This window comes from Camellia sinensis, chromosome 4, assembly GCF_055761805.1.
Source record: "Camellia sinensis isolate YWXY chromosome 4, ASM5576180v1, whole genome shotgun sequence".
NCBI lineage: Eukaryota > Viridiplantae > Streptophyta > Magnoliopsida > Ericales > Theaceae > Camellia > Camellia sinensis.
In genome coordinates, this window is record NC_138964.1 from 23,635,815 (window position 1) to 23,707,903 (window position 72,089).

The window sequence follows — 72,089 nt, forward strand, 5'->3', positions numbered from 1 at the left end:
TCATCTGCTTCTACTTTGGAAAAAGAATATACACCAGTTTTGATAGCTCAGCATCCCTTACTCAGCATGGAAGAAATGCTCTGCCAACTCCAACAGACTATTGAGAACATGTAGCTAGATGCTGCTCGACAAGCTGAGACTGCCCCGCCAAGCTGAGGTTGTAGCCCGCCAAGCCGAGGTAATAGAAAGGCTTCAACAACAGCAGCCACAACCTGTAGTAGTATCAGCATGCCATGCACCCCCAGCGGGAATTCCAGCACCCAGGGTCACAATTAATGTCCAAGAAAATGCGGGCATTCAGACAGATCCCCTCCAACCCTAGACCTCCAAGGCACCAGCTTACCCAATAGAGGCGCCGTTTGAATTTGAGGTTGACCCCACTACAGTAAAAGTGAGCAAGCTGGAAAAGCTCTTTAAACGGACACAGGGCGTTAATTCGATCCTGGATATCGAGGATGGCTATACTGATTTGGCAGTGACATTACCAGATAGGTTTAAAATACCGCACATAGACCGCTTTGATAGCTCGGGTGATCCCATGGTCCACTTGCAGTTATTCTCGACATTTTGCGGCCGATGGGCCTATCTAGACTGTAGAAGTTATCCCTCTTCGGACGGACCCTGCCGGGTGTAGCGGCCATTTGGTATGCCAAACTTGAAGACTCTGTGAAAAAAAAACTGAGAGGAAATGGTTGAGGCCTTCATGGCACAGTACTCCTACAACACTCAGATCGAGGTCACAACTCGTGATCTCAAAGCAACTCGCCAGGAACCGAATGAGGGTTTCTCGGATTTTGTGACCCGGTGGTGGGCCAAGGCCTCTATGATGACCATCTGACCGGCTGAAAAGGACCAGATCAGAATGGTGGTCCGTAACCTGCAACCAAAACTATTACAGAAGATGATAGTCTTACCTCTGTCTACATTTGCTGACCTCCACGAAATAGGGGTGCAAATAGAGGATGCAATGAAGCAGGGTCTGATAGACCACGAGAAGGAGCAACCCAAGAGGGCTTTCACATGCAGTTCCAATGCGACTACTAGCGATAGTGCATCTACAAGGCCTTCAGATGTGGGCATGGTCACCACATACCCAAGACCGCTAATCCTTTTGCTGGCACATCCAACCCAGCCTCACAAACCTCGAGTCACCAACCCCGAGGCCAGAGGCTTTTCACTCCACTATGCATGTCTCTATCTGTAGCCCTGAGAGTCCTGATCAGAAAATGGCATCTGAAGCCATTAGAACAATGCCCATTGCCCAATCCTCTCCCTCCTAAACACAACCCGGCCAAATATTGTGCCTTTCACCAACAGCATGGTCATGATGCTGACAAATGCTTTAGACTTCATCATAAGATTCAGGATCTCATTGACAACAAAGTGATAGCACCTTCCGAAAAGCCCAATGTCACTACAAATCCTCTCCACCACATAACCAACCCCTTTCTCCCCGACAAATAAACCTCATCCATACACTGGTCGTCCCTTACGACCCCAGTATATACATCACCCCCTCCTACCTATCTAAGCCGGCGCTGTTCATCCCAAAAAGCACAGATTTGTGCATAATGAACGGGTCCACATCCCAACCCAAACCTTTGGTGGTGATCATGGTAGATAAAGATAGGGTCACCTTGATGGAGAATAAGAATGTTAGCTCAATGTTTGAGGGCTCCATGGATTTATTTGAGGAGAAATACAACCCATGCTGTTATATTGTGCCAACCAATCAGGCCAAACCAGAGCTGGAGTTGTTAACAGGGATAGAGGTCAGTGTAGTCCGGGAGAATGGACCAAGCCAGGGATTGGATAACTTAGCCGACCTCGAGGAGGACATCAACAATTTGCAGTTCTTCGATGAGTAAGATTCGGGGAATGTGCAAATTAACTAGTTTGATCTGAACGGACCAGCAGATAATTCAGGGTGGCTCAGTGATGAACCTGATGTGGATGAGGGATTTCAACCAAAGCTGGAACAGCCAGAAGCAGGAACTGCTACGAGGACCGGAACGGCCGAGAACAAAGGGAATTGCCAGAGAGCGCCAGTATCAAGAATTTTGCGAAAAAAATGAGCATCATTAGTACTACTGATACAAAGCAAGAAGTCGCATTGAAGCGGTTTGAATAGGAAAGGGATGGGAATAGTCATGAAGCTAGAAAAGCTAAACACCTTGTGGGGGATGACGGTGATATGAGAGTAATTATAGCGGAACTGAACAATTACATGTCGATTGGCGGAGAAGCATGGTGGGAAGATGATGATCTACATCTTGCCCACACATACGAGAATTGGGGCCAAGACCTACCAGACGACACTTGGTATTCTGAGGAAGTGGATCACATGACTAGAAGCGGGCGGTACTTCAAGCCCCCGCACTTAGACCAATTAGAAGCATTCGTAAATGATAAGGAGGCTGAAAAATAGAAGGATAAGCAGTTAGAAAAAGAAGCTGTACTGAAGCAGCTAAAGAAGATCCAAACAAACATATCCATTTGGGGGTTGCTCATGGCTTCGCAAGTACACAGGCAAGCCACCCTATCAACAATGGATAAGGTTAAGTTGTCTATCGACACAACTCCTGAACAACTAGTGGGACTTGTCTTCCCAGGAGGTGCTTCACCTACTTTGACCTTTTCGGATAAAGAATTACCTTCCGAGGGCTTTGTACATAACAAACCGTTATACATCTCAGTTGAGTGTAGAGAAAAGTGGGTGTCGGTTGTATTAGTTGACACTGGGTCTACAATCAATGTCTGTCCATCGCGCACAGCCTATGCTTGAAGCCAACAGACTTTGTACCTACAGCCCAGGTGATCCGAGTGTACAACAACACAAGCACAGAGGTGATGGGGACAGTTCAGATCAAAACACAGGTTGGCCCAGCACAACAGGATATTGAGTTTCACGTCCTGGATGTTCCGGCCACTTTTAATTTACTCCTTGGATGGTTGTGGCTGCACCAAGTGAAAGCTGTCTATTCCACTCTTCATCAGATGCTGAAGTACCCTCTTGGAAATGGGGTAATCATTGTGTTTGGAAATTCATCTATACATCCTTCGCTTGAGGTCACCATACCAGTACTGGAGATTATACACGGCGATGAACATGTTTTCCTGTCTGGGTTTACCTTGGCTAAGGCTCAGGTGGTGCAAGATATCTTGGCTATTGATAAGGGGTTGTACGTCAGTGCTCAATCAGTCTACCTCATGAACAAGCTACAACACATATCCTGGATGGGATTAGGAAGGAGCGGCCGGGAAGGCGTTACTGCATTGGCTGAAGTGCCACATAACCCACATACCTTTGGTCTCGGTTACACGCCTACCAAAGAGGACTAGGTAAGAAAAGGGAAAGAAATGACAGGAAGAGCCAAAGCTAAACAAAATGGGAAGCACTATGAGCTTGTGCATAGGCCAATTCAGGAAACTCTGAATGGCTGCTTTGTCCGAGAGGGGAAAGACTTTCCATTTTGCGGCTTTCCTAAGCCATGGTTAAACTCTGAGAAGCGGTGTCTGCTCCGGCTTTGAGATTTTCTTCGACCTACAGTTGCAAGAGGATGAAACCATAGAGGAACAGACTGAATTAACTACTAAGGCTAAACAAAGTACAAAGGGTAAGTCTAATAGCAATGAACTTCAGATAGGAGCAGCATTAGCGTGTCTCCTTTCGGATCCTCAGATCAAACTGGAGAGCTTGGGGGATGACTTCACCGTTTCCATGATCGGAGACCAATCAGGTGTGGACCATTCTGGTGGTATTCTGGATGCATCTAACGTATCCTCTCTCATTTGGCAGCAGGATGAGGGCTTTTTGTCCAGCAGTTCTAAATCAGGTAGTGAGTCAGAATCTGATTCCACAGGGTCTGTGGAGTCAGAATCAGATTCTAGTTCTTCTGAGTCAGAGTCCGGCATTCTTGGGGTTAATAACCCGGATGCCGTTCTTCTGTCCAGGTTGTCTTTTTCATTTTCTTTTGAGTTAGTTGTAACTGGGGAATTGGATGAGCTGGAAATTTTACATGTGAATACCACTGCAGGTTTTGAGTACTTCTCTGTGCCACTTGTATATTACATTGATCATGACTTTCAAAATTTTGATAAAAACGATAAGGAAGGAATTCCTCTTGTTTTAAAACATTTGATTAATTGAGAGGATGAGAGGTTTGTAAAACCCCTCATTGATGAAATCATTTCAATTAATGTGGGTACTAAAAAGGATCCGCGTTTGGTCCAGATCGGGTCCACGTTGTCTTCGGAGGAACGCGAGCACTTAGTCGCTTTATTAAAAAATTTCAAAGATGTTTTCGCGTGGTCCTACGAAGACATGCTTGGAATCGATCTTGAGATTGTACAACATCGGATCCCTCTTGACCCCAAGGCCCGACCCGTCAAATAGAAGCTACGGAGAATATGCCCAAATTGGGCTTTGAAGATTAAAGAAGAGGTCACCAAGCAAATATACGCAGGGTTTCTGCTCGTATCTGAGTACCCGACTTGGTTGGCCAACATTGTTCCAGTGCGGAAGAAGGATGGCAGAATTCGGGTGTATGTAGATTTTAGAGATCTGAATAAGGCTAGTCCGAAGGACGACTTTCCTCTACTGCACATCGATGAATTGGTGGACTTCACCGCAGACCATGCATTAGTCTTCTTCATGGATGGATTTTCTGGGTATAACTAGATCTAGATGGCACCCGAGGATAGAGAGAAAACTGCCTTCACCACGCCGTAGGGAACCTACTGCTATAGGGTGATGCCGTTTGGGTTGAAGAATGCTGGGGCCACCTATCAACATGATGCAACCACAATTCTGCATGATATGATCCACAAAGAGGTCGAAGTGTATGTGGACGACATGATTGTCAAGTCCAAGGAAAGAGAGGACCACTACACCGCCTTGAAGAAATTCTTCCAACAGATTAGAGAATATCGGTTGAGGTTAAATCCACAGAAGTGCACTTTTGGCGTAACAGTAGGGAAAATGCTAGGGTTCTTGATTATGCAGAGGAGCATCGAGGTCGATCCTTTCAAAATCAAGGCCATCTTAGAAATGCCACCACCAAGGACTGAAAAGGAGACGTGAGGCTTTCTAGGTAAAGTGCAATTCATAAGACGGTTTATTGCAAAGTTAACCTTGACTTGTGAATCACTATTTGGTCTCCTGAAGAAAGAAAAGAAATTTCAATGGGATGATCGATGCAAGTTTGCTTTTGAGTAGATCAAGCAGTACCTTCAGAACCCGCATGTGTTGTCACCGCTAGAGCTGGGAAAGCCGTTGATTCTATATCTGTGAGTAACGAACACAACAATGGGATACATGCGTGCGTAGGAATCTGAGGATAGAGTGGAGAAGACCATCTATTACCTGAGCAAGAAGATGCTAGACTATGAGATTCGCTACACCCCACTCAAGAAGGCTTGCTTGGCCTTGGTATGGGCTACCAGGAAGTTGAGGCACTACCTGTTAGCTCACTCTGTAATTTTGGTTTTGAGATTAGATCCCATCAAATATCTCTTCGAGAAACAAGCGCTTACGGGTAGGCTAGCCCGTTGGTTGCTTCTTTTTTCCGAATTTGATTTGAAGTATGTCCCCCGTAAGTCTGTCAAGGGGAGAGCGGTAGCAGAGTTTCTGGCAGATTACCTAATAGAAGAGGACGAAGTAGTAGAATACCTATTCCCAGATGAAGCTATCCTACAAGTCGAGGAAGAAACCTGGACAATGTACTTTGACAAAGCGTCTAACCAATACGGTTGTGGGATAGGGTATTGCTGATAGCACCTGACAATTCCCATATACCTGGTTCAAGGTATCCAACAACGAAGCAGAATACGAAGCGTGTATCGCTGGCTTGGAAGAAGCCCTGGAACTAGGGGCAAAAAGATTGGACGTCATTAGGGACTCGAACCTGGTTATATCTCAAGCAAAAGGAGATTGAAAAGTCAAGGAAGAGAAGATGAAGATCCATCACCAAACCCTGGTCATTCTGATTCCTAGGTTTAAGAAGTTGACCTTCACAAATCTATTAAGAGAGAACAACAGGTTCGCTGACGCTTTATTAACTCTATCTTCTATGATAGACATCCCCTTTGGAGTCTAGATGCATTCGATCATTGTTGAATAGAGGTATGCACCGACCTACGAGTTGATCGCCGTAATAGATGAAGTACAAGATCAGAACCCCTGGTATTATGATATCTAGAGCTTCTTGGAAAATGAGGTTTATCCACTAGAGGCAAATGCCAAAGATAAGAGGGCAATACGGCGAATGGGCATTCAATTTATCATCTACGGGGGTAAGTTGTATAAAATGGGTTATCTGGGAATGTACAACCTGTGTGTTGATGTAGAAGAGTCGAAGCACTTAATGGAGGCTATCCATGGGAGAGAGTGTGGAGCACACATGAGCAGAGTAATGCTAGCCCGGAAGATTCTCAGGCAAGGTTACTATTCGTCTACCATGGAAGAGGATTGTATTGGTTTTGTTCGGCGATGCCACAAATGCCAAATTTATGCAAATCGCATGAATATCCCGCCGTCGAAGCTGTACAATATGACTTCACCATGGCCGTTTTCAGTTTAGGGAATTGATGTTATTGGGGCAGTTACGCCGAAATGGTCAAATGGGCATGAGTATATCCTGGTGGCAATAGACTACTTTACAAAGTAGGTCGAAGCCTAATCCTATGCAGTGCTGAAAGCGTCGCATGTAGCCAAGTTCATCAAGAATAACATCATTTGTCGTTATGGAATCCCGAATGAGATCATTTCAGACAATGGCTCCCATTTTAAGAGTGAAGTGATCGACTTGTTAGAGAAATATAATGTGGCTTTTCATAAGTCATCCATATATCAGCTGCAAACCAGTGGCGCTGTTGAGGCCGCCAACAAGAACATCAAGCACATTTTGCAGAAAAATGGTTGAGACTTACAGGGACTGGCCAGACAAATTGCCATTTGCTCTCTAGGGCTACAGAACTTCAATTTGGACATCTACCGGGGCAACTCTGTATTCTCTGGTTTATGGGATGGAAGTTGTTCTGCCAATTGAAATAAAAGTTCCGTCGCTGTGGGCTATGGCTAAGTGCCAGATAGCAAAAGTGGATTGACAGCAGAACAAGTTCGAAGAACTAATGCTGTTTGATGAGAGGAGACTGAAAGCACTGTACCATGTTCACGGTTATCAACGTAGGATTTTCAGGGCTTTTAACAAGAAAGTTAAGTCTCGAAATCTTAAGGAAGGGGATTTGGTGCTGAAAGACAACCAAGCTCACATCCATGACCCTAGGGGCCAGTTCAAACCTAATTGGACTGGTCCTTACAACATCAAATCAATTTGGTTGGGTGGAGCTGTGATTCTTATAGACCTAGATAGCCTCGAATTCTCCCAGCCAATCAATATGGACAAGTTGAAGAAATACTATCCTTGAGTGGCTTGCTAGGCCAAAAACCTGAAAGGGCGACCTAGGCAAAAGTTAGAGCACAAAAAATTTGAAATAAGAAAAACTGAGCTTGGAAGGTTGAAAACTCAGAAAGGGCGGCCTTGGCAAAAGTTAGAGCGCAAAAGGAGAGTGTTAATACACGAGTGAACCTGAACCGAACTACGGAAAGCTTGATTCCCATCTTCGGGATACATAGGCAACTTCTTTCTAAAGCTTAGCCGTAAACACTTCCAATTCAGCTGTCATGTCCATGAGATTGTTCAGGTCATCTTTGTCTTTTCTGTATCTCAAGAGTTTGGTTGTGATCTTCACTATGAGAGCTGGTTACAGTGCAGTGCAGTGCAATGCTATTCAGACAAAGGGAAATTTTCCATTTCTGGATTCGGGGTTGTATATCTCGAGGATAGATTCCAGGTGTGTCCAGTTGTGATCCTTATCGAAAATGGTTTTGAAAAGTTTTAATAAAAGTTGATTTTGTAAAAGTTAATCTTTTTACAACTTAGACCATTTTTTGACCAAAAGGAAAATTTTCAGTACCCATAACTCAAATTTCATCGATTTCAATACAGAGTTCTCCAACTCTCGATACAAATCAAAGTTGCTTTTTATTACGTTCAAAAGGAAAACTTGAAAATACAGATCAAAGTAATAAACTTGGGGCATGAGTGAATCAGGTGTTCCTGCGTCCCCTCTCTGAACTTGTGGAAGCTTCAGATGCTAAAGCGGGCCTGGTTTGCGCCTCATCTTCAAGCCAAGTCAAGAATTCACCAGAAATGGTGCAACTGAAATTGGGAGCAGGAGTCAGAAGTTCCCTTGTTCTCCAAGCATTGGGGTATCGAGCCAACTGTGAACCTCGGATTGGAAATGAAGTCGGGTACTCTATCCCCTCTTCTGGGCAAGTTTGGTCGTGTCCAAACTGACGCCTGAACCAGAACAGAAAGTAGAATACACAGTGTGTCAAGCCAACCAGCTGAATGCCAGGTTGTCGAGCCATGTTGTAGCTCATCTCGAGTAGATCAAACCAGGGGCAACGCCAAGTAATGTCAGTAGCGGACCTGTTACACATCCAATGGCACCACCACCCTTCGTTCGGGAAATCAACTAGCCATTGGGGAAAGAAATAGCCTTGAACTGAATATGCAGGGCAAGAGTCCACCACTTTCAACCTATCCGTGAGCCATATCTGGGGAGGGATGAAAAATAAGAGAGATTAAAGAATAGAGAGATGTGCGTTGAGAGGAAAAAGTGAGAAAAGGTTTTGAGAGAAAAACAGAGCTTGAGTGTCAAAAGATGTGAGAAACACATATGAGAAGGGTGGAAAACATTACCTACAAAAGTAGTGGACTTCCCGCAAATTTGTTTGTCTCTCGCCAATGGAAAGCATCCAAGCCTATCAAAGTCTCGGCCAGTGCTAAGCCAATGCAGCTTTTGCCCTCTTTCAAGCCTTGGGCCACTTCGATCAAGCGAATGGTAGACCCTCCGAAACTTGGGGCAAGAAGAAAATGAGCCAACATACACAAACAGAGGGCATGTTGTCGAAAACTCTGCCGAAGATGGTCATCGTGGTCACTGGCGTCAGAAAATCGATGAACGAGACTAGGAACATCCAGCTCTCCGTTGTGGACTAAAGATCGAGCCTCATGCAGAGTAAGCCCACACATCCGTCCTAAAGCTTGGATGTGACCAAAACGGGACTGAGGCAAGATTTTCTTGTCACGACGGGATTCCATCAAAACTTGGAATTCTTCAATTGTTGGACATATCTCTTGTCTCCCAAAGCTGAAAACATGTGTGATTGGGTTCCAACACCTAGCCGCGGCCTGAAGGAACAAAAAACACAATGGATAGCGACTCAACGGGAATAGTGCATTTATCCCAAAACCCCGAAAATTCACTTTTTCTGAGCCATCTAAAGTTGCAATCCAATTTGAAAGTTTTTCGGTAAAGAATGGCTCCATTTATGGCAAAAACAGAGCTGGAATAAAGAAATTACGAAGTCCCAGCTTTTGTAGAAAATAAGGCACTAGGTGGAAGACAGGTGGCAACCATTTGGAGGTCCCTCACACTGATTGCCGACCGTCTAGTAGTGATAGCCAACGGCCACTTTTTGTGGCTGACAACCTTTGTTCATGGACGACAGCCTCTATTCATGGCCGATGGCCTCCTGGTTTGTCCTCTGGTCAATTTGTATGTCGAGAGTACTAAGAACCTGTGTTTTGTTCTGCTCTTTCCGTGTTGTGTTGTCTTGTTTTGGTTAGTTTTGTTGAGCTGTTTTGTTTCAATTTGCTTATCGAGTTGTATTTGTTTTGCTTATGGAGTTGTATTGTTTTGATTGTCGAGTTGTTATTATTAATTGTTCATCGAGTTGTTTTACTCTGTTTGTTAAGTGTTAGTCGGTTCATTACCTAATTAAGAAGGTTGTGCCAATACGATGTTCAATTTCCATTAATCTTGTTTTTATGCAATGTGGTGCTTTTGTGATGCTCAGAATGCAAAATACAACACTTTTTCATACAAAAAACTGGTTTTCATTCCAATCACGGTTACTTTTTACGAAAGAGTACAAGTTTTTAAAGAAAATAAAACTGTCTAAAATGTACAATGTGCTAACACTTCTAGCAAAAAGAAACTAAGCAAAAACATACGAATCAGAGCCAGCTATCTCACTCTCGAGAGGCCCTTTTCGTCCTTTTCCTAAGCACGGACTCAGAGCTGTCTTCGTCAGCGCTGTTGTATGTACCTCCCTCTGAACTAGAATCTGAACCAGAGCCATCACCGCTTTCTACCTCAGAGCCTGGCTCAGTATCATCTCCACTAGCAGAACCCGAGCCAGCATCATCGTCTCCGCTCTCGGATGACTCGGCGTGCTGACCCACAGCCTCCTCGGTCTCACTGGTCTTATCGTCATCATCGCTCATGATAGCCTCTGAAGGGCTCCTCTAATCTCAACCATGACGTCTCCCTTGGCCACGTGCCAGAGCCTGTCTCTCTTTTCTCCTTGCCGCCAAAAGGGGCACTGCTGGTGTTGGTGCTGCAGGTGCTGCTAGTCCCATCGGTACGGTGAAACATGAAAGGATAGTTCATATTAGTAACAACAGGTATATCAGATGTGATGCATAGGTCAAATACAGTGTGTGAGTGCAGTGTGTCAGATGTGATCTATAAATGCAGTGCATCAGTGCAGTATGGGAAAGTGTTCAGTTGAAATGTTAGTTTCAGTGTGTCAGCAGAAATTTGATGACTGGAATGTAAGAAAACTGAAGAAGGTACATGAATGCTGTAGAAGCCGAGCAGTGCCTCTCTCCTCAATATCATGCTCTCGAAAGAAGCTGCTAGCTCGATCAATCCTTCGACACACCCTGCGGATGCCTGCAAACGTATCGGGAATGATCAATATTCGGAAGGAATGAATATCTGAGTATTTGAGCGAGAATGGAAAAAATGAGAACTACAGTGCATACCGAAGGTGAATCAGGCGTTGCGACGTATCTGTGCCCGGCTGGTGCAGGCTCAATAGGAATCTGATAGGCCTCTCCAGTGTGTCACCAACATGTCAACTTGGTCGAAAACGCAGGCCTACTGAAGCCCTATCTGACGGAGGACACCCCTCTAGCCCAGTCCCTCGGCGCTCGAGCCCTGCTCGTCGAAGGGGCATCTGCTGCTCTCCCTGCACGAGCACGAGTACCCGTCAAGGGAGTCATGAGATGCATCTGGATATATGTCGCATAGTCCCCCTCTCCAAGAAAGTAGTCAGCATCCACACTTCGTGTAAAGTCGATCGCCTCCTAGCAGGAGAGAATCTCTGTAGCCCGTATGGATGGTAGAGGTAGCATGGGAACCGCCTGCAACGGTAAACCCAAGGTCTGGTGTAGGAAGCGCTCACCTAAGAACTAGGCTCGACCTACCGGTCCCTCAAGTACAAGCCGGTAATGGGAAGCACCCCAAGCGCTAACAAACTAGTACTTAACACCCTCAAGCATCGTTGCCCAGGGCTACCACGAGATCTACAGATAGCAAATACATAAATTGTTAGTTGCCATTAGATATGTAATATGAATCAGAGTTAAAGTAAAGGAGAAATAACTGTGAGTTTTGAGTTACCTCCACTCCAGTCACCATGTCAAAATATCGGCAGAAGAGTGAGAATGTCTCCCTAGTCCTCCTCACGAACCTGTCGTCATATCGATGAGAGTAAGGTACAACAGGAGGCATCTCCACCTCCGTCTCTAGGGCGAGGGTCGGAAAATATGCATATACCCATAGCTGCAAAAAGTAAAAGGGCGACAGTGAGTATACAACAGATAAACATAGGTAATGCGGAAAGCAAAATATGTGTGCAATGTGCAGAGAATGCAGAATACAGGGAGGATACAGAAAGCAAAGTGTATAGTGCAGCGTACAGAAAGTACAAATGCAAAGAAGAGATCCGATTATGTGTGTGCAGAGTACAAAAAGTGTAAAGCAGAAAGCACGACAGGAAATGTAAAGGGGGAACTAAGCATACCTCCAAGGCTCTCCAGTAGTCGCTAACTCTGTTCCCACTCCTGCGGGATGTCGAGCTCATGCAGCCGTATAAGGTAACGAGGCCAACACTGCCCCAGTCGTAAAGCCGGACTCGAGACAAGTCCACCAAGGCACTCAAGAGATATAGCCCGACAGTGTTCACCCTGTTGGTGAACAAAGTGGTGCCAAAGAGGAACATCAAGAAGCCTTGGGCATACTGCTTGATCTCCTCTAGGGTCTCTAGATCTGTCCCTCTAAAATGATCCATAAACCAAGTATATCGAATCATCCCTGATCGAAAGAGAGGTGGGCGTGCCCCTAGCAGGTGGATCTAGGCGGCCTTCCACTCACCCATGTCTGTATCATAAGGGATCGACCGACCCCCTACCTCGATGTTGGTGAGCATAGCAAAGTCACAGGGAGTCATCATCATGTCCCCCGCGATAGAGAACTGAAAAGAGTTGGTGGTGTCCCACTACCTCTCTACTAGTGCGCCAAGTAAAGGCCTGCTTGCTATGAGACGTGATAGTCCCATGCAGAATAAACCGAATCCAGCTTCATCGACAATTTGGCGGACGCCAACGAGGAGGTCCATATACCACTCCCTCGCAGATGTGGCCTCGTGTCCTCTGATGGAGTGTGAGTCCTCCCGTAATCAGAATATGTTTGAGAAGGTAGTGTAAGAAATACAGTGCAAGAATGTGTTTGAGATAAACAGATGAAAGACAGCGTAAGCGTTATCTATGCAAGAAATGCAAGGAACATTACGCAAAATGTAAGAAGACAGTGTAGACCTCGGTGGCGCTGTAGGATAAATGAGACTCCGGCTCTCGTAACATGAAATCCTCTAGCACGCCTCGTGCAAAACCTCTGAAATGACGAATAGTATCGGGCGGTAGCACATGCACCTTAGGGTGATATGTCTCCGGGTCTAATGGTCGAACCCTGGGTGGTAATGGTACATGCTCGGGATCTGCCGCCATCCCTAGAGAAGCTCCATCATGGGGAATGTCGTATGCCATTTGGAAAGAAGGTGAGAAAGTGGGTGAAAATGAGCAAAATGGGTGGAGAATGCCAAAAGTCAACAAAATTCAACCCTAGGAGAGAGAAAAAGGGAAGAAAAAGTTAAAGCCCAGAAAAGGTTACTAAACCCAAGAAGAACTCGGGGGGAACAAGCCTCAAATGGTGAAACTCCAAGAAAAAGCACTGAAAACAAATTCCAATCAGTTCAAAATGAAGGAAATCAAGAGGTTTTAGCGAATCAAACGTTCGTGGGGCGTTGGAAAACGCATATAAAGCGTGGATCTAGAGGGAAAAAATGTCTAGAGAGTGAAAAGGAGGATTTTCGGCAATAGGGGTGTGTGGAAATGAAGTTTGAGAGTGTGTATTTAAAGACCCGACGTAAAAAGATCGAAATGGCCCGAAATTGTCATCGGTGGCCGACCGGCCACTACTGGTGGCTGACAGCCACCATTGGTGGCCGACAACCTTCAGGTGTGGCCGACAGGTGGCCGGCGACCTCCCCTTGTGGCCGAAAAGTTCCCAGTGCTCCTACATTGGGTCTTTCTGCTGTTTTGTGTCCTCAGTTCTTGAGAAAGTGCAAGAAAGGTTCACTTTTAAGCTCAAATTGTCTCTACGGAAGCTCCGAACCGTGTCTTCGGTGCACAATTCATCACTAATCAACATCAATGAGGTGTATCCTTTTAAAACATATTGCAACTCTTTTGAGAGGTAACTCGGAAGTTGCGTCTAAGTCGGTTTTATCAAACACACTTTTGTTATTGCATAGAACGTGCATCTCTTTGTCGTTGCATGGAATGTGCATTTCACATGTGATCTTTCACAAAATGTGTACTTCTTGCATTTGCATAGAGCATGCTTCTATTTCCCATTTGCATAGAATATGCTTTCCTATGTTGCATAAGATGTGCATTTCCTAATCTTGCATAGAATATGCATTTTGTACTACTGATCGTGCATAGAACATGAATTTTGTACTGTTGCATTAAATATGCATTCCGATGTTGCATAGAACATGCTCCGGTTCTCGTTGCATAGAATATGCTTTTGTTTTGTTTCTCGTATATTTTGCATAAAACATGTCTCTAACATTGTGTCATGGTTATTCGTCTTGCATAGAAAATGCATGCACTCTTACTATGTTGTAACTGTTAGGTCTCTTTCTCAAGCAAGTACAATATTGTATGTATGGTTCATTCAAAAGAGCTCCAGGTGTGATCATTCATATCCTTCGAACACCTTGTTTTGATTAAAAACATGTGGACGTGTTCCAATGTTTATCACCACTCCTCGTTTTGGTTAAAAACATGCGGATGTGTTCCGATGTTTATCACCACCCCCTTGTTTTGGTTAAAAACATGCGGACGTGTTCCGATGTTTACCACCACCCCCTGTTTTGGTTAAAAACATGCAGACGTGTTCCGATGTTTATCACCACTCCTTATTTTGGTTAAAAACATGCGAATGTGTTCCGATGTTTATCACCACCTCCTTGTTTTTGGTTAAAAACATGCGGACGCGTTCCGATGTTTATCACCACTTCTTTTGGTTAAAAGCATTCGGGTGTGCCCCGGTGTTTACACCACTCCCTTCGGTTAGAAGTATTTGGGCCCCAATGTTCTCATTACCCCTTCTCCTCTCGCGTGCGACGCGTTAGGACGCTTCGGTTTAGAGACATTTGGGCGAGTCCCGATGTTCTCATCACCTCTTTCCTCTCGCGTGCGACGCGTTAGGACACTTTGGTTTAAAACATTTGGGTGTGTCTCGGTGTCCCTCTCTCATTCCGCGTGCAACGCATTAGAATCTTGTTTGACGCCTCGGGTGCGTCTGTGATTGTGTTATTCTTTGCCTTTCCTGCGTGATGCGTAGTTAAGTTTGCATAATTTTCTTATGTCTTTTCTACATGAAATGTGGTTTGGTTCATGTTTACTTACTTCTTTTCATGTTTGAGTTTCCTGTATCTTGTTTCAATTTAAATGTGGCATTTCTTTGCATATCACGTGCATCTAGATGTTCCATTACAACCTCATTGCAAGATCATAAGTTATATTCTTGCATTGTGCATATCATTTGCATTTTGCCCCAGAACTACACTGATTTGATTCCTTGCAAAGGGATACGTAGGCAGCCTGCGGGCCCAACCGTTCTTTGTTTTGTTTGTTTGTTTGTCCAAGTCTTCGGCCTTGTCAAAAATAGGTCGTCTCTGGACTCTGACATTCACTCCCGTCGTTTCATGACTTCCGAGTTCTATCAAAGAGGGGCAACTGTAGACTCCCCATTTTTTACCGTCTTCAAGACTTGGACGTCATCGTTTGTGCACTCGATGATTGTCCTTGTTTGTGTTCGTTTTGAGCGCCCGAAGTCCTCGGCGGAACACCTTGTCTTTGAGTCTCTAAACCTTATCTATTTTGTACATGTTTTTGGACCAGGAGCTTGTTGCCTCTAGCCTGGAAGAGAGGGTGACCTGTCGGCCAGCCCTGGAATCTGTTGGCCATGGCTTGTGTTTGTCGGCTACCAGTGATGGCCGATGGCCATTGGTATCATTTTCTAGATATTTGTTGCCAGCTGTTGCTAACTGAGCTGTATCTTCATACACGTGTATGGTGAGATGTTCACAAGCTCAAGACTTATTTTTTATAAATAGGGGGATTCCTCCCCCATTTTTGAGGGTTAGAAGGTTTTAAACCAAAAATCTCTCTCTCTCTCTCTAGCTTTCTCTCTCTCACTTGATATTTTGTGCTTGATTGTCTAGTTCCTCCACACTTTTGCACACCAACCCTTAACCAAACTTGACCACCATTGAGCTGAGATCCCTTGGAGTCTTGTTTGAGCTTTGGAAAGAGGTTTGAGCTTGGATTTGTGCCTAAATTGTGCTTTGTTTCAAAGGTGGAGCACTTATCTTATTTTAAGCTTATTGTCCGTACTTACTTTCCTATCCTTTTCAACTGTGTTAAGGCTATTTTTGAAGTGTAAAAAACTTTGTTTTTGTGACCTAAAAATGATGGTTTGAGCCTTTTTGAGTTAGGGGGTTGTCCACCCTTTTGGCTCATTTGCTTGTTCAGCTTTTTGTGCTATTTTTCCTCACTTTCAAATCAACTTTTTTGAGCCTTCTAACCACTAAATCTCAGAGGTTTTTCAGTGGTAAAAATCAACTTTTGAAGTCCAAAAGGGGTTAGCCTCCCCTCATTGTGTCTTGTTTGCATGTCTAGTTAGCTTCACATGTTATGATATTTTTCTAGCTTAACCTAGCTCTAGTCTAGCATGTTTTTTGCTTCTGTTTTGACCTATTTTAGCTCTGTTTTGGGCTGGTTAAGTCATTTGAGCCTTGTATGGCACGGTTGTAGTGTAATTTCCTTCACTAGCTTGATGTTTTAGTGCTTTATTCATCATTGGTTTGAGTTGATAGCATGTAGTGTTGTTTTGCACTTAATTTCAGCACTTTAATCTCTACAATCTCGCTCAAGTCTTCACCCTTTTGTTTTCTTTGAAAGTGGTTTTAAACCCCTTGTTTGCTTAAGTGTGAAATTGAGTCATTTATGCTTAATGGCTTAATCACTTTGGGGGTTCATTACCAACGGCATGAGGTCTCTTTCATGCCCTAGGCACCTTTGGTTTAAGCCCTCTTTTCGTTAGAGGACACTCACTTTTGGACTTAATCTATTAAAAAATGAATCGGTAATGTAAAATGAGTAAACAAAATGAGCAAGTAAAAGAGGCAAGATAAGCAACTTTCGTGTTGCATTGCATGTGTTTGAATCGGACGTTAATTCGAACATGAGAAAAATAGGACATTTCATACTAAAAGTGATGAAATGTGCCACTTTCCTTGGTCACCATCAACCTTGATCATGCATGATAGGGTGGTGGGCTTTTTGGCCTTGTTTTGCATTCATTAAGTTTGTACAAACTTGGTTCCTTAGCCATCATGCATGGAAATTTCTTGGTTGATGGTTTGAGGGCCAAGAGTTACACTCCTTTGAGCTTGAGTGATAATAAGGAGGGTAGCAGTACAAACACTCCTTGAGAATACACTACTTTGCCTCTGTTTGCTCTCTGTTGCAGCAAAAAGGGAAGTTCTGGACAGGGGTAGCCGACTGGCCACCAGCAATAGCCGACGGCCACCATTAGTAGTTGACCACCCATCAATGAAGAAAATTGCTCATTGTGATGGAAAGGGGGAGCAGAGGTGTTCTGGAAGTTGGTAGCTTATTTGGTGTTCAAGTGTGCAAACAGAGTCTTACAGCAGTGAGGCAATGGCATTTTCGGGTGGAAACCAACCGAGCATGCATATGTCCCTCGCCCCCAAGGCCATTTAGTTACTTTGCTTAGCTGATTAGGGGTAGCTAATTCATGCAAATATTGTAACTATTTAATTAGTTTAGATAGTTAATTATTTAATTGCTTTAGTTAGCTTAAAATAGCTAGTTAATTCAAGTGTTGTAATTAATTAGTTAGTGTAACTAGTTATTCGATTTCGGTTTGTAATAATTAATTAGCTTAGAATAGTTAGTTAATTCATTTCAAGTGTTGTATTGTTTAGTTTAAATAGTGTAGCTAGTTAGTTAGCGCTTATTCATTCGGACCCTCCTTCACGAGGGCGTAATGTTGTAATAAGTGTGTGTGCGTGTGTGTATGTCTTCCAACCTCACGTCTTTCTCCCTTTTATTTAATCACTTTTGATGGTTAGATTAGGGGCATGTTTCAATTAGCGTAATTTATGCTTGCATGTTTGCATCCATTCATTTGTCTTACATGCACCGAGGCTCGGTGCATCATTCAAACTGCATTGCCATTTCAATATCTTCTTTGAATATGTGTTTAAATCGCATGTTGTTCAAATTGAATCATAAGCCATATTAGTAGTCGAACCTATTAATTGTATATTGCATGTGTTGCATTAGGCATCTTATATAGTTAGAATCATGCATCTTTCTAACTAGTTTCTATTTTGGCTTGGAATATTCGGTAAGTTTTATGCTTTATCATACTTGCATGAGTGTGATTGCCATATTGTCATGTTTCGAATGCTTGCCATGAGGCTATGTGCTTACTTGCTAAGTTGCATGAATACCTGCGAATGAAGGCTTGTTGCTTGAATTGGAACGATTCAACAAATGTACGTTTTAAGCCCCCTTTGTTATGGAAAATCTTGTTTTAAGCCCACTATGTTTGGTGGCAAATCTGCATTTTTAAGCCCACTTGAGGGTAGTAAATTCAAACCATTTTCAAAGACAAACATGAGTTGAATTGTTCTAAATCTTACGACTAATCTATACTTGCTTGTGTGCGTCACAAAGTAAAGCTAGTTCACTAACCGGAATAAAAACAAATAATGTTTATAAAACATCATATCATGATTAGTAGAGGCCGATCCTTTGATCGGACGAGCGGGGGTGCTCATTTCATGACCTTTCCCTCTTGTACCTAAGTTCCTGAGCCGAGGCAACTTTGGTGATGACAAACACGTGGCCTTTGGCACGAGTCAGGGTTTCCTAAATTTTTCCAAAATAAAATATTTAGGTGGCGACTCTGTATCTAGCAAAGCAGTCCAATTTTGGCACTATTTGATTTGAAATCGATTTTTCAAAAAGGTTTGCCAGATTTGGACTCTTTGGTGTTTATCAGTTTTACATTGCACTTGTGAGACTAGATTCAGAACCGCAAGAGTCCAAACTATGAGGCCTTATTTTCAAACCCTTTTCGAAAGGCAGGGCGCGGAAAAAGGCGAGTCCACACCGAGCATGTGCATCTTCCACTTCCCGAGGCAGAACAATGGCAGCATAGTTTAATATCTTAAATGCTTAGTTCGTGCGCATTTGTGTTATAAATTAATTAATTAGTTTGCTAGTTAGTTAAAGTGTTGCAATAAGTAGTAATTAGCTTAACTAGTTATACATTTGGTTTGTAATAATTAGTCTAATTAGCATAATTAGATTAGCTTAGATTAACTTAGCACTTATTCATTCGAACCCTCCTTCGCGAGGCTGTAATGTTGTAATAAGTGTGCGTGCGTATGTGTATGTTTTCCAACCCCACGTCTTTCTCCCTTTTATTTAATCGCTTTCGATGGTTAGATTAGGGACATATTTCAATTAGCATACCTTATGCTTACATCCATTCATTTGTATTGCATGCACCGAGGCTTGGCGCATCATTCAAACTGCATTGTCATTTCAATATACTTATTTGAATACATGTTTAATTGCATGTTGTTCAAATCAGTCCATATGCCATATTAGTAGTCGAGCCTGTTAATTGCATATTACATGTGTTACATTAGGCATCTTATGTAGTTACGAATCATGCATGTTTTTCTAAACTCATGTTTTCTTAGCTCGGAGTACTAGGTGAGTTTTTATGCTTTAGCGTACTTGCATAAGTGTGAATGTGGCCATGATTAGCATGCTTGCCATGAGGCTATCTGCTTAAATGCTTAACTGCATGAATGCTAGTGGATGAAGGCTTGTTGTGTGGATTAGAACGATTCAACGAATGTAAGTTTTAAGCCCACTTTGTTGAGTGGCAAATCATGTTTTAAGCCCACTATGTTTGGTGGCAAATTCGCAAACTTTTAAGCTCGCTTGATATGGCAAATTCAAACCATTTTCGCAAACAAACATTAGTTGAATTGTTCCAAATTGAGCAAACTAGTCTATATTTGCTTGTGCGCGTCACATAGTAAAGCTAGCCCAATAATCGGAACAAGAACACATAATGTTTATAAAAAAATCATATCATGATTAGTAGAGCCCGATCTTTGATCAGGTGAGCGAGGGAGCTCAATTCATGACCTTCTCCTCTCGTACCTAAGTTCCCTAGCCGAGGCAACTTTGGTGATGACGAACATGTGGCCTTTGGCACGAGTCATGGGTTTCTAAATTTTTTCAAAAAAAAATATTTAGGTGGTGACTCTGTATCTGGCAAAGCAGTCCAATTTTGACATTTTTGATTCAAAATCAATTTTCCAAAACAATTTGCCAAATTTGGACTCTTTGGTGTTTATCAGTTTCACATTGCACTTGTGAGATTAGATTCAGAACCGAGGGAGTCCAAACTGTGAGGCCTTTCTTTCCAAACCTTTCGAAAGGGGGCGCGAAAAAAGGTGAGTCCACACGACCATTGACATTCTGTATGTCCGCTTGAGCATAGGAAGTTGCGATCGAGCGAGACCCTTGTTTCCAGCATTTTTAACCAAGTGTTTTCAAATGCATTTTTGCATTCTCATTCCATCCTAGACATTCCTAGGCCAAGATTAAGGCATAATAATGAGAATAAATGTAGAAACACACCAAGATAAGAAAGAACCAAGTTAATGTTTTCCGGGTATGTAATTCAGTATGTATTCGTTATGTACCTGTGTAGGTCACGCGCCACAAGATATTTGAATTGCCTATTCTGTTCGTTTATTTGGAGCCATCTATTATCTGTGAGTAATAACTCTGTAAAGTTATATTTGACTTTAATTATTTTCTGATGATATGAAATGATCAGTTTTCTGAAATGCTATGTTTTATACAAATGAATGATTGTCTATATTTTGAAAAGTATTCATGGCAACAATTCCATGGCTCAAGGGTGTTATCCGTTCCCAATCCAAAGGTTCCTTTGTGGAACTGACAAGTTTTTTGTACCCGGTCTGGAGGTTCTTTTAAGAAACTAACAAGTTATCCGTACCCGGCCGGAGGTTCCTGTATGGAACTGACAAGTATGACCCTTGATGCTTTGTATACGATCCGTTAGTGCTAACGGATGTATTAGGTAAGAATAAGCGTGAACTCTAAATTCTGTATATGTTCTGAACAAGAATACAAATGTGAATCTGTCTTCGATATGAACTCTGGTTTCTGATTTGATTTTGGGACATCATTTATTTAATCCTTTACTCTGTTATTATTCACTGGGCTTAAGATGATGCCTGAAGAGTTTTGTGTTTGTCAGCCATCCTTTTGTGCCTCCTGAGGAGGTTCCGGATTAATTCAAGTCTTGTGGCCATGTTTTGTGAATGTTTAAGACCTTGTCTCTCTTGGTTTACGAACAAGTTTCTGTTTATATATGTATACATGGGATGACATAAAAATACTATATCATCATGACGTCATATGTATGCTTATAAAGTTAAGATCATTTGTTCTATGTGTATCTGCACAGCTCGATAGACTATGTATGTTTTATATATTTGCTTCTGCAACCCCTAATCATATGATATTCTGTTCATTGGCCTTGGGTAATCTAAGGATTACTGGCCAGTTACGACGCCAAACCTATAGGGGCAGGTTTGGGTCGTGACAGAGTGGTATCAGAGCACATATTATACCGCACACACAAGTCCATATGAGCTATAGGGTGTCCTAGTAAGCATAGGGGCATCTCATCTGCATGTGTGAGTGTGAATACTGATTTCTGTATATGAGAGAGTTAAAATTGACCATGAATACTTGAGATAGAATTGAATGATCTGTAAACATTGTGAAATGAACTATTTGCCTATGGTCATAAGTGTTCTGCTTACCTATAGCAATAGAAAATACAAGAAGTGACAGTACAGCTGAATCGTCAGAGGCTCGAATGAGCCGAATGGAGCAAATGCTCGCAGCTCTAACTGAAGCAATAATATAGCAACAAAGGCAATAACCCCTCTGGTATTGAACCTTTAAAGGGAGAAACATGGTTGCTTGAAATGAAAAAATTATTTGAAGTGTTTCCTTGCTCCGCGACACAGAGAGCAGGATGTCTGTGGCTAAGTATGAGGTCAAGTTTACTAAATTGGCTCATTTTGCTCCACATATGGTGGATATTGATTACAAGAAGGCACAGAAATTTGAAGGCGGTTTGGATTTAGAAGTGTTTGACCGAGTAGGCGTCCTGAAATTGCCTACTTATGTAGAAGTTTTAGACAGAGCAATAATGGTGGAAGCCATCCTAGCAGCAATAAGACAAGCCAAGGCACCAATAATAGAATGGAGAAGAAAAAGGTCCGAACCCAATTTTCGGAAAGGCCGTTCATTTTTTTCGAACAAAAACCAAAATACCGGATCTTCAAGCAGTTCAAGCCAAAGCAGTGGGTCTACACCAACCTGTTCAGAATGTGGAAGGAAACATAAAGGCACGTGTCATTGCACATCGGGTGCATGTTTCCAGTGTGGCAAGACCGGTCACGTGATTAGAGACTGTCCAATGAGGTTTGACAATGCTAACCATTCGGTAACAAGTTCAGCCGAATTTATTCCTGTAACAAGGGTAAATACAAGAACAAATGCCAAGGGTAATACCGAGGATGAAATGCTAAGGCAAGGAAGAGTGTTTGCACTAGTGCCTGGCGATGTACAGAATACTAAGTCAGTGGTGTCAGGTATAATCCCTATCTGTGCTCAGAATGCCTATGTACTGATTGATTCTAGTTCTATGCATTCATTTGTATCACATGTTTTTTCTCGAAAATTAACTAGACCATTGGAACCTATGAATTATTTGCTAACTATGTCTACACCTTCTGGGGGTTCTATGATATGTGCTTATATTTATCCGGCATGTGATCTTATAATTGGTGATATGACATTATACGTTGATTTACTGCCTTTGAGCATTGATCACTTTGATTGTATATTGGGCATGGATTGGTTGACAAAATATTGTGCCACTATTGATTGTGTGAATAAAACCGTCATGTTTAGACCACCTAGTATGCCTGAATTTCTTTTTACTAGAAATGGGGTGGTCCCTTCACCGTACTTGATTTCATTTATGAAAGCCATGAAATTGTTGAGAAAAGGTTGTCGAGGCTACTTGTGTTGTGTATTGATTACCAGTATGGAAACTATTCCTGTGGTTTGTGACTTTCCTGATATATTTCCTAATGACCTGCCCGGGGACTTAATTGATAGGGAAATTGAGTTTACGATTGATGTAGTACCTGGAGCACAACCTATTTCCAAGACCTCCTATAGAATGTCAACTTCTAAACTCAAAGAGTTGAAAGTTTAACTCCAAGAACTCTTAGACAAGAAATTTATCCGCCCAAGTACATCACTTTAGGGTGCTCCAGTCTTATTTGTGAAGAAGAATAATGGGTCTTTGAGGTTATATATAGACTATCGCAAATTGAATAAAGTGACCGTGAATAATAAATACCCACTACCCCAAATAGATGATTTATTCGACCAACTCCAGGGAGCCCAAATGTTTTCTAAAATTGACCTTAGATCCGGATATCACCAGTTAAAAGTCAAGGAAGAAGATGTTGAGAAAACTGCTTTTCGGACCAGATATGGGCATTATGAATTTTTAGTTATGCCATTTGGACTAACCAATGCACCCGCAGCTTTTATGGACCTAATGAACAGGGTTTTTAAACAATTCCTTGATGAATTCATTGTTGTTTTTATTGATGATATACTGATTTATTCCAAAAGCAAGGAGGAATATGAAAATTATCTGAGAATTGCCTTACAAATTCTGAGAGATGGCATATCGGTGGATCCGTAGAAAATTGAAGCTATTGTGGACTGGCCTAAACTGACAAATGTGTCAGAAGTTAGAAGTTTTCTAGGACTTACAAGATACTATAGAAGGTTTGTGAAAGACTTTTCAAAACTTGCTATGCCATTAACTCAGTTAACCCAAAAAAATGCCTCATTTGATTGGAATGATCAAAGAGAGTCTACCTTTCAAGAATTGAAAACTAGACTAGTAACTGCACCAATTCTGACCCTACCTAACGGAACTGATGGGTTTTAGATTTACAGTGATGCCTCCTACAAAGGTTTGGGTTGTATGCTAATGCAAAATGGGAAAGTAATTGCTTATGCCTCTCGGCAACTCCGTCCTCATGAAAAGAATTACCTGACTCAAGATCTTGAACTAGCAGCTGCGGTGTTTGCTTTGAAAATTTGGCGACATTATTTGTATGGTGTGACTTGTGAAATGCACACAGACCTTAAAAGCCTCAAATACTTCTTCACCCAAAGACTATGATTTGCAGATTTTGTATCATCCGGGAAAAGCTAATACTGTGACAGATGCCTTGAGCCGAAAGTCAATAGGAAATTTGACATGTTTGCTCACCAGTCAAAAAGAATTGCTATGTGACTTAGAAAAGAATGAGATTAAAGTTGTATTGCAAGAACAAGGTGGAATATTAGCTGCTATCTCTGCCCAGCCCGCAATCATCAAAGAAATTAGAGAGAAACAACTTGAAGATGAGTTCTTGAAAAAGATTGTGAAAGAATTTGACTCAAAACTGAGGCCAGGATTTGTACTTGAGAACAATGTGTTAAAATTTCAGGGTCGCCTTTGTGTGCCAAATTATTTTGACTTGAGGAAACGCATCATGACTAAGGCTCACAATTCGAAATTTTCCATGCACTTGGGAAACACAAAAATGTATCATGACTTGAAACAGAATTTCTAGTGGCCGGGAATGAAAAAGTCTATTGCGGATTTTGTGGCTAGATGTTTACACTACCAACAAGTTAAAGTCAAACATCAACGACCCGCTGGTTTGTTACAACCGCTTCCAATACCGGAATGGAAATGAGAGCATATTACCACGGACTTCATCACGGGATTGCCTCGTTCTTCCCGAGGTATGGATTCTATTTGGGTCATTGTTGACCATTTAACTAAATCTGCTCACTTTTGCCTGTTAAATCTATATATAATGCGGATAGATTGGCTAACATTTATGTGAATGAAATTGTGAGATTACATGGTATGCTAGTATCCATTGTATCTAACAGAGATTCAAAGTTCACATCAAGGTTTTGGAAGAGTTTGCAAAAGGCTTTGGAAACTGAACTACGGATGAGTAGTGCTTACCACCTACAAACATACAGTCAATCCGAAAAAACCAATCAGACTTTGGAAGATATGTTACAGATGTGTGTGTTAGACTGCCAAGGGAATTGGGAGATTTACCTTCCTTTAGCCGAGTTTGTATACAATAACAGCTATCATTCAAGTATTAGAATGGCTCCTTATGAAGCTCTGTATGGAAGGAAATGCTGATCTCCTATCTGTTGGGATGAGGTAGGTGACAAACCATTGTTGGGACCCGAACTGTACAAGAAACAACTAAAAATGTGAAATTAATTCAACAGAGATTGAAAACTGCACAAAGCCTTCAAAAGAGTTATGCTAATGTCCGAAGAAGAGAAAGAGAATATGAAGTCGGGGATCATGTGTTCATAAAAGTAACTCCTATGAAAGGGCAAATGTGGTTTAGGGTAAAAGGCAAGTTGGCACCGAGACACATCGGGCCATATGGAATTCTTGAGAAGATCAATTCAGTAACATATTGAGTAGCCTTACCTCCGGTGATGGAAAACATGCACAACGTTTTTCATGTTTCAATGCTTCAAAACTACTTACGAGATCCGCTCCATGTGATTGAATCGACTCATGTGCTTCTGAAAGATGACTATACGTACGAAGAGAGGCCAATACAGATTGTTAACCGAAGAATCAAGAAATTGAGAAAGAAAGAAATTCCATTAGTGAAAGTCGATTGGCAGAATCATGGAGGAACCTATGCAACTTGGGAAACAGAGGAAGATATAATGAAAAGATACCCTGAACTGTTTCCTTTGGACACAATATTCTTCCAGAATGAAGGTAACTCAAGTTTGGAGGACCAAACTCTTTAAGGGGGGAAGGCTATAACAACCCCGACCTCTGATTAATGTTAATCCATTCTTAATTATGCCTAATAAGTAATTAAAATGAAATCTTGCCTCATGTGTTACCTTATATGTGTTTATATCTATTTAACGTAGAAAGATCTGTTCATATTTCTGTTTCGGTTTGCGAATTGAAAGCCTTATCGACATCCGATTCACAAATTGAATTGATTTATATGTTATTTGGGATTTTTAGAATTTCATGGTAGGTTTAATTGAAATTCAGTTCGGAACGAATTAATTAGAATAAATTGTGGTCACTGCTTAGATTAATGCAAGTTTAATTAATTTCTTAAACAAACCTATATAAGGCCACCCCTCAACATCTCTTATACACAATTTACACCCTCATTCCCTCATCTTTTAAGCTCAATGTGAGTGAGAGAGAGAGAGAGAGAGAGAGAGAGAGAGAGAGAGAGAGAAGAAAGATTGGATTCAACTAGAGGATTGAAGAAATTAAGAGAACTTGGAAGTTTGGCTTAGAAACTCGAGAATTAAGCATCTAGCTCTCATCTTGACAAGCCTAGGTAAGAAATCTAATCCTTAATTGTGTAATTGAGTTAGTTTTTGTAAGAATTAAAGTAAAGAAGGTAAACTAGCATGAGAATGAGCTAGGATTAAAGAATTGTAACTCAAATCATACATGCATGTGCATATCATGAAGTTTTGAAGTTCTTTTTACGAGAATCCTCACATGCATGTTCATATCTTAGCTTTGTTCAGAGAATTCAACTTGTTTTTTTTGCTTAATGACACATTTGATCATGTTTTGGAAGGTTGGAATTCATGACATTACATGCAAGTTATGTGATCTAACTTTCAAGTTTTGTTTACTACAATTGGCATAGCTTTTAGGCTTTATTTTGTAAAATAGTTTGCAATTCATCATGTACTATGAGTTTCTCAATGTTTTACTAAGTTTTGGTCTAAAATGATGTGTTTTGAAGGTTTTGAAATTGAGTTTTGAGCTTGGAAGCAAATTTAAAAATTCCAGAATTCTGCTCTTACGCTCGAGCGACCACTCTGAGTGCGTGCATTTCTGCTCGAGCGACCAAAAATACGATCGAGCGTGAAATACATTCTCCTAGAAGTTCTTATGTTTTGCAAGCCACTCGAGTAATAAAAGTTGTGCTCGAGCAAGGGCATATCTCTCATGCTTGAGTGAGGGCACTCGAGTGAGCGTCGAGCGAGCATCGAGCGAAAAAATCAAGCAACCAGCACTTTTGCAAAAGTTTACAGACCGCTCAAGTGACAGGTCTTGCGCTTAAGTGACCATTCACATTTTGCATGTCCGCTCGAGCGTAGAAAGTTTCGCTCGAGTGAGATCCCTGTTTCTAGCATTTTTTACCAAGTCTTTTTAAATGCATTTTTGCATTCTTATTCCATCCTAGGCATTCCTAGGCCAAGATTAAGGCACAATAATGAGGATAAATGTAGAAACACACCAAGATAAGAGAAAACCAAGTTAATGTTTTTCAGGTATGTAATTCAGTATGTATTCATTATGTACCTGTGTAGGTCACGCGCCACAAGATATTTGAATTGCCTATTCTGTTTGTTTACTTGGAGCCATCTATTATCTGTGAGTAATAACTCTGTAAAGTTATGTTTGACTTTAATTATTTTCTGATGATATGAAATGATCAGTTTTCTAAAATGCTATGTTTTATATAAATGAATTATTGTCCATATTTTGAAAAGTATTCGTGGCAACAATTCCATGGCTCAAGGGTGTTATCTGTTCCCAGTCTGGAGGCTCCTTTGTGGAGCTGAAAAGTTATCTGTACTCAGCCGGAGGTTCCTTTGTGGAACTGACAAGTTTTTCGTACCCGGTCTGGAGGTTCCTTTAAGAAACTGACAAGTTATTCGTACCCGGCCGAAGGTTTCTATATGGAACTGAAAAGTATGACCCTTGATGCTTTATATGTGATCTGTTAGCACTAACGGATGTATTATGTAAGAATAAGCGTGAACTCTAAATTCTGTATATGTTCTGAACAAGAATACGAATATAAATCTGTCTTCGATATGAACTCTGGTTTCTGAATTGATTTTGGGACATCATTCATTTAACCATTTACTCTGTTATTATTCACTGGGCTTTCGCTCATTATTTATTATTATATATATAGTTGAGCAGGCGCACTAGGCTTAAGATGATGCCTGAAGAGTTTTGTGTTTGTCAACCACCCTTTTGTACCTCCCGAGGAGGTTCCGGATTAAGTCGAGTCTTGTGTCCATGTTTTGTGAATGTTTAAGACCTTGTCTCTCTTGATTTATGAACAAGTTTCTGTTTATATATATATATATATACATGGGATGACGTGTATATACTATATCATCATGACATCATATGTATACTTATAAAGTTAAGATCATCTGTTCCATGTATGTCTGCATAGCTCAATGGATTATGTATGTTTTATATAATTGCTTCCACAACCCCTAATCATATGATATTTTGTTCAGAGACCTTGGGTAATCTAAGGATTACTGACCAGTTATAACGCTAAACCTACAGGGGCGGGTTTGGGTCGTGACAGTGTTTTTACCCAGAAAACCTAGAAATTGATTTTGCATCCCAAAACAAGTTCCAACGCTCAAAACTCAAAATTTTAACCCGAAGATTTTAAGAGAGGTTAAATAAAAGGAGAAAAGAAATCTCAACAACTCAATATGATAATCAAAGCGTTGAAAGTAAAACAAACGATCTTACTATGCAATACTGGTCAAGTCCAAGATTTGGGATATCACAGGCCTAACCATTTTTTATATTTTTTTCACCAAATTTTTTTTTTCCACAAAAAATGACATTGTGTCTCAAGCTGGGCCTTGAGTAGGCTTAGAACGGGCTGATAGGCCAGGTCATGGGCCATGCTGGACTGTAAAACAAACAACTCATGTCCAGGATCCCGGACTAGGTTTGGGCTCGGGCCTAACAAGGCCGTAAGGGGTTTCGGGCAGGCCACAGGCTCGTGGGCCAATTTTACACCCCTATTTGTGGGGTATACAAGATTGGTAATCGAATTCTAACATCTACAACAAGGCCGAACTTGAGATGTTCAGGGTCTTAGGTGACGTCTGATAATTGGGACCTTTTATTTAAAAAAAATATCATTTATTCAAAATTTTACTTTGAAAATGTGTATAATATATATTCAAAATTATTATAATGTGAGTCATACCTAAAATGAATGTGATCCATAAATATATTTTTTTGAATTAATTTTTAAAAGTATAAAGTATTATTATATACATAATCACCAAAATAAATAAATAAACATTTGTGTATAAAATGGTAAGCACCTATAATTTTTTTTTAAACTAGTACCTACACTCAATATCCTTATATATATAATTACTACAATTATATATTTAAATTTATTTGCAGAGATTAAAAAATCATTGCAAAACTTAAAAATATAAAAATAGGGTCTTGTTACTTTATAAATTAGCAAATTAATTTATAATAAGTAAAAATATCACGTAATTTGTTTTTAAAAAAATAAAATAAAAACAAAAAGAGATGAAGAAAAAAATCTAACAAAATATAAATTATATACCAAATAAAAATTAAACCAATTATAGTAAAATATCAATTAAATATTTCTCTTCCGATATTTTTATGAGCAAAATTAGTAATTAAGGTTACATATAATTTGTATGAACTTTTATTTTTAATTGTGAGGTTAGATTGGTTAGTAGTGCCGTTATTTTTGGGCCTAAGAACACCTATTACAATTTTTTTTAGGCCCTAAAATTTGGAAAAAATAAAAAAAATAAACAAAAATAAAATTGGAGGCCCATGACGCCACCCTGCTTGCCTTTGGTCACGGCGGATCTGATCCACAATGAAAATCAAACTTGATCAGAACGTCTTTTTATATTTACATACATATATATAAATATTAATTAATAAATGTATTTTAATCTAGAGCAAAAAGTCTAAGATATATCAGATAAAATATATTTTTACAAAAATCTGATCATATATGTACATATATTTGAAACATTGAAACAAACAATAATAATATTAGGGATATTATGGAAATTTATTACATATAATAAGATATAGTATGAAGAATACAAAATTTTCATTTAAATTTGAAATGCTCTGGTGTGCACCCCTTTAGGAGTGTATATCATATGTAACCTGCTACAAAAATGTATAATTTTACTATAAAATTTGGTTAAATTAATCACAAAATGCGTAACTTGGTCACAAATTAGCATGATAAAAATGTCCAAAATTTTTGGTTGCTATTGCAAAAATTGACTTGGTTACGATTTTTTTTCTCTTGTTAATTTGGGGTAAAATTACACATTTTGTAATTGATGTTACGAAATTTTATGATAAAATTACATATTTTTGTGATAAGTTGTATATGGTGCCGGAGAATTTCCCTCAATTAAATGAAGAACTTTCAAGAAGTCAAATTAGAAGCCAACGCAACGAGTTTCTTGAAAATGAATTTCATACTTCTTGCTAGAATTATTTTTGCTAGAATGCCCTTCTTTTGACCTTACCAAAAAGTAAATTTTTCCAAGCCTAAGGGTTTTTCTTTTCTTTTCTTTTTATTTATTTATTTGTTTTTTTACTTTGACCCTAAGATGGAAAGATTGAGTAATATTAAAATTACCGTTATATCATCTTTTTCTTTTTCTTTTAGATAGGGACCATTATATCATTTTATTTTGCTATTTGTATTAGTCTAATTAACAATATTACATTAAAAACATAAAAGAAACTAGAAACTTTATTGATAGAAAAAACATGCATGCATATGGAAATTACATCAATATAGAGAAAGAAATGCACATAATATCATAATCTAACCATCCGATCCCAACTAAATTGGCACTGGGAATTATATAACACATCACCACATTTTATAATGAAATCCGTTAAGAATAAAATGGTAAGCATAACATAATAAAATATGGTAATGTGTTATATAATAAGCTTATGCTATTTTGGAGGAAAAGTAAATTAATTCATCTAGATTAAGAATCCAATCTTATCTTATTATATCAATCTATTGTTATCTATTTCCTAGTTTATAGTATAGGGTACCAAAATCAAAGCTTTCACTGCAATCTTAAAAAATAATAAATAAATAAATAAATGGAGTAAATTATGTTGACCTTTCTTAAGGTTGGAAGATACTCCCTCCATCTCATTTTATTGGTCCATTATTATCTTATTTTTTGTTATCCCAAAATACATGTCTACTTTCGAAAAGTCAAAATTTTAAATTTAGAAGTTTCCAAAATTGTCCCTTATAAATAATTTTAAACAAATTTAAAAATATAAAAAGAGAAGGGCATTTTTGAAATTTTATCCTTTAAAATTTGAATGTAATGATTATGTCTCCTTAAAAGTTTAAATTTTCAAAAGGACTATCAATTTGGAACGACAAAGTGATACAGTAAATCTCATAATTTTGATATAATTATATTGATGCTTGGTGCTACAAATGTGGAGTTGTTTGTGCTTTATGTAACTCAGGGAAGGAATCACTTAACCACAAATGTTGGTTTTGTTTGTGCTTTGTGTAATTCGGGGGAGGAATCACTTAACCACATAATGCTTCACTGTTCGTTCGTTTGGAGAATATGGTCCAGCATCATCAAATGGTGGGGTGTGCAGTGGGTTATTCTAGGCTCAGTGGATAGCTTGTTGTAGTGGTGGAACGGTATCGGAGGTTCCTTTATGGAACTTGTTTCTATCTACACTCTGTTACCCATACCGGAGGCCCTGTCACGGGGTCTCAGCTTCTGTTCTCTTGCCTGGATCTGGAGGTTCCTTTATGGTACTGGTTATTCGTAACCTCACGTGTATACGTTCTGTTCTATTCTATTCTGTTAATGCTAATGGATGTATCACGTAAACTTAATCATGACTTATGATTTCTGCCTATATATGATCTGGACAAATGATGAATTTGATACAAATCTGAATTATGATTTCTGAATCTATACGAACTCATTCATTGAAACCCTTTACTCTATTATTATTCACTGGGCTTTCGCTCACAGTGTATATTATGTATGTAGGTGAGCCGGCACATGACCAGGGCCAGAGTTGACTGCCTTTTGTTTTGTTTTTGTCAGCTAACTGTTGTGCCTCCCGAGGAGGTTCCAAACGAAGCCTAAAGCCATGGTTGTTTTTGTATTCATGCTAGTCTTTGTGTATGCTCTATAAAGTCAGGTCTTAGGATGTACATTCTGTAAATACCTTGTAAATATTGTGTATCTGGACTGGCATGTTTATGTATATATAAATAAGTTTTGAATTGTTCTGTCCTATGTACGTTATCACAACTCATTGGACCTTGTTTATTTTGTATTATTGCTTCTGTAGCCCCTTATTATTTGCTAATCTGTTCAGAGGCCTTTGGTAATCCACAGATTACTGGCTAGTTACGGTGCTAAACCTACAGGGGTGGGTTTGGGTCGTGACAATTTACTTTTAAGGGACTAATTTTCTAGTTAGACCCTTGCAAATTATAAAGGAAACAGTCATTATAGTCCATTATCGAGTTTGGATTTGGAGTCATTATCACACTTTTTAGGTTTGACTAGTCATTATCACTCATTTTGGGTTTGACTCCGAATTCATTATCGCTTGTAAATTGGTTTGATTCTTCCTTTGTAGTTTCTCCCCATAGAAAAGGGTTTGAAAAGCTCATTTCCGGGTTAAGTCATGCTTGCTACTCTTTATTGCTTGTGGACTTAGTGGACATAATCATCACTTTTGGACAAAATGAAGAAAAGATAAGGAAATGGAAAGGCAATGTAAAAAGAGCTAATAAAATTAAAGTAAAAAAGGTAAAAAGATAATAAAATTGGTCAGGTTCAGTCGGACGTTATACTGAACCTGTTTCTTCTAGAATTATCGCATACTATTTTCAGTAATGTCGATGATTCATGAGGCAAGTCTACCCCCTTCCATGAGGTAATAAAATTGTTTGTCTATCGCTTCTAAGATCATCATGCAACAAATTTGCAATGATCGATGAATTGAGAATCGAATCTACTCCTCTTTTGATCATCTTCATGATAGGGAAGGGCAGCAAACAAAGAGGGTTCTGGAGGATGTTCTCGGTTGCGCACATGTGGTTCCTCGTCCCCCGTTCGAGTCCATTAGATTAGTAACTTTTAGATTCATTTATAATTAATTAGTTGCTTTCATTCGAATTTGTAATAATTAATTAATTACTTCATTCATTTGGTGTTATAATAATTAGTTAGATAGGACATTCATTCGGACCCTCTTATACGAGGGTAACCTTGTAATATTTATATGTCTTCCAACTTCCATTTCTTTCTCCCTTTTATTTGTATGCTTACCGTGGTAGCATCATATTTTTGTTTCATATCATTGCCATGCTTTATATTCATTTTTGCATAAACAAGGTTCAGTTCATCATTTTGAATATCATTGTCTTTTTTTTTACTTACTTAAATACATACGTTACCGTATGCTTTAATTTAATCCATATGGCATGTTAAAATGTGCATTGTTAGGGTCATGCATTTTTTCTAATCATTTTCTTTTTCTTTGGCTTACCTCGGAGTATGTGGTGAGCATTTTTGGCTTTAGCATATTCATGTATGTACTTGTTGCCATGCTTAGCATCATACAATGAGGCTACGTGCTTACTCGAAATAAACTGTTTGAATGCCGATGAATGAAGGTTATTTTACTTGCATTGGGAATGATTTTGATCAAACGTATGTATGAGTGTATGAGCTCATTACTTTCCTTTTGAGTTATATACACTCAAAAACCCTTTCAAAAATCACATAAAATTAAGTCATTTCCAAAGCAAGCGAAGTAATCTATACTTGTATGCCTCACATAGTAATGTTAGTATAAATAATCAGAACAAGAGCATATAATGTACATAAAAATCACATCATGATTAGTAGAGGCCAATCTTTGATCAGATGAGTATGATGCTCAATTCATGACATTCCCCTCTTATACCCAAGTTCTCGAGCCAAGACACTTTGGTTATGACAAACAAGTGGCCTTTGACATGAGTCATGGGTTTTCTAAATTTCTCAAAAAATATTTAGATGGCGACTTTAAAATCTGATAATACAGTCCATTTTTAGCATCTCTGATGATTAATGGATTTTCTAATATTTGCCGAATTTGGACTCTTTTTTGTTTACTCTATTTCACATTGCACTTGTGAAACTAGATTCAGAATTACGAGAGTCCAAACTGTAGGGTTATCTTATCCGAGGAGACTAAACCCTTCCTCGAAACACGAGAAAGCGAGCTACAGTCAGGGCACTTGGAGTCCACCGCATGGTCGATTTTGATAATCTGAAACATTGACGTTGTAAAGCTCTTAATGTATATGATTTATAAAAAATAAAAAAAGGAAAAAAATTAAGTCGATTGAATAATCGTAACATGGTCAATTTATCAAATTTGTTATTAAAAAAAATGAATGGCCTATCTTAAGAACATGTTTCACATTTTTAAGACAAACGTGATAAATTGAAGGCTACGATTATTCGATCTAATTTTCTCATGGATATATACATGAAAAATCTTACAAAATGAACGATTCGAATCATCAAAACAAAACTTGTGGACATCACCCTCCCATCTAGATTTTGGAATGGTGACAATTTATTTGAGCAACAAAAGAGATTGTTGATCCCTCTATTTGATCAAAATTTCACTTTAATCCTTGTAGTTTTAATTTGAAAATTTACCTTACTCTTTTAGTTTTGTTTTAATGTAAACCCTTCATTACTTACTATTATAATTTTGAATAAAAAATGAACATATACAAAATTTAAGGGCTAAAATGAAATTTATAAGAAACTATAGCACTATTGATGTAATGAATAAATTACACAAGTAATCCTTATTATTTCTTTTGAATTCCACTTTGACCATTTTAGTTTCACGCATAGTCTTTTTATATCTCAAATGTTAATGGTTTGACAAAACTGCATGACAGTCACGTCTATTGTGTGTGAAAGAATAAATGTTGTGTTGGTATTTTTTTTTCATAATAACACAGGAAAATATATAAAACAAATTAAATAGAAATAACAAAATAATTTTTTATTAAAATGATGAAATACAGAATAAACCACACAACTAAAAATACCGAAATGAATTAGATTACATTATTAATAGAACAAACTAATAAAAGATTAGAACTCATCGAATTTAAGAACAAGTGATAAGAAAAGAAGCAAACTGAATCCTGCACTAGACAGTTTCTTTAAAACAGATTCATCGCCTCCTGATAGATGCTGGAGGCATGCCGATGTTTGTCTCCTAGGATACAATGGTTGAAACCAGCTAATACAGAAGTACCTTCTGAATAGCTTCGGTGAACTTAACAATAGATGCGCTCTCTTTAACAAGAACCAAAGAAGAAGCTAACAAAAGAAGATAAGAAAATTTTTCTTTGATGTAAAAAACATCTCCAACTTTTTATCTCAAAACACCATCTCATTTTCCATCATAAAACCTCTCTAAAAACAACCTATTAAGTTGAAGCAGAAAGGCTTCTATTTATGCTAGTAGGGAAGAGTCTTAGCCATGAAGGCTAACATCAATAGGGTCATCAAATGTCATCAACTCTAGCCATTAGGGCTAGAGTTACAAAGATTTAAAACTCTAAAATGATTATATAAATCACGATGTGTATATAATGTATAAGTTTTGAGAATTAAACTAGATGGGTTGTAAAATAGATATGGGTGTTGGGTCACAATCTGATCCAAGCCCAATCTCAAACACATGCACAAACTAAGCCCAAAGCTCAAGACTAGGTCCAAATCCCAGTCTAAGACCAAACCTAGCACATGCACAAATACAAGTCTAGGCCCAGTCTAAACCAAGACTAAGTGCAAATCTAAAACCAACTTTATTGATGCTCACTTTATGAAACAATTCGCATTCACAACTCAATGGTTTCGACTCATTATTTTTGTATTGCAATCTTCTCACTTAAGATAATACAAAACCACTTAGACCCACCTCAACTAGCGGCTGAGTCCCACTTTAATTTCAAATTAAAGTTATCTAAAAATCATCATTTTTTAACATGTTCACACACAAAGTAATTGTCAAGTAGCCACCAAATGAATAGTTTGACCGGTGTATTGACATTATGTGTTTACACTACCTTACACTTCTATAAATTAGTTCACTGAGAGAAAATAAGTTGTGATAGAATAAAGTCTCACGAGAGAGAGAGAGAGAGAGAGAGAGAGAGAGAGAGAGAGAGAGAGAGAGAGAGAGAGAGAGGGGGGGGGGACTCTACAAGGCAAAGAAAATGTATCTCTCCAATGAGCGAACAAAAGGAAGCCAAGGGGTGTTGTAAAAGCAAAGAAGGTGCCGAAGGGTGTGATACAGAGATGTAAGAGGTATAAGATGTAAAAATACTAGTGAGCGAGAAAGCCATAGGACTTGGGACAAGGCTGGCTAGCGTTTTTCGGGATACAAAACGAACTTTTAAAATGGGGTTGTTTAATCATTGACTAAATTTTTCATTTTGATATATTTCACTTACAAAATCTTCAAATTCTTCATTAATATAATCTTCAATATCAACTGAATTTGAACTTTTTATTTGTTTCTTGTGACTAAAAAACTTATCAAGGGCTCTTGTTTAAGATTGAATTAATTTTATTACTTTTTGCTTCTTTTTTGCTTTTCACATCCCAAAATATATTTTGTAGGAACCATGATTGTAATAAAATCAATTCAAATTGAAGAGAAATTCAACCCATATAGGTTATTTGAAGCTCAACAAAAATTCAACTCACAATCCAAAGAACACCCAAAAAACTTAAATTAAAAAATTAGAGCACTGAAATTAGATTTTAGGCATAAATCAAAATTAATCAAAGTTCTCAAATCAAAAAAGAGCAATGAAATCAATATGCCAGAGAGAGAGAGAGAGATAATAGATTAATAGGCAAAGTCCTAAAAAAATAAAAATAAATAAAGCAATGAATTTTAAAAAGTAATTGGGGCACAAAAAATAAATTTGTAAAAATTGTAATGAATCTTTTGTGTTCTGTTGTAATGGGCCTTTTGTGCTCTCATTAATTATAAAATGTAATGGATCAAGTTTGCAATGGGCCTATTGTGTTCTATTATTAAATCAAAGAATGTTGAGTTTCTAATTGAATCCAAAAATGATTAAATCAGAGAATATTGAGTTGTTCTATTTGAATCTAAAATTATCTTAATAAGTCTCACTTAAATTTTAAAATTTTAATTTCTATTATACCCTAATGTGAATTTACTAATAAGAACAACACATATTAAACATTAAAATAAAATATTGTTTTTTTCTCATGATATACCTTAGTCAATTATACTTATTCTTCGTATTTAAATATCTTCATCTTTTTTCTAAAGTTTCAATTATTTTCTCTTCTTCTTTTTCTCTCACTCCAAAACTTCAATCCACCTCATCAAAACTCATCATTATCATCAACATCATTATTATTATTATTATTATTATTATTATTATTATTATTATTATTATTATATTGTTACTAGTAAAGAGAAGAAAGTTTGAACAAAATCAAATAATGAATAAGAGCAATAAAAAACAGTTTTTTAAAGCAGCCCATCATAGATGAGGTAAGTATTCAATCAAATATCAAAACACAATTATTGATTTCTGTGTTTTTTTTACATAAGAGTGAATATTTAGCCTATTTTTCATTATTATTGTTCAAACTTTTAGAACCAAATAATTTCACTTTGTTCAACAGTGTACAACCGAACAAAATAATAAATTTGTTCGGTTCTGAAAGTCCTAACAAATTCACTTTGTTCAGTTTTAAAAGTTTGAATGATAATGACAAAAAAACAAGTTGAATATTCATCATCCTCCTTTGTCGTTATCCTTGTCCTTTGTCGTCTCCCTTCGGGGGTGCTGCCTTTGCCCGTGCTAGATTTTCTAATCGTGTTCTGTGTATGTACGTAAACAAAAGAATTGTTTTTCAAAAGTAATTTAAATTTTTTAATTTGTTTTATTTGAGTGTACCTCGAAAGGGTAATTAGGGGGAAAAAATAGTGTGTGCTAAAAATAAATCATAATCCTAAATAATTTAATTGGATGTACTAAAAATTAAACTCACTTAAACATTTTTTTGGGTGTAAATAGAATCCTCCAAGAATATTGGGTTTGGCTTTAATTTTGCGTTATTAATATTACATGAACTAACAATATTTTGGGTGATTATATTTGCACCTAAATAGTAACTCAGCAAGTCTAAGTAAAATTTTTAAATTTTAATTTTTATAATTCCATAATGTAAATTTATTAATAAAGACAATATGCATTAAATCTTAAAATAATTTTTTTTTTTTTTTTTTTCATGGTACACTCTAATTCAAGTTTCTTCATCTTCTTTATTAAGTTTCAATTTATTTCTATTTATCTTCTTCCTCACTCCAAACTTCTAATTCACCCCACCAAAAAAAAGCATTATTACATTGATTTTTGCAAATCATTTTGGAATACCTATCTTCAATTATTAAATTACATCTCATAGAAATTTTATTGGTTAATATGAAATCTTCACCAGAAAAGTATATAAGAAGAAAAATCTACTAGCTGATCGTCAAGGTAGAATATCACGCAGTTAATGCAGATTGACAACTTTGAGGTTCGTATACACAGCTTATAACAAGGACAAATCAACAAAATAACTATATCAGTGAAGTTAGGCACAAATATTAACAGATGGTTTGTCAATACATTAAATACCTAACGTCGGATGATAGATAAGTGTGAAAATTTTTATGCAATTGGAGACGCAAAATACAAAGTTTTCTGCAGAAGGACAAGAACAAGGGTAAAACTAAATAAATGAATGATTTGGGTGTACCACAAATTATGATTCTATTTTAAAGGATAATTTATAAAAAAAACATAAGGTACATTCAGAGTAATTTATACCCTAAGGTCATGTTTGATTCACAAGATTAATAGTGAAGTATTAATAATTCTAGTGTGGTATTCACTATCCAATTGGATTAATATCCATTGGATTAATAATCCCACCCCTACCCCATTACTAATAATCCTACAAATTTGTTGGATTAATTATCCATTGGATTAATAATCCTAAATCAAAATGTTAAAACAAACATAGGATAATTGGGCCCACGGATTAATAATCCTAATCTCATGCTCTAATCCACTCAATCAAACATGCTCTAAGTAATTTAATATTCTAAATTTAGCGTATTAGATAATGTTTCGAGTGCAAATAGAATCACTCCAATATTTTGGGCCCTTCCATTTTGTCAGAATTTGGTGGCCCAAGGCTGTAGCCTTGCTCACCTTGGGCCAAGGTCGGTCCTGCTTGGGACTCAGGAGCTTAGTTACTCGAGTAAAGTCTAATGTATTAGTGTCAAATTTTGAATATTTTTGTTCTCACCATTGTATTATCTGTTATTGTATTTTGGATATTTTTGTTCTCACCATTGTATTCTCTATTATCATAGTGGATTTTCCTATGCCAAACCATTCTAAAAATTATTGTTTCTCTTTTGTGTGTGTGCCTTTGTATTTATTTTGTAGACGCTTAGGAACTTATTTTTTTCCCATGGTAAGAAAATATTGTAATAAAATTTAAGTATAAGGTTCAAATTATTAAAAATAAAACCCCAACGATTAAAACAGGAATTGGGGTGGCTGTTGTGTAGAGGCACAACAACCACTGTTTCAATACTTCAAACAAACTTTTTAAGGCATATTGAGTATAATATACTTGCGAAAAATCAAGTTGATTGAATATCGATAAGCCTTTAATTGAATTGCATTACATTTGCTATTTATTTTTTATATATACAAAAGCAATTAGTGAAAAATGACTATCAATATCCGATCAACTTAATTTTTAATAGATATATTTTACTCGATGTACCATAAAAAGTGAACAATTTGAATTATTAAAATAGGCCTGGAAATGAGACCCATCAGCCACACAATAGTGGCTGCTCCACTCCAATTCCATCAAAATAACACTTTCTTCAAATTAGGGAATTAATGATGTAATTTCTGTTGAAAGTAAGCTTGATTCAAAGCAAGAGCAGAGCATTCACCAAAACCTTCACCACTATCTAGCACTATGTATTTGGAGGCTGCAAAGTCAAGAATGAAGGTTGAAGAACCTCTTGGAAAGAGGAGTTCAATTTCGTTTTGGTTTGCAGATGTGTGTTTTTCTTTGTGTTTAGATTGTTTGTTTAACCTATAAATAGATTGTATGGTTAGTAGTTTGATAAGAGTATGTGGGAAAGAAAAATGAGAGAGAGAGAGAGAGAGAGAGAGAGAGAAAAAAAAATCGAGAGAGTGATTTGTAATATATGCTTTGTTTGTGTTTTTCTAAAATATTTGAGTGAACTTAAATTAAGTTTGGTTTAGTGTTAATCCTCTCTTTGTGAATTACAACAAGTGATTTATACCGCACTCCCACCAACAAGTGGTATCAGAGCCAGAAGAGCAAAGAATTGGTTGAATTTTGCAAAAATAAATTGTGAAATAAAACAAATTTTAGAATCTGAAATTTTCAAAATTGTCGAAATCAACTTTCAATCATACCAATGTGTAGCCCCCATCGAGACAATCGATTCAGAAAAAGGCTCTTCAAAAATGGAGCTAAACAAAGCTATACGGGTTGGTCATAGTTTGCCCAAAAAATGTCAACTCTGCCAGAGAAGATGACTGTTGTTGACGTCATCATCACCGTTGCTGACGTCATCGTACCAGAGTTCAGAACAAATTATTTGGTGCTTTGCAAGTCACAGATTCAATAGATCTGAACTGACCAAAATTGTTTTGGTTTGATCTAAATCATCCGAAGTTTGATTTGGATGATCCAATAGTGCTTTCTAGTTATTTGAAATATTCCGGACACTTCTGTACAGTCAGAATTTGTAAATTATGTTCTAAAAATTTAAAAAAAAAAAATTGAATATTAAAATCAACCAATGGCCAATAAAAGCACGCAAGCCCTCATTTTAAAGCTTAGAAAGGACAACTACGAAAACTGGTGCATCCAAATGAAAGTACTGCTAGGTGCTCAAGACGTCATGGACGTTGTGGAAGACGGATATATAGAACCCACCTCAAAAGTAGAAGAAGGTGCCTTACCCAACAATTCTTTGACCCGAACGAAGGATTGCAAAGCAAAATCAATCCTATATCAAGGTCTTGATGCATCCAAATTCGAGATCATCGCCTCCTCCAAAACAACAAAAGAAATCTAGGAAACTCTCCACGTGACTCATAAAGGTGTCGATAAAGTAAAGAGAATTCGCCTCCAAACTCTATGAAGTGAATTTGAATCTCTATGCATGAAGTCTTCAGAATCTATTTCTGAATACTATTCAAGAGTAATGGTGGTTGCAAATGAATTAAAGCGGAATGGAGAAGCTCTTACTGATATAAGAATATTAGAGAAAATTTTACGATCCTTGGATCCAAAATTTGATTATATTGTTGTTGCTCTTGAAAAAACCAAAGACCTAAAGGCTGTTTCCATAAAAGAACTTGTGGGTTTACTATAAACCCATGAGCAGAAAGTGATGAAAAGAAATTAAGACAAAGATTTGATACAAGCTCTACAGTCAAAGTTGTCCCTCACCGGAGAGAGATCCGAGCAAAGGGGACATCGCAAAGAGAACGTGGACATGGTCAAGCCTATCGTGGAAGAAGTTCTGGAAATTCTTATTCCAAAGAAAGAAGAGAAAGAGGTTCATCTCAAGGTGGACGAGGACATCAAAGCTATGTCTCGAAGGAAAAGGACCAGGAAGAATAGACGATTACAATAATCGTCAGAATTTTGATAAAAGTAATGTCTAATGTTACCATTGCCACAAGTTTGGTCACTACAATAACGAGTGCAAAAGTAAGCAATCATTCAATGAAGTTAGTGAAAGAACTAACTATGCAAAGAAAGAGTCAATTAACAAAGATTCATTGCGCCCAATGGCGTACAATGAAATCGATCACAAAGAAGATGTTTGGTTCTTGGACTCTGGAGCTAGTAATCATATGACTAGTAGAAAAAGCTTATTCACTGAGCTTGACGAGAAAGTTCATAGAGAAATATCACTCGGCGACTTCTCCAAAGTCCCAGTTCGAGGAAGAGGTGATAGTTTGATCAAGAGGAAGAATGGAGATCATGTTTTTATCTCCAATGTCTATTATGTTCCAAACATGAAGACCAACATATTGAGTCTTGGACAACTCCTTGAAAGAGGCTATCAAATTAGCCTGAAAGATATGTTGCTCACAATTCTAGACACTCGAGGGAAGCTAGTTACTCGAGCAAAGATGGTGAAGAACAAAATGTTTTCTCTTACAATTCACCATGACACACCAAAGTGTGTAAGTGTGATGATAAATGACAAAGACTGGATGTGGCATATCAGATTCGGACATCTCAACTTTGAAAGCTTGAAGCAATTGGGAACCAAGAACATGGTGAAAAAAGTGCCCAACATTCACCAACCAACTAAGATGTGTGAAACCTATATTATTAGCAAGCAATGCAATAACAACTTCAGAAAGAAAGCAAATTGGAGAGCAACCAAGCCACTCGAACTAGTTCACATAAACGTGTGTGGTCCATTGAAACCAATATCAAATGGACAGAACAGATTCTTCCTCACTTTGATTGATGATTACAGCAAGAAGACAATTGGGTATATTTCCTTAAAAGGAAGTCAAAAGTGTTTGAAAAGTTTAAAGAATTCCAAACTCTTGTGGAGAAGCAAATTAGTTATTATATCCAGACATTACGATCAAATCAAAGTGGAGAATATAAAACGGATAAGTTTGAAGAATTTCTTATGCAGCAAGGAATCAAGCGACAGTTTGCCAGCTTATAATCCCGAATTGAATGGAGTAGCTGAATGAAAGTATCGCACGATCCTGGACATTGTTAGAAGCATGTTACGAGACAAGAATAAACCCAAGATTTTTTTAGCTAAGACAGTTTCGTGTGCAGTCTATTTGTTGAATAAATGTTCCACAAAATCCTTAACAATGAAGACACCGCATGAAGCATGGAGCACTTACAAGCCAAGTGTGAGTCATCTCAGAATCTTTGGCAGCATTGCCTATACCAAGATCCCAGAAGCATAGAGAATAAAGCTTGAATATAAAGGAGAGAAGTGTATCCTTGTTGGATTTGGTGACAGTACAATGGGATATAAATTATTCAATCCTATCACAAAGAAGATGTTTTTCAACCCGGATGTCATCTTTGAAGAAAATGAGTCTTGGAAATGGAACTAGTCTAAATCTTCCTCAAATGCGGAGCTAATAATTGAAGAAAAAGAATCAGATCAGAAAAGAGAAATAGCTAAGGAGCCACCATCACCCAGAGAGCAAGAGATATCTCCTCGTGTTTTTCCTTCACCATAGAGGAATGAAACTCAATCACCAATACAACGAGAAATTTCAAACATGAGGCCTAGAAGGATTCGCAATCTACAAGATCTGTATGAAAATACATAAATAATAGATGAAGATGCCAATCTATTTTGTATATTGATGAGCAATGATCCAGTTAGCTTTGAGGAAGCTAACAATGAAGATAAATGGAAGATTGCGATGGATGAAGAAATCAAATCCATTAAGAAGAACAAGACTTGGGAGCTAAGTACTCTCCCGAAGGGCCACAAAAGTATTGGAGTGAAATGGATCTACAAGACTAATGGTCAAGGAGAAGTTTAAAGATACAACGCAAGACTTATTGCAAAAGGCTACAAGTAAAGAAGGAATTGACTATGGAGAACTCTCTGCCCCTGTTCCCAAATTAGAGTCTATTAGGTTGTTAATATCATTAGCAACACAGAATAGTTAGAAAATTTACTAACTAGATATCAAGTCAGCATTTCTAAATGGATTTCTTGAAGAAGAAAACCACTCGGATATATGAAGAAAGACCAAGAAAACAAGATGTACATGCTTAAGAAGGCCTTGTACGAATTAAAGCAAACTCCTCATGCATGGAACATAAGGATTGATGATTATTTCCAAGAGAATGGATTTGAGAAGTGTCCCTACGAGCATGCACTCCATTTGAAGAAATAAGTTGATGGAAGCTTGTTGTATGCATGCCTCTACGTTGATGATTTGATATTCACCAGGAATCATTCAACAATGTTTGAATCCTTCAAGAAGAATATGGTCCGAGAGTTTGAAATGAAAGATATTGGATTAATGTGTCATTTTCTTGGCATCGAAGTAGTTCAAAGCAACGATGGAATCTTCATCTCCCAAAGTAATTATGCAAAGGATATTCTCAAGAGATTTGGCATGGAGAACTGTAACTCTGTCACAACACCTGTTGAAATAGGATTGGAGTTAAAAAAGAATGAGCAAAGAGATGTTGATCCTACATATTTCAAAAGTTTGATAGGAAGCTTGAGATACCTAACATGTACTAGGCCGAATATACTTTAAGGAGTTGGGCTTGTCAGCAGGTACATGGAGACCCCTGACCACTCTTATCTAAATGCAGCAAAAAGAATACTCTGTTACATTAAAGATACCATCGATGATGGACTATTCTATACAAAGTGTCAAGACTTCAGACTTATTGGCTATTTAGATAGCGACTGGAGAAGAGACTTGGATGAAAGAAAAAACACAACTAGATTTACATTTTTCATGGGAGATACAGCTTTTTACATGGCCATCAAAGAAGCAAGCTATTGTAACCTTGTCATCTTGTGAAGCTAAGTATGTTGCTGCCGGCTCAGCTATCTGCCATTGTATATGGATCAGGAATGTGTTGAAACATTTGGGATTTCCGTAAAATAATCCCATAGAAGTCTACGTCGACAATCGGTCAGCAATTGCTCTAGCAAAGAATCCAGTATTTCATGAAAGAAGTAAGCACATCGATACTCGATATCATTTCCTCAGACAACATGTGAAGAGCAAAGAAGTGGAGCTTATTTCTTGCAGAACATATGACCAGAAAGCGGACATCTTTACCAAGCTCCTCAAGCAAGATTCGTTTGTTAGATTGAAAGCAATGCGCAGAATGAAGCAAAGTGGAGAATCAAGCTTAAGGAGGGGTGTTGAAAGTAAGCTTGATTCAGAGCAAGAGTAGAGCCTTCACCAGAACCTTTACCATTGTCCATCACTGTGTATTTGGAGGCTGCAAAGTCAAGAATGAAGGTTGAAGAACCTCCTGGAAGAAAAAGTTCGATTTGGTTTTGGTTTGCTGATGTGTGTTTTTTCTTTGTGTTTAGATTGTTTGTTTAGCCTATAAATAGATTGTATGGTTAGTAGTTTGAATCGAATACCTGCTGGGCCCGAGCATTAAACCACCGATCGTAGAGCACGAAGCAATGTGTGTGGATATGGGACTAAGCTGGATGGATGCAATTGTAGCATTCTTAAAGGAAGGGAAGCTGCCAGATGACCACAATGAGGCACACAAGATCAGATTGAAGTCGGCAAGATTCAGTCTGACAGCAAAAGGACATCTTTACAGAAGATCCTTCACTGGACCCCTTTTGAGGTGTGTACATCCTTCACAAGTTGAAGATTTTTTATATGCAATACATGAAAGAATTTGTGGAAGCCACGCTGGGGGCAGATCACTTGCCCATAGGGCCATTATGCAGGGGTATTGGTGGCCCTACATGCAGAAAGATGCAGAAACCTATGTGAAAAAGTATGAAAAGTGCCAAAGGTTTGCACCCCTGATACACCAACCAGCAGCAGACCTGAGCCCAGTATCCAGTCCTTGGCCGTTTGCCCAATTGGGCATGGATCTCGTTGGGCAACTGCCCCAAGCAACTGGACAAAGGAAGTACTTGCTGGTAACAACAGATTACTTCACCAAATGGATAGAAGCTAAGCCCCTGGCCAAGATCCGAGATGTGGACGTGAAGAACTTCATATGGAGAAATACCATTACCAGATTTGGGATTCCAAGAGCAATAGTTGCCGACAACGGAACACAATTTGACAACAAGCTAATAAAAAGCTTATGTGCAAAATTCAAGATCAATAATTATTTTTCAACTCCAAGCTTTCCTCAAAGTAATGGACAAGCAGAAGCATCCTACAAAGTTATCCTAGATGGAATAAAGAAGAGGCTGCAAGCAGCGAAAGGAAAATGGGTAGATGAACTGCCAAGTGTACTCTAGGCATATCGGACTACGCCGAGAAGATCAACAGGGGAATCCCCCTTCGCCATGGCATATGGCACAGAAGCTGTCATTCCACTAGAGGTTGGCATCCCAGGGATCAGAACCCAGGGAGTAGAGAATGGGACTAATGATGTACTCTTAGTTTGAGATCTGGATCTTTTAGAAGAAAGAAGGGAGAAAGCTGCAATTCAGCTAGCAGCATACCAGCAGCAGCTTGCCAGGGCTTACAGTAAAAGAGTTAACCCAAGGGAGTTCCAAGTCGGCAACCCAGTCTTGAGAAAAATCATCGACAACAAGAAGGACCCCAGGGAGGGCAAGCTTGGCCCAAATTAGGAAGGACCCTACAGAATCACTTCGATATTGGGCAATGGGGCTTATCGGCTTGAAGATAATGAGGGCAAAGAGTTACCAAGACCCTGGAATACTTGTAATCTAAAATTTTTCTATCATTAGATTTTTCTTGTTTTTTGCAGACGTAATGAATAAAATTTTAGCAGAATTCTTCTACGTTTATGACTGATAAGATACTTGCCGATGTTTCTAGAATACATGCGTAATGAGAACCCAAGTGGAACTTAAGTTCACATTAGGGGGCAGAGAGTTGGAAAGCGGTTATAACACTTGTTGAAACTTGAGAAAAGTTTACAAGTTGAAGTTAAACCGAGATGATGTTTAACACTTGTTGAAACTTGTGAAAAGTTTACAAGTTGAAGTTAAATCGAGATGATGTTTAAAACTTGTTGAAACTTGTGAAAAGTTTACAAGTTGAAGTTAAACCGAGATGATGTTTAACACTTGTTGAAACTTGAGAAAAGTTTATAAGTTGAAGTTAAACCGAGATGATGTTTAACACTTGTTGAAACTTGAGAAAAGTTTACAAGTTGAAGTTAAACCGAGATGATGTTTAAAACTTGTTGAAACTTGTGAAAAGTTTACAAGTTGAAGTTAAACCGAGATGATGTTTAAAACTTGTTGAAACTTGTGAAAAGTTTACAAGTTGAAGTTAAACCGAGATGATGTTTAAAACTTGTTGAAACTTGTGAAAAGTTTACAAGTTGAGGTTAAACCGAGATGATGTTTAACACTTGTTGAAACTTGTGAAAAGTTTACAAGTTGAAGTTAAACCGAGATGATGTTTAACACTTGTTGAAACTTGTGACAAGTTTACAAGTTGAAGTTAAACCGAAACTTGAGAAAAGTTTACAAATTAAAGTTAAACCGAGATTATATTTAATATTTGTTGAAACTTGTGACAAGTTTACAAGTTGAAATTAAACCGAGATTATGCTTAACACTTGTTGAAACTTAACAAGTTTACAAGTCGAAGTTAGACTAAGGTTAAACACTTGTTGAAATTTTATAAAAAATATACAAGTTGAAACCAAGGAGATGCTTAATTTATAAGTCAAAAATCAACTTATATTCATAGTTATAAGCTATAAACTGTTTAAACATAAGCTATAAGCACTTTCTCACAACTCTACCAAATAGGACCATTGCAGGTTCAACTCTCATATAGAGGAGTTGGATACCTGTATGTAGTAGTTTATTTCTTTTCCATGTTTGTGCTTGATGATTGTTGGCTTTTTAATTATTGTTGGACCAATGATCAATTTGATTGATTATTGGGCTAGGTGATTGCTGGTTTTCCATCTATTGTTGGGCTAATTGTTAGTTTGATGGATAATGTTATAGTACACACTTCAAAAGATATGTACTCCCACCGTCTCAAAATAATGGTTTTTTTTTGGAGAATTTAATTTTTTTGGTAGTATAATTATTGCACTTTTAAAAAAATTGATTTTTCAAAATTATCCTTTGATAGTACATTTTTAGAGAATATAAATGTCCTAATTATACTTTTTATGTCATTAATGAATTAAAAAGAAGGGCAAAATAGAAAATTTATATTATTTTTATACTTGATTTTTGAAAAAAGACTAATATTTTGGGATAATAAAAAATGGAATAAGGGACTAATATTTTGGGACAGAGTGAGTATCATATATACCTTGTTATGTATTTTTGTAGTAAATATTACATATTTTTTCTAGTAGGAATTATGATAATTTGTGATTGAAAAATAAAGTTACGCATTTTATGATAATATTATGCAATTTTTTGGTAATGCTACATTTTTTTTTTTGGAAACATTTTCTAACCATAAAATGTTGGAATTTGGGTGGCTATTGTGCAGTTGATGTGCCTTATTTCGAGACTCATTTTGATAATTTGAACCGTTTATTTTTATTTTATTATATTGAGTATAATACAGTTACAAAAAATTAAATTGATCGGATATCAATAACCTTTTCATCTAATTACTATTGTATCTAACAAAATAAATGGTAAATTTAATTTGAAATATAAAACTGTATATGAGTGCAATTTGATGAAAACGCTATTGAAATTCGATCAACTTAATTTTTTACATTTATTGTACTTGATATATCTTAAAAAGTGAACAGTTCGGATTATCGAAATGGGCCTCGAAATGAGGCCCATTAGCCGCACAACAATGAGGTTGTGCGGAGTGCACAACAACCACCCTAATTCCCAAAATGTTGTAGCAATATAACAAAATATGTAACATTATGATAAAAATTTCTAATTTCATTTCTAAACAATAAATTACCATAAATTTTACAAGAAAAATATGAACACTTATCATAAAAATACGTAACATATACCACAAAAACGCATAACAACCAATTGGATTTTAAGCTTCTCATATTTACAAGTACTCTCATATGATTGACTGAAAAAAAAAAAAAAAAAAAAAAATTGAATCCAATTTTTATTTGATGATAGTTTGACTAAAGATCAATGTGATTTCAAATATACATGTTAGAATTATGTTTGGATTAACGAATCATTTTTTTTTTGGGGGTTAATTTTTGTTCTTTTCACTGTTAATTCAATTTTTAGTTTTATTTTATAAACACAATAATTATCATAATAAAAAAAGCAGTCTTGCTGCGTAACTCGAAAATGGACTAGCCCGAATGGCTCCAATGCCAAAACGACATCGTTTGGCATTTTTTTTTCTTTTTTCTTTCCCCTCTCTTTTCTCTTTAAAACTGGTAACAAACAGAGAGGCGAGAGAAATGGAGAAGAGGAAGGAAGAGAGAAGAAGAAAAAAATACAGGGGAACAGAGGAGGAACAGAGGAGAGAAAGAGAGGACACCGACCAGAACATTCTGTCTAGAACATTCACCAGAATCTTACCCACAACTCCTGAATCTCACTCATCAATTTATGTGTATACATAGATCTATACATATATATATATATATATAAGAGAGAGAGAGAGAGAGAGATTCATAGTTGAGAAAGTGCGAGTGAGATAATCAAGAGATGATACCTTCTTTGCTTGAATTTGATAAGCAATTGCGGTGGCTGCAGCCATCGCTGCGGCCGCTGATGCTGCGGTCCCGACGGCTCTGGCTGCCGTGGCGGTGGTGAGGCTCACTAGCCAAGGTAGAGGAGCTCTGTTTTGTGGTGGGAGACGTCAGCCTCCATCTCTCTCTCTCTCTCTCTCTCTCTCTCTCTTCCCTCTTCGATTTTCAAGGGTTTCCTGTGTTGGTCAATTTCTAGTGGCTGCAACTATTGAACTCAAACAACAAACAAACAGTGATCTGAAAATGTGTTTTTGCACAAAAATGTTTACCCAGTATTGCCCTGAATGCCTTCTATGCTCATTCTTTCATCATCTATTGTAAGTTTTTTTCAATTCTCAAAAAAAAAAAAAAAAATAATAATAATAATAATAATAATAATAATAATAATAATTGTTAGGTTTTTATTCTTGTCAATCCCGTTTGACAAAACTCCTTTCAGTTGTATTTGTTTTTGTACTTTTTATTTCAATGAGCCCTTGAGTTTTTAGATGCGAATCCAACTCGAATTATGCCTTGCAGAGAAGTTTGTGATGATAATGCTTTCAAGATTGCCACTTCGTTAATTATGACGGGGATCGAGCAGTCCGGTCAGCTTGCAGGGGTCCAGGGGGCAGCGCCCCTGAAGCAAAATGCAAAATTGCATTCAAAGTTGCTTGTTCGCCCTTGCTTGCTCGAGCGATGGAGTTCTCACTCGAGCGAAGGATTGCGTCTGCATAAAGACTTGAAAGAGGTGTTTGTTCGCTCGAGCGAAGGGTGCGTAGCTCGAGCGAAGCCACTTATGGAAAACACGCGTTTTGGTTCCTCGCTCGAGCGAGAGAGTCTTCGCTCGAGCGAGCAGCGCGATTCAGATTTCTATAAGTACGGGTTTCTGTCAGATTTTAGGATTACTCCTCCAGATCTTCTTGTTGGATATTAAGGTTTATATCTGGGGATATTTTGCTAGTTTTCTTCGATGTTTTCATTGAGTATTCAACTCATGGTTTAAAGAGTATACATCAAAGGATTATTTGTTTGTTCTACACAAGAGAGAGAGTTGTTTTTCGGTGGATTCTGAAGAATTCGAGCCTGAAGCTTTGGTCGATTCCGGAGTGGCTCATCGTCAAGACAATTCCGAGGTGAAGACGGGGGTTGGAAGAGGCACATAGAGGTTGGTTCAATTCGGGCATGGATTCGCTAGGTAATTGAGAGTATATCTGTGTAATTCCTTTATATCTTCTTAGTGGATTGTTTTGTAGCTGTTCCCTGTGATTTTTTTTTATCACAATTAGAGGTGTCCAATTGTGATTTTTTCAAGTAAAATCGTTGTGTCCATTTGTCTTGATTGTTTGATTGAGATTGTTATATACTGCTTAAAATTGATACATAATCACAAACCAACATCTAGGGGATTTCTAGATTTTTCAATAATAGTAATAATCAAAACTTTGAAAGTGTTTGTGTTTCAATTCTAGTTCTGCAAATCAAAGGGCATTTTCTCTTTTTGTTTAGAACAACATATCTCTTTCCCTTTAACCCTCACATATGATGGTGGCGTGAGAGAGGAGATGCTTTTGGAAAAGGAGAGAAATAGAGATGAAAGAGAAAATCTGTTGAAGAAGTTGAGAGATAGAGAAGAAAAAGAAAGCGAAAGAAGAGAAAGAGAGAGACATTTGTTTTGTGATGGGAGAGAGAGATAGAAATGAGATGCTTTTGGAGAAGGTGAGAGATAGAGAGGAAAGAGAAAATATGTTGGAGAATGAGAGAGTTAGAGAAGAGAGAGAAAGAGAAAGAGAAAGAAAAGAAAAAGAGAGGCATTCGAGCCATTCGAGCCCTTTGCTTGTCGAGCTACCAGGCATTTTCCGAAAAAAAGTGATCAGTTTCCTCTAAAAAAAATGATAGTGAAATCACATCAAGATGCGTATACAAGCACAAAAAGAGATAGAGATGGATAGCGAAATAAATGAGAAAGATGGAGAATCAAATAAAATAGAGAGAAGAGAGAAAATCTGTTGAAGAATGAGAGAGCTAGAGAAGAGAGAGAAAGAGAAAGAGAAAGAGAAAGAAAAGAAAAAGAAAAAGAGAGAGACATTCGAGCCATTCGAGTCCTTTGCTTGTCGAGCTACTAGGCATTTTCCTAAAAAAAGTGATCACTTTCCTCTAAAAAAGATGATAGTGAAATCACATTAGGATGCATATACAAGCACAAAAAGAGATAGAGATGGATAGCGGAATAAATGAGAAAGATGGAAGAAATCAAATAAAATAGAAGAAAATATTTTGATAAAATCAAACATTTAAAGTGACAAATTACGAATTGCAAGAATTTTTTATTTTTTATTGTTTTTATGAAGAACAATTAATAACGAGGAAGTATAAAGATTTAAGGGACATACATAAAACTTCAAAAAATTAAATTGAAAAACATTTTTTAGTTGACGCTGTATTTCGTTGAGGGACTTGGGACGTTGTATTTGGTTGAAAGATTTGGGAACAGATTTGAAAATAGAAAATGAAAAACTGTGTGAAACTAGGAAAAATATATGTATATTTTAGGGGGATTTACGTGTGGGTCCTAATAGGAGGATTTATTATCCAATAGGTTATGTGAGAATTAATGTCATTTTTCATCAAACATTATTAAAAAATATCACTAATTGTTAATTTGCAGCAACAGTTTATAAATTTTATCACAAAAAATGTTCACTAAATATAAACTTTAGTGACTATTGAAAAAAAAAAAATCTTCACAAAAAACTCAATAATTTTTAACTTTCAGCGACAGTTTGAAAAATTCGTCACAGAAAAATGTTATTTTTTTTAAGTTTTAGTGACAATTTATCTGTAAAAAAAGAAAAGTAACTAATTGTCAATTTTTAGTGACATATGCAAAAAAATAGTTACAAAAAATTATTTTTAGCAACGATTTTACTAGAACTTATTTTCAATAGAACTTGATGGAAATTAAGTTTAACTATTAGGATTTATTGGTAGTTTACCCTATATTTATTTTTATTTATATTTTACTTACTTTTTCCTTTTCCATTTTAAAATCTCTTCCTAAATCACCCAATCAAACATGGAGTTAGGAAAAAAAATTATAAATTTTACAAAAAAAATCCACTCCTGATCCTTTCTTGGTTTTGCCACTTCCTCCATGGGTGATGCTTGGTGGCTCGAGAAGTTCAAAAATGTTTTGGAGCTCTAATAAAGGAGCTCAAATAGCTCTCATGGGATATGGGTCCCACTATGACAGTGATGTTTGTATTTTGTTTTGTTTTGTTTTGTTTTTTGTTTTTTTTTTTTTGATTTTTCATGTCATTAGAGCTCATTGATTTAGAGGGATATATGATTGTTGTCAAGAAGTGGGTAGTCCAACTTTGCCCAAATGATGTGACTTTGGTGATGTGGTGATGATGTAAAAATTAAAATTTTATTTATTATTTATTATTTTATTTATGATACTAAACCTAGTTGTTGTTGATCTCTTGGATATTTTATCAACTCTTTTCTTAATAAATTTTATATCCTTAGCTAGTATTCAATAAATTTTGTAAAAAATTATGACATTGTTTATAGTTTGCGATTAGTACTAATACTTGATTATGATCTAACAATAGATCTTGAATATAGAAATGGTGATAAAAATTCAAAAAAAGGAAAAAACTTATTTCTTATAATTTTAAGATATTTTAATTTTAGACCCACTATGCTTTCAAAATAAGAATAATATCTTAATCCTTCAAATGAGGGTTGATTAAGGAAATATCTTTTTTAATGATTTTTTTATTTTTATTTTTGACGACAATATGAAATAAAAAAAATTAAAATATTTGAAAATGACTTTTAAATTTTTCATAAAAAAATGTGTAAAAAGTAGACAAAAAATAAAGAATATTCAACTTCTTGCATATGATTTTTTTTGATAATTTTAATCACTTTTTGAATAATTTAATCTTTTCTCAAACATCCCCCAAACAAATATACTCAAGCCGCCTATGTATTTTTCATACATATAGTTGAGCATTAATCCTAATTATTTAATCTAATTACGCATTTCTTTTTCTTTTTTTCTTTTTTCTTTTTTCTCTTTCTTCAAATTTATTTTCATTGGTCAGCATTTCTAAGACTCATAAATTAATTCGGAAACAAATATATATATATATATATATATACATCCAGGTGTATTAGAACAATGAAGCGACTTTGCACCTAAAGTGATTCAATGGATTGAATATGTAATTCTTGTAGTTCCTTTGCCTGTCTCCAGGAGAGAATTACAATTAAATAATTCATAATGCGCACGTAATACTTCAGAAATTTCTATGAAGGGTTACTCTTAGATTCTTGCCTTAGATTCTTACCCACATAATAGGAAGATTTACCAATAAATCTCACATGTTAAACTTATGAATCAATTGATCCTAATTTTTTTTTAATAAACCGTTTAGTTCTTGGATATTTTGAAGGACTTCAATGCCCTTATTTAGATGTTATTAGATGCATTACAACTGCGAGCCATATTTTGTGTTTGGCGCATGTGTGTCTCGTGTGAGGGTGATTGGTAGGTGTCACACATCAACAAAGTACACTAAGGTTCTTTATGAGGATGTGTCACGTGACACACACAATGGGTGTCATATATCAACAAAGTACACTAAAGTCACACATCAACGTGATCCAAACATCAACAAAGTACATTAAGACTCTTTATGAGGGTGTGTCACGTGACACACAATGGGTGCCACACATCAACAAAGTACATTAAGGCTCTTTATACTTTTTGCCTTGGAATGATGTATGTCACGTGACACACACACAATAAGTGTCACACATCAACAAAGTACACTAAGGCTCTTTATGTTTTTTTCCTTGGAATGATGTATGTCACGTAACACACACAAGGAATGGTATAATTGACCACTCAATGTTACCAAACAAATGATATATGATCAACTGATAAGATATTTCCCCACTAATAGGACTAATCAGAACAATAAAAATAACCTTAAGACCAATTGATTCATAAGTTTAACATTTGAAATTTATTGATAAATGATAGCTTTGTCTCTCACTCATCTAATTTTTGATTTATAAATAAAATAAAAAAAATCACGTGCAACGTATATGTACCATCACTAGTATTGCAAAATGACTAAACTGACCAGTATTTTCCCATCATTGTTTTTTCCCACAACCAGACTGGCAGCCATGCCTACAGAGGTCGGATTAAAGATATAAAGTAATAAAAAAAAAATTGTCAGTTTTAAGTTTTTAATAAGAAATAGATGTTCTAATTTAATTTATAAAGATAAAAAAATAGAATAAATTACAAAAATTATATTTATGATAAAATAAAAATACATTTCATCATATAAGTTTTCCAGTTTTAGTTTATTCTATGTTAGAATTTATCTAATTATATATAGTTAAAAATTTAATTCATATTTTCTATTTAAATATTTTTAAATTACAAATAAATAAATTTTATTTAGACTCTTCTTTTAAATCTCAAATTAGATGCAATTTAGATATGATTAAAATTTTATTTTTAATTTTCCATCTACAAATTGTTTAATTAAAAAACAAAGAGATTAGGTAGACCAATAGTTTTATACATGTATATCTTATGCCACATATTTAAAAAATAAAATAAAAATAGATGGCTTAAATATGACTAATTAATTATACCGTTAAAAACATATACATTTTTAAACACGACACATGTACTTTTCAATTTATATTTACATGTGTCGTGAGAATTTCTTTTTTAATTAATAGATGTGCTATAAATATTTTGATGCCTAAAAAATTCTTATCTCTTTAGACATCACATGTTTTGTTAGTTTTCAAAAATAGAAATAGAAATTTTTGAAATATTTTAAATTTGAAATTATATAAGACTAAAGTTATATTAGATATTTTCTTTTCTAGTTTTATTTATTTTTTACTTTCTATATTAAGATTTTTAAATGTCAAAATCCTAGATATGATTAGATGGAGTAAGGGTTGTTGTTGTGTCAAAAGGTACATCGGTGGTGTTTGGTGTAGCTGTTAAAACGATTATAGATTATAACTTAACAGATTATAGATTATGACTTTAATCAGAAGCGGTTAATCTGTTTGGTATAGCTGTTGGATTATAGATTTAAGTTGCTGAGTAGTGTTTGTTAAATAAGCTGTGAAGTAGCTTTTTCAATTAATTTTTATTTTTTATTATTCACTATTTGTCTACATTTTTCATAAAAAATAATAATAATATTTAATAGTCCATTTGAGTCTTTTTCTATTTTTAAAAAAATAAAAAATAAAAAAATCTAAGAGTATAACCGTGAATTAACATGTCCACAGCAGAAGCTGATAATCAGAAGCAAGGGGTGAGCAGCTTCTCAGAATCAGCTTTTTTGACTTAAAATAAGTTGTTAGAATCAGAAGCTGTTTGAAATAAGTTTAACCAAACAGTCCAAAATAACTTTTTAAAAGCCAAAAGCCACAAGTTGGCTTAAAAAAGCTGCACCAAACACCCCCATCAACCCTGCTGGGAGGCACTTTTGCAATTTTTTGGGGCCTATTTTGTTGATCCAAACCATTTAAATTGTAGGGTCTGTCAAATATATCATCCATATAAAAACATCTAATTAATCAAACATACATAATCTCATGATCAAGTATTAATTATTTTTAGAAATTATTAAACTCATGTTAAAAAAATATGCTCTTGCTAAGGGGCTACATGTGTTCAATTAACTTAATTTTTTATATGATTGATCTACTCGACGAACTTTATAATATGAACAATTCAAATTATTGAAAAAAAAAAACTTGAGACATGCTTTCAATGGACCTCCTAGAACAGTAGGAACTCTAACTCCACGGTTAGATGGACTCAGGGATGGATTGAGTGGGGGTTGGCAGGGGCGACCGTCACTTCAAAGTTTTTACAAAAAATTTAAGAACCGCCACCCCCTAAATTTTATACTTTTAAATTTAATTTTTTTTTAATAACTACTACTAATAATAATAATAATTTATTTTTTAAGTATGACTACTTTTTTATTTTAAATTTAGTAATGTTAAAATAATTGAGAATTTATTTGTTAATATATTAAAGTCTTGTTTGACTAGGGCCCAAATTTTTTAGTTGTTTGCTTATAACTAAATAAAAAAAAAAATGATTACCCAGAAGATACAAGTCTCAATCATATGTAGGCAGCAGTAGCCTACCTAGAGTAGTCATTTTATATTCAAAACAAAGAAGCTTCTCTTCTCTCTCTTATTCCACAACTAGTGAACCCAAATCATCAGAACTAGTGACCCAAAACACAATCTCTCTCTTGTGCATCGTGAGTCTTCTGGCATTCAAGATTGTGAGTCCTCCGGCAATTCTCCGGTACTCTCTCTCTCTCTCTCTGAGTTAGGATATATTATTTGGGAAAAAAAGATTGGACTATGAACTTAGTAATGCTGGTAATGGAACTATTTGTGTAATTCTCAGTCCACTATTTATACTTTTGTATTACATTTCTATTGACATGTTTCTTGTTATGTTATTTTTTTTTTTTAATTGTTTACCCATTGAAAATGACATGTCCTTACTTAGATTAGATTATATTGTTAGTGTGCTTCTTACTTAATGAATAACAAAAATTGTTTAATAATTTTCAGGTTCTTATATCAAATTGAGTTGAATGTTAAGTGAATTATGGTGAATAAAAAGATTGCTTTCTTTAAGAAAGAGGCTCTCAAGATATAGAAGTTAATGTAACTACAAAACCTTCCACTGATAATGTTGAAGCTTCAATTCCTAAACAACGTCCTTGTAAAGTGCCTAGAATAGAATCCAAAGAAGTTGATACATCTTCTTTGGTAAGGGATCTAGGACTACAACCACAAATTTGAGATTATTTGATATCTCAACATGATGAGATTCGACGAGCTTACATCAAATTTGGACCATATCAACCTGACAACCAATCTTTTGAAGAGAAGAATGTGCATCATTTTCTAGCTTCTTGGTACAAGTTATTTTCAGATTGGCTAGAACATTCTCCAACCAAACATTGTGCCTTTTGTCTTCCTTGCTATCTTTTTACAAAACCAATGGACGCACTACTTCTAGCTCTTTCATTTCTAATGGATTTTCTACATGGAAGAAAGTCAATAGTGGGAATAATTGTGCTTTCTTAACTTATATGGGAAAGGGTCCTAATTCATCGCACAGAATTGCTATTAAATCTTGCCATGATTTAACAAATCAATTGTAACACATTAAGAAGATAGTTGAGAAACAAATTTCTCAACAAGTTGCAAAAAACCATTTGTGGTTGAAGACTACGATAGATGCTGTCAAATGGCTTAAATTTCAAGCTTGTGCATTTAGAGGTCGTGCTAGAAGTCATGATTCTAATAATCGAGGGAATGTTATTGAATTGATAAACCTCTTGTCATCTTATAATGCGGATGTGGCAGATGTTGTGTTACACAAAGCTCCTCAAAACGCTTTATACTACTCGCATCAAACTCAAAAAGAGATTCTTAGTATTTTCTTTGACAAAATACAAAGATTCATTCGTGAGGAGATTGATGAAGCAAAATTTTGCATTATAGTAGATAAAGCTCGAGATGAATCAAAAAGGGAGCAAATGGCCATTGTTCTAAGATTTGTTCATAAATATGGTTTTATAAATGAGCATTTTTTTGACATAGTTCATGTATCAGATACAACGTTAGCAACTTTGAAAGAAGAAATATGGATTGTCCTATCTCGTCATAATCCTTGTGTACAAAATATTCGTGGTCAAGGGTATGATAGTGCTAGTAATATGCATGGAGAGTGGACTGGGTTGTAGGCCTTATTTCTTCATGACTGTCATTTTGCATATTATGTTCATTGCTTTGCTTATCAACTCCAATAAGCATTGGTTGCGACAGCAAGAGAGGTTATACCCCTTGCCCAATTTTTTTTCTTATCTAGCTCTCACAGTTAATCTATGTAGCTCTTCTTGTAAAAGGCATGATCAGTTGAAAGTTGCTCATGCTGAAGAAGTTGCAGTAAAACTTGCCATTGATGAAATTGAAACTAGTAAAGGCAAAAATGAAGTTGGGACATTGAAACGGGCTGGAGATACTCGATGGGGTTCTCACTTGGGGTCTATTTCTAGTTTGATAAATATGTTTAGTGCAACTTGTTCAGTCTTAAGTAATGTTATCAATGATAGAGCCACATCTACTCAACGTGCAGATGCAAATGGAGTTTATGATAAGATTCCATCTTTTGAGTTTGTGTTTATCTTACATTTTATGAGAGATATTATGGGGACTACTAATGATCTTTGCCAAGCTTTGCAATGTAAATCCCAAGATATATTGAATGCAATGCATCTAGTGTCAACTACAAAAGCACTTGTTCAAAAATATAGAGAAGATAAATGGATTCCTTTGTTGGAGAATGTTCAACTATTTTGTGGAAAATATGACATATATATTCATGATATAAGTGTTCGTTACACATCTGGTAGAGGTCGTGCTTGTCACCAAAGAGATCACATTACTATTGAGCATCATTTATGGGTTAATATTTGTACAATTATATGTGATTCTCAATTGCAAGAATTGAACAACAGATTCAAAGAAGATGTGATGGAGTTGCTTATTCTTAGCTACGCTTTAGATTCTAGGGATGATTATAGTTCGTTCAAAATTGAAGATATATGCAAGCTTGCAAATCAATTTTATCCTAATTACTTTACAGAGCAAGAAAAAATACATTTGAAATTCTAATTGCAAAACTATGAGATTGACATCCTTAAACATCTTGAGTTTCAGTAGTTGTTGACAATTTCTGACTTGTACCAAATGTTGGTAAAAACAAGGAAGTCAACAATTTATCCTCTTGTTAATAGATTAAGTCGTCTTGTTCTAACTTTACCAGTTTCTACGGCGGCAACAGAACGTGCATTTTCAGCCATAAAAATTGTAAAGATAGATTGCGTAACAGGATGGAGGATGATTTTCTTTTAAGTTACTTGTTAACATATGTTGAGAAGGACATTGCTCGAGATTTTGATGTAGAATCCATCATAAATGTTTTTTTATATTATGAAAGAACGACGAGCACAACTTTAGATGCGTAAGTAGATATGTAGGGCAAATAGTTACTTTTTTGAAAATTAATATGGATTTACTAGAATATATTCAATTGTATTTTGATAATATCTTGTAATTATATACAATGAATGGAAACATATAATTATATATTTTTGTGATATTTGGATAGAAATCGATATTGTATATCACATGCTCATTACAAAGTTTTTGATTGCATATACACTCGCCCCCTCGACATTAGAATCCTGCGTCCTTCCCTGGATGGACTAATATTTATGTGACATGTGTACTTCTTAATGTTAACAAATTTTAAAAGAATTAAGAAACTTAGATTAATGGTTTGGAACTCATAGTCTTTATTAAAGGATAATTAGAGTTTTTTTCTATTTTTTTTTAGTTTTTATTATTGGTTAACCAATAGAAAGTTTTTTTAGTTATTTAAAATTATAAAAAATTAAGAAAATTAGTTTGAAGTTTTGGAGCTCACAAGACTCCTACAAGTATATAAAAAATAAATTGAATAGAAATCTAAAATATAAATCAAAAAAATTTAAAAGTTAAACGCTTAATTATATACCTCCATTAATTGCTCTCATATTAGAAGTCATACAACCTTTAAAAAAAAATTGAATGGAAAATTAAAACTAAAAAATTTAAAAGTTGAACACTCAATTACATGGTTCCATTCAATTACTCTCATACTACAATTCATACAACCCCTAAAATAAAATAAAATAAAATAGAAAATCAAAACAAATAAATGAAAAAAGTTTAAAAGTTGAATGTTGAATTACATACCTTCGTTTGCTGCTCTCATATTTGAATTCATACAACCCCCTATTCAAAAAATGAATAGAAAACCAAAACAAATAAATAAAAAGAGTTCAAAAGTTGAACACTTAATTACATACATCCATTCACTACTCACAAATTCATTTTTCAACAACTTTACACATTGTCATTGTCGAAAATAATAAAACAAAGTTCATTATGGGGTGAGAGATTGAGTGAGCATCAACTTATACCAAGTGAAAAGCTAAAATAGATGAATATGACAATTTTTTTAATAATCACCTTTCATAGTTTTGCTTTTCGTAGTGTGGTTTTCCCCTTGCTATAATCTGTGTAACATCCCCAATAAATAGTAAATTAGATAAGATAAATGTACCCAACACATAATCCTTTTTCAATCAACCAACTCCCTCAAATAGTATTCATTTCATAGAAGAAGTATACAAAAGTGTTCACATACAATACATATTCACCCTCCTAACAGATGAATCCATAACGTGTGGAACTATATAAAAATTAAAGAAATGAACAATAAAGTAGATGCCCTGAGGCTACAAGTTCCAAGACTTAAGCCTGGTTACACGAAGAGGTGTCAAACCCAAATGTATTAAGCCCTTGGCTTGCAAACAAATCATACAAAAAGGGAGAGCCTCTTGCCGTCAATACACTCCACACTTTCAACTAGGTGACATCACTGTATCCTTTCCTACAAAAATCCAATAAGGGTGAGCACCAATCCTAGTAAAGATAACGAAGTATATATGTTTTAAGCAATCTCATATGTATATGCATGCAATGCCATGTGTAGACACTCCATTTTTGACCGTCCTCAAGACTTGGACGTCACCGCTTGAACACTCGGTAATCATCCATGTTTTGTGTTCGTCTTGAGTTCCTGGAGGCTTCGGCTGCGCGCCTTGCCTCAGAATCTCTCGACTCGACCGTTTTGTGTTTGGTTTTGCACCAAACACTTGTTTTTTTTGCTTTGGAGGGCAGGGAATGGTTTTTGGGACATCCCTACACTCCACCGGCCGTGGCTTGAGGCCACCGGCTGTGTCTTGTTGCCATCGGCCAAATGTGATGGCTGGCCGGCCAATTTGACTGCCGGTCGGCCACTTTGATGGCCGGCCGGCCAGGTGTGGTTTTCAACAGATTTCTTTGTAGACAGCTGACAGCTGTCAATCCAGGCCATACCCCAGCCCATGCCTAGATGTGGGAGCTCTGAGGAGCTGCAGATTGATATATCTCTATATCAATCAAGCTCTCTAAAAGGAAGAGAGATACAAGAGGAAGAGGAGGAGATATACAAAAAAAAGGGGCAAAAATCTCCCTCTCTCTCTACATTTTTTTGCCTCTCTCTCTAAGGTTTAGGGCTTGTTTGTGCTCAAAAGTGCATTTTCTTTGCACTTTTGCATACAAACACCTAGTTCTCTACTCCCTTTATTGAGCTGAGGTCCTTGAAGGTGATTTTTGGGGTGATTTGAAGCCTTTCATTGGTCCAAAAGTTGCTGATTTGCTACTGTGCTTCAAGGGTGAGCTTTTACCTCTTTTAAGCCTTGTTTTCATAGCTTGTTTTGCCATATTTGCAACTATTTTTGAGCTTAACATATAACATAGAAAAGTTTTTTTTTTTGAGTGCTCTAAATAGTTTGTTAAGGGTGTTTTAAGCTTTGGGGTTGTTTGACCCCTCTTAAGGCTTGTTTGGCCCTTGTTTTGTGCCATTTCGATTGAGCTCCGGGACCATTGTGTTTGGGCCTGCTCACCACTGAAATCTTGAGGGATTTCAGTGATGAGGATGGTGCCTTGAGGTCCTAGGAAGGAGAGGGCCATCCCCTCTCCTTGTTGTCCTTGAAAAGGGCCATTTTTAGCCTCTTGAGGGAGCATATAGTTTGAGTGTGTATTAACCATGCCTTGACTGATTTTCATGCTTATTATGTCATAATATAGCATTGTTGTATGTTGGTTTTGGTACACCATGCTTGTTTAGCATACATGCCTTGTAATGCCTTGTTTTAGCCTTAACATGTCCTATGCTTTGGGCCCTTATTCAAGCATGTTTAGGCCTAGCTTTGTGAAGCTTATATGTTTGTCTTGCCATGCTTAAGGTCTGTCCTTGGCTGTTTTGGTCGACCAAGACATGCATTGCATAGTCCCTTTGCATTTTGGATTGTTGGCCTCAAGTGTGTGAGTGTGTAGTGTGTGTTACTTGCATCATTTCAGTGGTTTGGAACCACTTACCATGCTATTTCAACTCTCATAACATGCTTGCATGCATGCCTTTGATGCCTCTTTGATGCCTTAAAAGCTTGTGTTGTATGCTCCATGTTTAGCCTCTTTTGCATGCTTCCATGTTTAAGCCACTTGGATACCATCTAGGTGTTCCCTTTGCATGGTCTAGGCCTACCTTGAACCTGTTTTAAGCCCTCTTGGACTTGTGAGGCTTGGTTGGCTTAGTCTTGGTTTAAGTCTCCTTGACTAGCTTCAAGTACTTGGACCAATTGTACGCTATGTTTGTCTTGGTTGAGTTGGTTTGGCACCATCATTAGCATGGTTTTCAGAGCTTACATTGCATGCCCTTAGTCCATGTTTAGTCTCTTCCAAGCGTGCTTGAGAGTTGCCTTTTGATGTTTAAATGTTGACCCATTAACATGTGCATGTGTGTGTGTGTGTTGGTCGTCATGTTTGAGCACTTCGGCCACTAATTTTGGCATGCTTGCGAACCATCCTAAATTAGTTTAAGTCCATCCCCTTTGCTTGATTGTGTGCTCACCCTATGTATTTGCTTGCATACTTGCATATTTGCATTGCATTGCCATGTTGTATGCTAGTTCACATGCTTAGGATTGCATTGCATGAGTATGCATGCTTGACCTCTTGAAGTGAGTATGATAGAGGTTGAGTTCAATTTGTTTGTTTATGTGCATTACATTTCATTTGAAATTAAAATGCACACTTGAGCTTTGGGCCATCATGCATGGAAATGCGCGATTGGTGGCCCGAGAATCGAGAATCATACCCCTTTGAGTCATGAATATGATAAGGGGTGTGATTGGTGCATACATTGCTTGAAATACATTGCCATGCCAAGTTCTGTCCTTTGCTGCTGTCAAAACAGATTCAGCAGGAATATTTGGCCGGCCGGCAGTGTTTGGTGCTGACCGGCAAAACAATTTTGGCTGAGAGCATGATTTTGTGGCCGGTGACCATTCTCCATGGCCGGTGGAGTTCTCATTCAGCCGGTAGTGTCCCATAACACTCAGAGAAGCAAACTTGGGAGTTGTGCAATTTTCAGAAAAGCAGAACAATCAAAGCAAAGGCAAACTTGTGCATGGTAGCGACTTTCTGAGCGGAGCCGAGTGCGCATTGCATTGGGCCCTCTTCCCGAGGCCATTTACTGCTTTCATTAGATTAGTTAATTTGTTAATTAATTAATTGGTCTGTAATAATTAATTAGCTTGTAGGTTAATTAAGTTGTATTATTCTTTTGGTCCCTCCGAGCGAGGGCAAATCTGTAATAAGTGTGGGTGCGTGTGTGTATGTCTTCCAACCCCACGTCTTTCTTCCTTTTTATTTACCCTCTTATGATGGTAGACTAGGGCATATTTAAATTAGCATACCTTATGCTATGCATGCGTGCATCATTCATCAGTATTGCATGCACCAGGCTCGGCGCATCATATTAACTGCATAAGTATTTCAAATCTAACTTGAATACATGCTACTTGTGCATTTTCACATGTCATTTATAGACTAGCCGAGCCTACTCTAGTGACATTCCGTATGCGTTGCATTAGGCATTTAAACATGGACTTGGATCATGCATAATTGCTAACATGTTCTTGTTTTGGCTTGGAGTACTCGGTAACCATTTATGCTTTAGCATACCGCATGCGTGTAAGTGTTGCCATAATAGCATGATTACTATGAGGCTAGCTGCTTATGTGATATAACTGCTTGAATGCCTGTGGGTGGAGGTCGAATTACCTAAATTGGAATAATGCATTAAAACTGTGAGTTTTAAGCCCACTTGAGGGTGGCAAAACCTACATTTCAGCCTACTTGCAAGTAGCAAACCATTTTCAAAACAAGCATGAAATGTTTTGTTCTAATTTAGGCGATTTGGTCTATACTTGTTTACTGCGCGCATAACATAGTAATTCTAGGCTAATAACCGGAATAAGAACACATAACATTTTCAAAAATGGATATCACGGTTAGTAGAGGCCGATCTTCAGATCGGGCGAGAGGGGGTGCTCATAGCTGACCTTCCCCAATCGTACCCAAGCTCCCGAGCCAAGGCAACTTTGGTGATGACGGACACGTGGCCTTTGGCACCGAGTCAGGGTTTCCTAAATTCCCCCATAAAAAATATTTAGGTGGCGACTCTGTATCTTGCAAAGCAGTCCATGTTTGGCACTTCTTTTCAAAAATCTGTTTCTCAAAACGATTTGCCGGATTTGGACTCTTTGGTTCAGATTAAGGACCGTGAGACAAATTAAGTCCGAACTATAGCGAGGCCCACAGGCGCATCTACAGTTTCTGGCAACTCTGCTGGGGATTTAAGAGAGCTTGACTCGAACTCATGATATCCTGTTTGATTTCATTTATGTGTCTTTTTGCATTGCATGTGCATTGGTGCGCCTAGGACATCGTGTTTGCCGTCTGCCATTCCTGAACGGTTTGCCGGAGGCTTGACTTTGTCAAAGCATGCCATAAGGCTGACCGGTTGTGGGCTCTGACAGTATGGGAACACAAACCCCGGTTTTACCGGGGCACCCTTTTTGACTATTCGACCTAGTGCATATCGAAATCCATAGTGACCATTCCAAACTAGGACAGGTTGCTTACCCGATGTTAGGTTGTTCGAAAACTGCTGCGTGCATAGTGAAACCCTAGCTCCTGACAAAAATAGGACAGGGAAACCCTACCCCTCCATAGGGGTGTTTTGGCTCTCTTTACTTGCTATGTGTTTTTAGAGTGCATCTATGCAGGGGAACACACATGTCAGTTCACAAGTTTGAGTATCAGACCTGAAGGCATCAGTGTCAGTTTATGAGAATCAGTTATATCTGTGGGTATCCGATTCAATATTTTGGGGGCAATGATTTTGGGCAAAAGTGATCAGTAGTAGAGTACAGTTATTCAGCTATACTAGCGTCCATTCTGATTGGTCCGAAATGCTGCATGTTTTCTCTTTCAGTTCAGAGAGTTGATACAGAATAGCTAGTGTTCCTCCTTGCTGAGACAAAACAGATATCTGATTCGTCAGTCACCGTCCAGTACAGTGAACTTATCATGACGCAGAATTCAGAGGAGATTGTGGTTATGACGGCCGCATTAGACCAAGGAATCACTCTGCAAAGCGAAACCAATGTCGATGTACCGCATCCACCCAGGTCGCCTGTCGCGCACCCGGTCTGGACCCCCCAGTTGTATCAGGCTCGTGAGCCCACCACATTTGAATTGATGGGAATGATAGGTGACCTCCAGAGATCCGTGGTTGATCTGGCCTATGGAATGTCGGCTTCGCCGCCAGCGGCACTGTATGCTGGGAATTTCATACCACAGGAGCCCCCGCTATTGGGGCGGATTGTGATCGAGCTCAGCCAACTAGAGGTTGCCTCCAGCTATAGCAACGACGTGTCAACAACAACCGGGCTTCGCTCTGATGTACTAACCCAAACCCCCGACCAGGCTGAGGCCAGAGGCAAGAACAAAATGAAGACAGATGCTGATCCCATCGAACAACTGCTGTGGGCAGCCGAGGCTTTGAAAGCCAGGGGGATGAATAAGCAACAAGTATTTACGGTCATGACTAAAGCTGTGGATGAGGCTTTCCCCACTCCAACCGAAGGCGGTTCAAGCCAGGCGGAAAATCGAGATGGGCCCCGTCATGCCAAGACAGTCCCTGTCATCCCTAACCCTGCACCAGGAAAAGATCAGAAAGCCAAGGCAATGCCTGCCGACCCTTTCGCTAGTGCGTCTAGCAAGAATCCTCAGACTTCAAAGTACCTGCCTCGAGGGCGCAGAGCCTTTCATGCCCTCTACATGCCTCTGTCTAGGGCATTTCAAATATTGGCTAAAAAGGGACATCTTAAACCCCTCGAGCCTCGGCCTCTCCCGAAGAATCTCCCTCTCTCGCATGATGCTACCTTTTACTGCGCGTACCACCAACAGTCCGGTCACGGTACCGATGGTTGTTTCCGCCTTCGTCATGAAGTGCAAGATTTGATCGACAATGAGGTCATCCTCCCACCTACTTCAGCAAAGTCTGTTACCATTGAGCTGTTGGACTTCGAGGATACTGCAAGTTTGTGATCAGGGGTTGGACCACTTGCGGGCGGCGGTCGGTGTATTTTGGATGTGGCGTCTGGTACGCATTTTTGGAGCATCTGCGAATGCTAGTTTTATAAATCCTGGCTCGCGTGTCGGGTTAGTCTTTTGTTTTATTTTGAGTCTGTCTCATTGTCTTGAGTCTGTCCTTTTGCTTATGGGTCCGTCTTGTTGTAGCGAGTCAGTCACCTTTGTATAAGAATGTCGGGTGATTCCGGAGCTGTTGCCTCGAACATCGTTTTGTAATTATCCTTTTGCTTTTCTTTTGAGTCTGTCTCTATCGTGGAGCCAGTTGCAACCAGGGAATCTGAATGAAACAGCTGCGGCTATCATGTTTCCATGTTTACTACTATTCTGAATTAGTTGTGCCAGGGGATTTGAATGGAACAGCAGTACATTCCACCTATTCTCTTGTGCCCCGAAAATCATTGCATTGACCTAAGTTTTTCAAAGCTGTTTTTGAACATTATGATGAAAACGAAGAGGAAGGAATTCCTCGGGTTTTTGCAAAAATTTGATCATTTAAGAGAAAGAGAGGCATGCCAAGCCTTTAATGATCGAAATCATGCTTGTCAGCGTGAGTACTGAGAAGGACCCTGGCTTGATCCAGACTGGTTCCACACTATCTTCAGCGCGAGCGATTTGTCGCTTCTTTAAAAACTTTCAAAAACAAAATATTTTGCGCAGTCCTGCGAAGACCTGTGTGGAATCACTCTTGAGATTGTGCAGCTTAGGATCGCTTTCAGCCTCAAGACCCGAGCCCTTGTTTTAAAGCCTTGAACCACAATTCGGAGTGTTCAACGATCGACCATCAAGAGAGGCCTTTGTGGCCAAATTGGAAGCAGCCCTCGAACAAGAGGCACCAAAGTCAGATCAAGAAGATCAGATCTCATCAGAAGAAGCTTGTGAAGCTAGAACAAAGGTACCTCTCCAACTAGGGGCAAAAATGTCCGATGTGCTCGAAGAGCCGAAGAGGGGTCCTTCAGCAAATTGATACAACAGTCATTCTCCTGGACACGGATGGCTTCGAAACCCTAAAACCATTTGGCATGGACTTGTTACACTTTTACCCTTTGAGAGGCTCGCTGGGCCGAAAACCCGGAAGGGCGACCCAGGCAAAAATTAGAGCAAGAGAAAATACAAAAAAAAAAAAAAATGCAAAAGAAATGAAAAAATGAAAAAAAAAAAGAAAAAAAGAAATGAAAAGAATTGAAGAACATAGCTCGTAAGGTTGAAAACCCGGAAGGGCGGCCTTGGCAAAAGTTAGAGCATAAAAAGGAGAGGTTAAATACACGAGTGTACCTTAACCCCGAACTACGTAAGGCTTGATTCCCATGTTTGGGATACATAGGCAACTTCATCCTGAAGTCCAGCCACCAACACTTTCAAAGTGACTGTGTCCATATATTGGTTTTGACCATCTTCGTCTTTTCTGTATCTGAGAGTTCAGTTGCGATCATCATTAATGAGGACTGACTACAGTATGCTGCGGCGTTATCCAGAAAAGGGGCAACTTTCTGTTGCCATGAGTCGCCATTCAAACCAGGGGCAATTTTCCGTTGCCATGCAGCATCCTTCGAACAAGGGGCAATTTTCCTTCGGATCCGAGGTTGTGCATCTCAAGCGTAGGTTCCGTGCTCGTTGAGCATTGGCCATTTGCAAAAATAGTTTTTGAAAATTTTTACTGAGGTTGACCATTTTCTCGAAAATTATTTCATTTTCCAAAACTGGACCATATTCTTGGACCCAAAAAGGAGAATTTTCAGTGCTCATAGCCCGACTTGCATGATTTTCAAATAAAAAACCGAACAAGTATGTTAACCTAACTCTCATCTGGTCAAAATTGTTTTAGTAGAAAGCCAAAACAAAAAATGGTCAAAATGATGAACTAGGGGCACAGTTGAGTTAGGTGTTCTGTCTTTACCTCGTGGTTAACATTCCTTGCCATAAGGACACTCTACCCGCCAGAAAGGGCATAATTGGAGCTGTCATTAAAGGGCTGAAAGCTCTCTCAACCTCCGAGCAACGAGGTATCGAACCAAGTGCGAAGCACGAATTGGAATGGATCAAGATACTTCATTCCCCATCCGGGGCGTCGACCAAGCGCCACCAGAAGGAATAGCTGCGAGCTGATACGGTTGAACGTGAACCCACAACTTCCTATTCATCCATTAAACACCCTGGGGAGGGATAAAAATGAGAGAATAAAGAATAGAGAGGTGTAAGTTCAGAGAAAAAGCAAGCCGAAGGGTTTTGAGAAAAAAATGAGCTTGAGTGCCAGAGAGATGTGAGAATCATAAATAAGAAAGGGCGGGAAACACTACCTGGAGAAACTGGCTCCTCGCGAACTGAGAGGTCTCTTGTCTTTATAACACATCTGCGTGTCGTGTCTTTTTCAAGTGTTACTCGATGTGTTTAGGTCGTGTACCTTTTGTTGAGTCATAGTATGCTGTATTCAGTTATAGGCTCAATACCCGGTTGAGAACCCTTTTCTCATTTTCAAAAAAAAAAAATCGTTTTGTGCTCAGAATGTTGTGCCATTCTGCACATTTGTGCAAAAACACGATTTGGTTCTTTCATACAACTGCAGGGTCTACCCCCGATAAGTGTGAACAGGAAAACACTGGGCCTCTTTGAAGCTTCTGGGTTTCAGATCGCATCTGAGTATGCTTCAATTTCAATAGATTCAACCTTCATGGTCCATCTTGTCAGAATTGGGCTGTTTGTTCAGGATCCGCTGTGTGCAAAATGAACCAAGTGCTGTGTTATGAGTTGTATGCAGATTAATCCCCAGTAGAGTATGAGCCCAGTGTTCAGAATGTGCAGTGGTTGGTATGGTTTGTTTTTGCTGTTGGCTGGTTCGTTATTTGATTATTACAATGCAAGTGTTCAATTTTTAGACAACAGATCAATTTCATTTCGTTTGAGATGTAACATGATGTAATGCGGTACAATATATGAAATGTACAAATGCAACACTTTTTCAGACAAAAAGTTTGTTTCATTTCATCATCTTTTTTTAAGTACATGGTTTTGGAAATAAAAATCTGCCTGCGGTAGTACAAGGTACTCTAGCTACCAGCAAAAGGTACAAAAGAAGAAGAAAAGAAAAGAAAAAAAAAAACAGCAAAAGTCTGGATCAATGACAAAAGGCCGTGGGTCTAGGGGTCCGTCCCCGTCCTCTTCCTGGACGAAGGTTCAGGAGCATCATCAGCGCTGTCATCTGAGTCCGAGTTCGAACCGTCTCCGGTCTCCTCCTCCGACGACTCTGCCTCCGCCTCTGTCTCCGCCTCAGACTCGTCCTCGTCTGGAACTGGGGCCCGTGAGCTACTCCCGACATGGGTGCGTCCCGCCTTGGTGCGGGGGTATACTCTCCCATCTCCTCCGGTAGGAACAGAAGGTCCAGCTGGGGCACCTCCTACGGCAGGGATCTAGAAGGGATGCTGAAAAGTACAAAAAGCGAATGCATCAAAATACTGTGAACAGAGTATCAGTGTAGAATGCAGTGTATGAGTACAATGTGTGAATACTGTAAACAGAGTATCAGTGCATAATGTAGTGTATGAGTAGTGTGTGAATACTGTGAACAGAGTATCAGTGCAGAATGCAGTGTAAGAGTACAGTGTGTGAATACTGTGAACAGAGTATCAGTGCAGAATGCAGTGTATGAGTATAGTGTGTGAATGCCATGAGCAGTTTATCAGTACAGAATACAATGCATCAAATGCTGCGAGGGCAGTATGTCAGGTGTCGTTTTGTGTGTTAGAGTATGTGAAACAGTCTATGTATGGTTCGAGATCGTGGTCAGAAGAACATACCGGAATGCTATAAATGGATAGAAGGTCGAGACTCTGCTGGAGCATCCCCATCACCGAAGCGGTCAGCTCCAAGGACTGGCGAGTGTACTCAGAAGAGGCCTGCAAAAGTGTTAAGAAGCATCAATATTCTGCGGAATATCAAATCAAATGAAATGAACTAACTATGCAAAATGCAATATGTAGTAGTACATACCGGAGGCAGGTCGTAGAAACTGACCAACTCGTGATCAGGCGGAGGGGGAGCAATAGGGATCTGGTAGGTCGCCCCGCCACGCCCTCTGCATGTCATCGCCGTGGGCAGAGTAGGCCAACCAGCCCCTCGCCCTCTTTGAACTCCACTTCTGCTGCAGACCCGAGCTCTCCTCGATGCTCCTACCCCAACCCCCGCTCCTGCCCTAGCTACCGGCACCGCGGGTCTCTCTCTTTCAGCTCGACGGCCACCGCTCAGAGGCCGCATAATGTAGGTTTGGACGTACTCTCTGTAGTCGCCCTCACCCCTAAAGCCCTCCGCGTCCCAGCCGATCCTGTAATCGGCCATCTCCTGGGCGGTGAACCTCTCGGTGTCCCTCATATGGGTAGGAGGTAGACCCGAAACTATCTGCTCTAGCAAGCCCAAGGTCTGGCATAGGAAACGCTCACCCAAGTACCAAGCCCGACAGACCGGGCCCTCCAGCAGAATTCGAAAACGTGCAGTCTCCTCTGCCCCGGCAAACCGATCTCGAATTGTCGCAGGCAATGGAGCCCAAGGCTGCCAAGTGATCTGTAAATGACATGTAGTTTGTTATCCACTGATATTGACAATACAATGTAAAGCGAAGCTTAAATGAACAGCAAGTAAAACATACCTCTGCGGGGGTAGTAGTGTCAAAGTAGCGGCGGAAAAAGATGAATGTCTCCCGCGGCCTCCGCACACACCTCACGTCAAAACGACGCGAAAATGGGACGACGAAAGGGGTCTCTACGTCTGGCACTGGGGCGAGTCTCGGGAAGTAGGCATAGACCCACAACTGCAGAGCAAATACCAAAAGGGTTATCAGATAAAGCAGAACATAGTATAAAGCAGAGTATATGTGTGCCGTGTGTGCAGTATACAGTTAGTGTAAAGCAGAGTATATGTGTACAATGTGTGCAATGTACAGTCAGTGTAAAGCAGGGTATATGTGTGTGCCGTGTGTGCAGTATACGATCAGCATGAAACAGAAAGTACAGTGTGTGCAGTGTACAGAGTACAGAAAATGTAAAGCAGAAATATAAAGCAGAAAAAGGAAAATGTACCTCCCAAGCGCGCCAATAGCCTCCGAGCAACTGCCCACTGCCACGGGAAGCTGAGCTCATGTACCCATAGAGAGTGGCCAGAGCGGTGCCGCTCTAGTCGTAGTGCAGGATCTGCCTGACATCCACCAGTGCACTAAGTAGGCAGAGAGGCACAGTGTTCGCCCGGTCGGCGAAAATGGTAGTCCCAAACAGAAACATGAGAAAGCCGCGTGCGTATCTCTCCACAGCGTCCTGAGTCATCGGAGCCTCCTCGGTCAAAGCTGGCTGGAACCTAAACTAGACCTCGAACCAGGAATATCGAACGAAGCTGGGACGCGCAAGAGGCGGCACCTCGCCGAGCAGGTGGATCTGAGCGGCTGTTCACTCATCCATATCAGTATCAAAGGGGATCGGATCACCCCCTACCCCGATGCCTGTGAGCATCGAGAAATTGTAGGGAGTCATCGTCATGTCTCCCATGGCAGAAAGGTGGAACGAGTCGGTGGTGTCCCACCACCTCTTTGCTAGAGCGGCAAGGAGGGGCCTACTCGTCGTCAGTCTGGAAAGCCCT